Source organism: Triticum urartu, chromosome 2 (assembly GCF_003073215.2).
Source record: "Triticum urartu cultivar G1812 chromosome 2, Tu2.1, whole genome shotgun sequence".
Taxonomy (NCBI): Eukaryota; Viridiplantae; Streptophyta; class Magnoliopsida; order Poales; family Poaceae; genus Triticum; species Triticum urartu.
Genome location: NC_053023.1, coordinates 319081577 through 319153665, shown reverse-complemented (window position 1 = coordinate 319153665; position 72089 = coordinate 319081577). Strand labels below are relative to the sequence as shown.

Below are 72089 nucleotides of genomic sequence, written 5' to 3'. Positions count from 1 at the left end.
TCGGAGCCCCGAACGGACTCCAGATCAGCCCTCCCGAGAGAGTTTAGGTCTTGGCGGCGGCTCTGTATCGTAAAACGCGATGAATCCTTCTCTCTGATTTTTTTTCTCCCCGAACACGAATATATGGAGTTGGAGTTGAGGTTGGTGGAGCGTTAGGGGGCCACGAGGCAGGGGGCGCGCCCAGGGGGGTAGGCGCGCCCCCCACCCTCGTGGACAGGGTGTGGGCCCCCTGACGTGGATCTTTTCGCCAGTGTTTTTTATATATTCCAAAAATAATCTCCGTAGATTTTCAGGTCATTTCAAGAACTTTTATTTCTGCACAAAAATAACACCATGGCAATTCTGCTGAAAACAACGTCAGTCCGGGTTAGTTCCATTCAAATCATGCAAGTTAGAGTCCAAAACAAGGGCAAAAGTGTTTGGAAAAGTAGATATGACGGAGACGCATCAGGTTGATCTTCCTTCGAGAGACAAACTCAGCTAGTGGCCTCTCATCCATGCCCATTGTCGGCTCCTTGGTCTTGGCTGCGGTTGACTTGGTTCTGCGTTGAGGGGCACTGGAGCCCTCTGGAGCCTCATCTTGATTGCGCAGGCACTTCGAGCCCGTGTCGCGGATGGGGTTCGAACGACGGACATTGGAACCGGAGCCACCACCTATGACACACAACACACGAACACGCAAGAGAAGCGAGAAGGGTCAATGCAAAGACCACAGCAAAACAAATTAAACAAGTAGAAATAACATTGGGTAGTTGCTACAGGGAAGGTTCGACTTCAACGGTAGTACCGCACCATTGTGCGGAACTAAAATTTTACTGCTGCTCTAGCCGCGGTAGTACCGTGCCAGGATGGCACGGTAGTACCGTGCCTGGAGCGGAAGTAAAATTTTACTTCCGCGCCTCGCGTGGTAGTAGCGCTCCTGAGGAGCGGTAGTACTGTATGAGGTGAACATGGCCGGAGCGGTAGTACCGCACGGGAGTTGCAGTAGTACCGCTCGGGGTCAGATCCGAGACAAAAAACCGATCTGAGAACATCCGTGACAATGGAGCGGTACTACAGTTGATCAAAACTACCAAGTAGCAACATACCAAATAGCATCTCTACGCATTACTACTCTCTTACATCCTACTCTTGCAAAGATTTGGCCTAAAATCTCAAGAACAACATGCATCTCCCCAAAAACCTAGAGACAAAACAACGAGACAAAGAGAGAGGGATTTGGGGAGAAACCTTGTTCCGTGGCAAGAGGGTGTGGTGGGGAATGATCCCACCAGACGGAATGCGAGCAGAGCGGTAGGAGATGGAGATCCGGCGAGGTTCTCCGACGCCGTTCTTGGGAAGGAGAGAGAGAGAGACGACGTGGGGAAGATGAGTTGAATGGGTATGGGGGACTTGGAACTCCCCCTGCCCGCTCTTAACCCCCACGCGCTCGCGACTGCGCGGTAGTACCACGGGTCATCGTGGTAGTACCGCACACAAGGAGGTAGTGCCGCTCTTCCAGCGGCAGTAAAAAATTACTACCGTGCTGGTTGCGGTAGTATCGTGCACAGTCCCATGCGGTAGTACCGTGGCAGGCCATGGTAGTACCGTGGACCCAAGAAAATGCACGTTTCACAAACAAGAGAGGAAAACTTCCTTTGCAATGCAACCTTCAAGTGAACGGACACACCAACGAGCTAAATCACGAGGCAACTCAAACACAAGCTCGACACGAAGAAGGAAAGGCAAAAGACAACAAGCACCAACCGTGAGACACAGCCTCTCCAAAGAAAGAGCGGTGGCCGGATCCACCTATGTTTGAGTTAATTAGTATGGCACCGCGAAGAATTATCCTTGGGCCCATGACCAAAACTCGTCTTTGAAGCACAAGTACCATCTAGAATGGCTAATGTGAAAGAGTTGATCAATTTATGCATAATGGAGGGGGAGGGAGAGTTCATTGAGAGAACAACACTCCCCCTATGTCCATGCCTACACCTAAACAAGATAACAAGTTGAGTATGGTGGGGTGTGCAAGAGTTCAAGCAACATTGCTCAAATCAATGATATTTAGCTCATACCTTAACTCGCGAAATCTTGCTTCATCCAAAGGCTTCGTGAAGATGCATGCAAGGTTATCATGAGTGTTGACGTAGTTGAGCTCGATCTCCCCTCGCCTAATATGATCCCGGATGAAGTGATACCGAATCTCAATATGCTTCGTCTTGAAGTATTGCACCGGGTTAAGAGAAATCTTTATGGCACTTTCATTGTCACACATGTCCGTGTACAAAAGTAGGGGCCCTTTTTATACCCCTTTACTTGTGCACGGGCAGTCAGAGCCGCGCCCGCGACCACACTAAGTAGGGCAGAAGAGGGAATCCCGAGGCGCCAAGACAACCAGAACAACGCCAAGACCAGAGACACAAAGAGCAAGAGGGTGAGGTGGACTCCCCCAGCAAGAGCCTTGCCGGGGCGGCCTCCGCAGCCCCGGCAAGAGCCTTGCCGGGGCAACTTGCCCAATGCCAATGGAGCACGCCACCCTTGAGCCCAAGGGTTCCAACACCACCAACCACATTGGAACCAAGGCTCGGGAGGCATCTCCATGGTGGCATGCAGATCTTTGAGAAGATCACAGGCACACAAGATCGGATGAGGACCAGAAGACAATGATCCTCGGCAAGATCCTTACCGAGGATATCCACGAGACCCCGGGCAAGATCCTTGTCGGGGAAGACTGTGATGCCACAGCAAGACCCTTGCCGGGGCCCACCTGTGGGGCCACAGTCAGGCCCACGTCTGCCAAGACCCCACCGCCATTCCCATACAGCTGCCAGCCCAACCAGCTGGGCAAGCACCCGCGTGGCGAAGCGCGGCCTCCAGGCCAACTCAGCAAGCACCTGCGTGGTGGCATGCAGATCCTCGTGAAGACCCTACCACCATGCCATCTCAGCAGCCTGCCAGCTTGTGTGGCGCTGCATGCCTCATTGGCCTAGACGCGCGTCGTAGCAAGGCGGAACGGCGACGGATGGGACAGGCCTCGTTACCGTCCCCAATAAAGTAATGGGACACCTAAGGAGCGCATTTAATGCACCTTGTCCCGTAATGACAGGGATAAGCTTGTACACTGTTTACCTTTCCACCTCTTGTGTGCCACTATGGCGACCCCTTTTTTACTATAAAAGGAGGCCCGAGGCGTACTAGAGAAGGATTCAGATCTTTTGGACTACGCATGCACCGCAGCTAGTTCGGAAGCTCAAGAACACTCAAATATACACCAAAGCAGGACTAGGGTATTACGAATCCTTGCGGCCCGAACCTGGGTAAACGACCTTTGTGCTGGCTACTAGACCCACTCTTTGCACAACTCCGCGCCCGCCAACCGTAGAAGGGATCCCAGTGATCCCATAGGTGGCGTTCCCACCGACATCTCTGGCGCGCCAGGTAGGGGGCGCAGTTGTGAAAATCTGGTCTAGCAGTTAGTTTAGCAGTTCTTCATCACCATGGCTCCCAAGAAGAAGATGATCATGGTGATCGGTTCATCGGGACCCGAACGGCCCATACCCATGCGGGCAAGTGGTGGGGCGAGCGCGGACGGAGGCCGAGGCGCGGCCCGCGAACACCCGCATTGCTTTGGCAGTCAAAGGCTAGCGAGCGGCGTTGTTCGTGCGTGAGACAACGGGCCGCACGCCGCCAAATCCAAAGACAGAGCCGGCCCCCCGCAGGCGGCATGGGGCCCTCCAAGGGCAGCGTTGTGCCACCCATGGGCGGCGCGGCGACTTCCAAGACGCCTACACCGGCGCCCACGACGCGCTCTTCCTAGGTTGTGCGTGACGAGCAGCGTCACCACGCCGATGACCCCGGGCGCCGCCATGGGAAGAGTCCTGCACCTCATTCGCGGGACATAGAAGGCCAGTATGCACCCCGAGGCGTTGGCAAAAATGGTGCACAGCCACGAGGTCGTGATAGAGCTCCTTCTAACGTGGTTAGAAGTCGGAGCGCGTCATGATCCATGCAGCTTTCGCCACCACCCACGCCAGCAGAAGCTTTGGCATGCGCGCAGTTGCTCCTCGACTCTCCTCCTGCTGCGAAAAAGCTCGACGAGTGGAGAGCCACCATCCGGAGCCTCGTCGGCGCTGCCAACAAAGATGAGCCGCGACCAGCTGGGCACTCAGGCCGGTGCTCCGTCGAGCCACCACATGCCAGTGGTGGAAGGGCCGGAGGTGCTGCGGCCACGATGCACTCCCCTCCGCACGCCAGCCACCGCGGGTGTCGATCCGTCGTGATGATGTTTGTGATAATATTTCCATAGCATCGTCCGACCCATGGACCCACCGTGATCAGCGCCAAGTTCTTTGGGAGCAAGCCCATGAAGACGCTCGAACCACCATCGAGCGCCGGCGCGAAACACACCACCAGTCAGGTAGGTGGGCGGGGCCCACTATGGACCACCCAGCACTGGGAGGCTTGGGCGGCCTACCCTACAAGGTGGGTTGCCCAGCCTTTACCCATGAGCTACGGCAGTTCTAGTGGCCCTCCCACCGCACGTGCAAGCCCCACGTTGGCGAGAAGTACATCGGCAAGACCCACCCGTCGGAGTTCCTCAGCATCTACACGATCGCGATGCAAGCTGCTGGTGCTCGCGACGACAAGGTGCTTGCCAATTACTTCCCGTTGGCGCTTAAACCCAATGCCATGTCATGGTTGATGCACTTGCCGACGAATTCCATTTCTTCTTGGTCGGATTTGTGTCATGAGTTCGTTGGCGCCTTCACTAGAGGCCACCAAGCTCATGGCCAGGCAAGCGATTTTCATATCATCCCCTAGAAGGAAGGTGAAAACCTGCGCAAGTACATATAGAGGTTCAGTCGGGTGCAGTACAACATCCCAGATGTTCATCTCGCCGCCGTGATCAGCGCATTCCATCAGAATGTGCGCAACCGCAAGATGCGTGAAGAGCTGGCGATGAACAAGGTCAAAGATGTGGCCAAACTTTATGTTCTGGCCGATAGGTGCGCTCGAGCTGAAGAGGGGAGGAAGTACCATGGTGAGGACGCCGGTGCAGAAACCGACTCCACAGACGAAGACACAGCCACCCCGACGAAGAAGGGCCGACGCCGCAATAGGAAGCGCAAGGGCAAGACTGTGCTTGCCGTCGAGGGATCCGAGGACACCGGTGCTGCCAAGAAGGCCAAGGCAGACGACCTCGACAAGGAAATTGCTGGGTGCACCGCTTGCCGGGCCTTGGCGGCTGCTGACAAGCCAGGAGGCTCCAACAAGTAGTACTGCAAGATCCACCGCACCAAGGGCCACGACCTCCAGAATTACCGACAAGTTGAGTTGCTTGCTGAGAAGCAAAAAGCTGAGTATGAGAGGCGGGGCAAGGAGAAGGGTCAGGATGGTACCGAAGGATCCGGCAAGAAGCATGGTGGCCAAGGAGGTCGCTGCAGCAAGGATAACCAGCAAGAGAGGCCCGCCCGGGGCCGTGACAAGAAGCAGGAAGACGATGGTCATGACGAGGACGATGAGTCCAGCAAGCATGAGTTTCAGAAAGCTATGGAGGCCATGTGCATCGACGGTGGCGCCTCGCTGCACACCTCTCACTGCCAGCTCAAGCAGTGGGCGCATGAGATCACAGCAGCGGAACCATCATTCGATGCTCGAAGGCCCCTGAAGTGGTCCAACACGCCAATCATTTTTTACACTGAGGACCACCCTGATCGCACAACTGCGGTCCGGTGTTTACCGTTGTTGGTTTCGCCAACAATAGGCAACCTCAAGATGACAAAAATGCTAGTCGACGGCGGGGCCGGTCTGAACTTGATCTCGCATGTTGTGATCAAGAGGCTGCAGATTCCTGATGGAGACCTCGAAGAGACGGGCACGTTTCAAGTTATTGATGTGTCCCCTATTAAATCTTTGATTTGCAATATGAATCTTTATAATGATGGGACTGGAGATCAGTCAACTTTAGTTAGAAGGCGTCCCCATGATTCGGAGTTTTTAGATCTTGATGCAAAAACTGATAAAAGTGGGATTGGAGAGGTCAAAACTTTAAATAGCAATGAACCCACTATCTTGGATTTCAAGGAATTTAATTATGATAATTGTTCTTTAATAGATTGTATTTCCTTGTTGCAATCCGTGCTAAATTCTCCGCATGCTTATAGTCAAAATAAAGCTTTTACTAAAGATGTCGTTGATGCTTTAATGCAATCTTATGAAGAAAAACTTGAATTGGAAGTTTCTATCCCTAGAAAACTTCATGAGCAGTGGGAACCTACTATTAAAATTAAGATTAAAGATCATGAATGCTTTGCTTTATGTGATTTGGGTGCTAGTGTTTCCACAATTCCTAAAACTTTGTGTGATTTGCTAGGTTTCCGTGAATTTGATGATTGTTCTTTAAACTTGCATCTTGCGGATTCCACCATTAAGAAACCTATTGGAAGAATTAATTATGTTCTTATTGTTGCAAATAGGAATTATGTGCCCATAGATTTCATTGTCCTTGATATAGATTGCAATCCTACATGTCCTATTATTCTTGGTAGACCTTTCCTTAGAACGATTGGTGCAATTATTGATATGAAGGAAGGGAATATTAGATTCCAATTTCCGCTAAGGAAGGGCATGGAACACTTTCCTAGAAAGAAAATTAAATTACCTTATGAATCTATTATGAGAGCCACTTATGGATTGCATACCAAAGATAATAATACCTAGATCTATCATTGCTTTTATGCCTAGCTAGGGGCATTAAACGATAGCGCTCGATGGGAGGAAACACAATTTTATTTTTGTTTCTTGCTTTTTGTTTCTGTTTAGTAATAAATAATCCATCTAGCCTCTGTTTAGATGTGTTTTTATGCTTTTAATTAGTGTTTGTGCCAAGTAGAACCTTTGGGAAGACTCGGGGAAAGTCTTTGCGATCTTGCTGTAAAAAACAGAAACTTTAGCGCTCATGAGTTTGCTGCCATTTTTATTGGAGAGTTATATTTAGTTAATTCTTTTTGCAGATGATTAATAGATAAATTCCTAACGTCCAGCAATTTATTTTAGAATTTTTGGGGTTCCAGAAGTATTCGAAACCTACAGGTTACTACAGATTGTTCTGTTTTTGACAGATTTTGTTTTTCGTGTGTTGTTTGCTTATTTTGATGAATCTATGGCTAGTAATAGAGTTTATAAACCATATAAAAGTTGGAATACAGTAGGTTTAACACCAATATAAATAAAGAATGAGTTCATTATAGTACCTTGAAGTGGTGGTTTGTTTTCTTTTACTAACAGAGCTCACGAGATTTTCCTTTTAAGTTTTGTGTTGTGAAGTTTTCAAGTTTTGGGTAAGGATTTGATTGATTATGGAACAAGGAGTGGCAAGAGCCTAAGCTTGGGGATGCCCAAGGCACCCCAAGGTAAAATCCAAGGACAACCAAAAGCCTAAGCTTGGGGATGCCCCAGAAGGCATCCCCTCTTTCGCCTTCGTCCATCGGTAACTTTACTTGGAGCTATATTTTTATTCGCCACATGATATGTGTTTTGCTTGGTGCGTTGTCGGTGTCAAAACCGGCGGATCTCAGGTAGGGGGTCCTGAACTGTGTGTCTAAGGCGGATGGTAACAGGAGGCAGGGGACACGATGTTTTACCCAGGTTTGGGCCCTCTTGATAAAGGTAAAACCCTACGTCCTGCTTGATTGTTCTTGATGATATGAGTATTACAAGAGTAGATCTACCACGAGATCGGAGAGGCTAAACCCTAGAAGCTAGCCTATGGTATGATTGTATCTTCCTCTACGGACTAAAACCCTCCGGTTTATATAGACACCGGAGGGGGCTAGGGTTACACAAGGTCGGTTAGAAAGGAGGAGATATCCATATCCGTATTGCCTAGCTTGCCTTCCACGCCAAGTAGAGTCCCATCCGGACATGGGATGAAGTCTTCAATCTTGTATCTTCATAGTCCAACAGTCCGGCCGTCCGGAGACCCCCTAATCCAGGACTCCCTCAGTAGCCCCTGAACCAGGCTTCAATGACGATGAGTCCGGCGCGCAGTGTTGTCTTCGGCATTGCAAGGCGGGTTCCTCCTCCGAGTAGACCACGGAAGAGTTTGAATACAAGGATAGTGTCCGACCCTGCAAAATAAGTTTCACACACCACCGTAGAGAGAATAATATTTCCACAAATCTAATCTGCTGACACGTTCTGACACCATGACATCACGCCACGGCCCGGTCATTATTTGAACCGTTTTTCTTGACACGTCTTGTCAAAGCAGAGATCGTGTTCTCCTTATCACGGGATTCTCATCAATACAAATGTGGGTAACCCAACCGTGCCTGTTGGTATGACTCCTAGATCTTAGGTAAGTCTCAAACGACCATGAGGGGGACGCCTGATATTCACCCTCTTTATAAAGGGACAGGGCTTTTTCTTTTTCCCCTCCCGCGCTCAATCGAATCCTCCCCCCGCGTCGAGTTCTAACACCCAAAGCTCAGGTCAGGCGCTTCAGACCTTCAATCATGTCCGGATCCAGCCTTCAAGGCTGGTGGATTCCTTCCTCCATCACAGAGGAGGACATCAAGAAGTTGAGGGAGGCCAGATATCTGATAGCCGAAATTTCGCATAGGCTGCCTGCCCGAGGGCAGGTAGTCCCTACTCCCGAACCCAACAAGAGTGTCGTGTTCATCTCCCACTTCCTCCGAGGACTAGGCCTCACTCTGTATCCCTTTGTTAGGGGTCTTATGTTCTATTACGGGCTGGATTTTCACGATCTGGCCCCGGATTTCCTTCTTCACATCTCGTCTTTTATCGTTGTATGTGAGGCCTTCCTCCGCATTACCACTCACTTCGGCCTGTGGCTCAAGACCTTCGATGTGAAGCCGAAGATGGTCGAGGGGCAATACGCAGCGTGCGGAGGTGCTTTAATAAGCAAAATTGCTGACGCTCCATGGCCAAATGGTTCCTTTCCAGAGGTGTCCGGATTGTGGCAGCGGGAGTGGTTCTACATCACAGCTCCCCGAAGTGCCAAATGGGTAGCTGCCCCCGCCTTTCGCTCGGGCCCCCCACCACAACTGATGTCATGGATCAGCAGGGGACTGAGTTGGGGTCCAGCCAAGGACGTGCCAATACTGCAGAGCCGTATCTGAGATCTCTTCGAGGGAGATTTCAGTCTGGTTATGGTTATGCAAGTTATGCTGGTTCGTCGAGTCCAGCCTTGCAAATGCCGACCCCTCCGTATGTGGGAATTCAACCCGGAAGGACCATGCGCTATTCAGCATTTCCTCGGCATGACGCACGAGGAGATGTACAAATCGTTCTTCGGACCCCAAATAGAGTGTCCGGACACCACCGAGGACGTGGGCCTAAGCTGCAACCGCCCCGCTGCCCAAGTAAGTAATCCCATGACCGAACACACTGTCAATTTCCATGAGGAACAACTTATAGAATAAGTCTTACAATTTCCTCATGGAAGAATGACTAACCTTGCCAAAAGGAAACTATAACAATAGGTCCCCCGGCTAGGTGGGCTAGGCACGACATCCTGGATATAAAAGATGGTAATATTCCAAGGTAAAGAAGAACAAATGTTGGATAGCAAGGAACTCAAGGTATAACACAGAACACGAACAAGTTTGTGTTGGAGGGAAGGCAATAAAGTTGTCGATGATAACACAATTCATCGAGGGGCAAGGATGGTATTTCTCACCATGACTTCGATTGATATCCTAGAAGAGCTCAGAATGCTGATGATGATCACGACACAATTGTTGAGAGATTTCATGAAGATGTAATCCATCGGCGATGACATCAAGTCAAGAGAATGATGAAGCGAAAGGTTATTGGAACAACGGGTACGGCACAAACTCGAAACCAAGCTTGTGGTTTAAGGAGAAATGATATGATGAGGAAACTCAACGTAAGCTTAGCTCATCATCGAAAATTGTGCTCTGGGAAGAAGGACCATGTAGCACAGTTAAAATCGGCATGACAAGGATATAGCCAAGCAGGCTAGGAATGACATGATCGAGTTCAAACTCGTAAGTCATGAAGGTTACCAAGATTTGTTTAATCGCGGTGCGGACTTCAGTCAGTTATCGGTGTCTTTGAGTGTTTAATAACTCAGAGCCCGTGAAAAATTGGAATCAGTGAGAAGGTAGCACCTGATGAAGAACTCATAAGATGCAACACAGTTCTTAGATATACTCAAGATACCAGAGGGTAATACTCGACTGTAGATCAAGGTAGAGGTTGGACTGGTGTATTGACTTGCAAAAGACAAGTGCTTTAACTTGTCCGAGAAATGGGATCAAAGAGAAAATGTGGTCGAAACCACGATTGCATAGGATCAGTTCACAGATACCAGATAATATTATATCAACAGAATAGATATTATTACAAGAAGCTTCTCTGGTAGGATCTACATCGTGTCCATGGGCATGAACACAAAGTTCAAGGTCGACTCCCACTTCTTCAATGTATAACCTTCCATTCACCTCTCACTTTCGAAGAAGTTGTAGTGTTGAGATTTTATCTAGCAAAACACCAGAAGAGTATGACTCGTGAAAACTTTCGAGTTCACACATATTCAGGAAGGCATAGGTTCAACCCGTCAGGGTATCGTGGAAACATATACCACAAGCTTCAATAGTAAATACCACAAGCTCGAAAGCAGAGCATGGTTGGTCAATCAGAGGATAGGATTTACCAATGGAGAAAGAACTTCCAAAGGGATTGAATATGAAGGACGCTATCGGATAAAATCCAACAAAGGATCCGGTGGTCCTCAAAGGATCTGATGTGAGCATCGGTACTCAACCAAAGGAAGAACAATGCAAGGAGATCAGACTATAGAAACAATTAACTAATTCAAAGCTTAAATGCAAAAGAATTATGATTTCCGACCAAGGGATTAGAAGAAAACACTCTGATTAAGGATGGATAAGTTGCGTAAGCTTAGGGGTACAATCGATGGCAATCCGATTGGTCGAGAACCAGCTCATGTTTAAAATGATGTCTGAGCCGGAAGGATAAATCCTGAGGATTGCAAGCATCCGCAACATATCGAATCAATATACGCTAAATGATAATGACAAAGGATGCCAATAAGATTACCAGACCTATTGGATTAATCATAATGCTAGCAAGCAAGAATTTCAAGAGCATTAGGTTGTTGAGGATTTTCAGAAGAACGAACGGTATTACGAAGACTTTTGTGAAATACCTGAATCAACTGGGGATGAGCGGATACTCGGTAAGTGCGAGAATTATCCGTAGGGGTATTCAGGTGACAAAGTACAGCAAGGCACTAAGCTTAAAGGATTCTCGGAACAACAGGGAGTATTTAGGGACATCTTGTAATAACAAGATCAATGGGGAATGATTGTATGAATGGCAAGTGTATGCAGTTTTCATAGGGGTTGACGATGGAAGGAAATCGCAAATGCGATGTCACAAAGACTCGAGAGGACATCGTAGAGTAACTTTGGATTCTTCTAGTGCATCAGGCGATCATCTGAAGTGAGGGGCTCTCCAGGAGAAATAGTTACGAGAACCTAGAGTCGGATTTAGTAAATCCGTTTAACCCGAGTAGAAGAGAGTTCAGAGTCCCAGAGTAGAGATCGAGGAGTAAAAGACCCTAATACCACCCAGATGGCGACGTGGGCTCGTAAGGCACACAACCATGTTACTAAAAGTTTTTGTAATGTCTAGACTCAACTTCAGCCAAGGAGTGTGGAAGGGGGATTCCTACAGGCAGTCGGCTCTGATACCAACTTGTGACGCCCCGATTTAATCATACACTAATCATGCACGCAAACGTGTACGATCAAGATCAGGGACTCACGGGAAGATATCACAACACAACTCTACAAATAAAATAAGTCATACAAGCATCATATTACAAGCCAGGGGCCTCGAGGGCTCGAATACAAGAGCTCGATCATAGACGAGTCAGCGGAAGCAACAATATCTGAGTACAGACATAAGTTAAACAAGTTTGCTTTAAGAAGGCTAGCACAAACTGGGATACAGATCGAAAGAGGCGCAGGCCTCCTGCCTGGGATCCTCCTAAACTACTCCTGGTCGTCGTCAGCGGGCTGCACGTAGTAGTAGGCACCTCCCGAGTAGTAGGAGTCGTCGTCGACGGTGGCGTCTGGCTCCTGGGCTCCATCATCTGGTCGCAGCAATCGGGTATAGAAAGGGGGAAAAGAGGGAGCAAAGCAACCGTGAGTACTCATCCAAAGTACTCGCAAGCAAGGAGCTACACTACATATGTATGCAATGGTATCAAATGGAATAAGGGTATCATATGTGGACTGAACTGCAGAATGCCGGAATAAGAGGGGGATAGCTAGTCCAATCGAAGACTACGCTTCTGGTAACCTCCATCTTGCAGCAGGAGAAGAGAGTAGATGGTAAGTTCACCAAGTAGCATCGTGTAGCATAATCCTAATCGATGATCCTCCCCTCGTCGCCTTGTTAGAGAGCGACCACCGGGTTGTATCTGGCACTTGGAAGGGTGTGTTTTATTAAGTATCCGGTTCTAGTTGTCATAAGGTCAAGGTACAACTCCAAGTTGTCCTATTACCGAAGATCACGACTATTCGAATAGATTAACTTCCCTGCAGGGGTGCACCACATAACCCAACACGCTCGATCCCCTTTGTCCGGACACACTTTTCTGGGTCATGCCCGGCCTCGAAAGATCAACACGTCGCAGCCCTACCTAGGCACAACAGAGAGGTCAGCATGCCGGTCTAAATCCTATGGCGCAGGGGTCTGGGCCCATCACCCATTGCACACCTGCATGTTGCGAGGGCGGCCGGAAGCAGACCTGGCCTAGCAGGCGTTCCAGTCCAATCCGGCGCGCGCCGCTCAGCCGCTGACGTCACTAAGGCTTCGGCTGATACCACGACGTCGAGTGCCCATAACTGTCTCCGCGTAGATGGTTAGTGCGTATAGGCCAGTAGCCAGACTCAGATCAAATACCAAGATCTCGTTAAACATGTTATTTTGAAGTAATCGCAGACGCCGACCAGGGCCAGGCCCACCTCTCTCCTAGGTGGTCTCAACCTGCCCTGTCGCTCCGCCACAAGGTAACAGTCGGGGGCCGTCAGGAACTCAGGCCCACCTCTACCGGGATGGATCCACCTGTCCCTTCAGCCCCCATCTCCGAACAGTACCACAGGTAATGTAATAGTGTAAAGTATATAGTATATGCCCGTGATCACCTCCCGAAGTGATCACGGCCCAGTAGTATAGCATGGCAGACGGACAAGAGTGTAGGACCACTGATGGAACACTAGCATCCTATACTAAGCAGTAGGATAGCAGGTAAAGGTATCAACAGTAGTAGCAAGGACAGACTATGCAGCAGTATAGGATTAACTGAAAGCATTAACATGCTACACTAATCTAATGCAAGCAGTATAGAGAAGAATAGGCGATATCTGGTGATCAAGGGGGGGGGGGCTTGCCTGGTTGCTCTGGCAAGAGAGAGGGGTCGTCAACATCATAGTCAAACTGGGGGCGCCGGCAGTCTCGATGTCTAGCGAGAAAAGAGGGGGAAGAAACAATAAATATTAAGCAAATAGATGCATGACAAGACAAATCGTGATGCTAGGTGTGCCCTAACGCGGTATGAGGTGGTACCGGTGAAAGGGGAAACATCCGGGAAAATATCCCCGGTGTTTTGCGTTTTCGGACAGATGAACCGGAGGGGGAAAGTTGCGTGTTCACTATGCTAGGGATGCGTGGCGGACGAACGGACTGCGTATCTAGATTCGTCTCGTCGTTCTGAGCAACTTTCATGTAGAAAACTTTTTCATCCGAGCTACAGTTTATTTTATATGATTTTTCAAAGTTTTATAACATTTTTGGAATTTATTTTAATTCAAAAATAATGTTAAAATGCTACGGGTACCCAGCTCTGTGTACACAGAATGTACACAGAGGCTGACATGTGGGCCAGGGGGACCCAGTTGACCAGTCAAAGTTTGACTGGTCAACAGGGGGTGGGCCCCCTGTCATTGACTGATTAAACTAGTTAGTTTGTTAATTAGTTAACTAAGCAATATTAATTAAGTTAATTAATTTTTAATTATATTCAGTTACTTTGAGATCCCCTTTTTTTATTCTAACAGGGGACGGGCCCCACTAGTCATACTCATAGGGGGTTAGTGCTAAATTACTTGGGGTTATCCCCTCCAAGTCAACAGAGGGGCCAGCTGGGCTCGCACGGGCACAAGGCGCCGGCGGCCTCGCTCGATAGTGGTAGGAGGTGGCCCCGAACAGTGGCGGCCCTGGCGAGCGCGGCCAGGTGCCGCGGGACGGAAGCGGTGGTGGTCGGGCGCAGGCGACACGCGCGCGCGGACAGGATGGGGCACCGATAACGGCAAGCAGCGGTGGAGGCGCTAGGTGAGCATGGCGGGGCCACGAGCAGTAGGTGGTGGCGGCGGCGAACAGCAGCAGGGGGAGCTGCAGCCGGAGGCGGGCGCGGGGAACGTCGACCGCGGGCGTGCGCGGCTAGCAGCAACGAGGGAGGAGGCGTGCGGCACAGATGCAAGCGGGAGGCACCAGGTAGCGCGGCAGCGGCGGACGCGACTGCGATGCAAGACAGCAGCAGCCGCGGGAGCGAGGGGGGCTGGACGAGCAGGAGGTGGCCACAGGGGCTCGCATGCAAGCAGCAGGGGCGCGCGCGGCCATGGGTGTGGACGTGGACGGCGTGGTCGGGGCCGAGAGACTCGACGCCGGCAGCCGGAGCCGGGCGCGATGGTGAACGGCGATGCTGGGCACAGCAATGCAAGCGGTTTGCGTCGTTGGGTCGCTGTGGTTGCGTCGAGCATGATCGTGAGTTCGGACGCGAGCGGCAGCTGTTGTGGCTGCAGCTGCACCGTTACCGGCGGCAACGAGCTACTGGAGGTGGCAGGGGCTTGTTAGAGCTCAGGCTCATGCTTAAGAAGATGCAGGGGAGGAAGTGGAGCTCACGTAGAAGTTCATGGAGGGCTCGAGGATGCCGGAGCTGCTCGGAGACGGGCGAATCGAAGACGAGCTGTGGCGGTTGCCGACGGAGGGGATCGACGGATGCGGCGTCGTCTTGGCGTTCCGGCTCGAGGCAGTCCATGTCGAGGTCGAGGATGATGGCCTACATCTTCTGGACAAGGTGGAGTGGTGAGGGGAGCACGGTGGCTACGCCAGCAGCAAATCCATGGCGACGGCTACGCTCGAATTCACGTGGGAGAGAAGAGAAGCGGTGCGGGGAGGGAATGAATGGCGCTAGGGTTCGCCAGGGGGCTCGGGGTGCCTTGTAGATGACGGGGATGCGGCGGATTGCCGGTACGTGGCCGATCCGCGGCGTGGACGGGTGCAGGTCGGCCACCCAGCCTCTGATGAACAGAGGTTGAAGAAAAAGGGGGAAGTTGGGCTGGGCCAATCGGGTGGCCGAGGCCCAGGTGGGGATTGGGGCCCTTTGTTTTCTTTTGTTTGTTTTGGTTTTTCTCTTTTTCTTATTTTTCTTATTACTTTTCTGTTTCTTTTAGCTGCTGCTTATTCTAGCGTTAACAATATACCAAAGTGGCACCTAAATTGATGTTACCAATTATTTCACTGCCACATTAACTTGTTACCCAAACTAAAATAGTTTTTGTAATTATTTGATATTTAAAAGTATTTAAATAATAGTTTTCGCTACTGTTTTATTCATCTTATAGTATTGAAATATTTTATAAAGGTGTGGCTTATCCTCCATAATTACCTGTGCAATATTTGGTTCACTCCGAACATTTTAGTTTTAATATTTGAAAACTTTTATTGTTTGCTTGATTTTGAATTTGAATTTGAATCGGTTTCGAACTAACTCGAGTTTATCAATAGTAACCGAGGTGACGTGGCACCATTAGCAGAGTTTTACTGTAGCTTGATTATCTAGGCGTCACAGTCTTGACTCTCCGGTAGAAACTTTGGGGCACTCTTTGAAGTTCTTTGTGTTGGTAGAATAGATGAATCTGAGATTGTGTGATGCATATCGTATAATCATACCCACGGATACTTTAGGTGACATTGGAGTATCTAGGTGACATTAGGGTACAAACTCTAGGATAGATTGAACGGAAAGAATAACTTTGTGTTATTTTACTACGGACTCTTGAATAGATCGATTAGAAAGGATAACTTTGAGGTGGTTTCGTACCCTACAATAATCTCTCCGTTTGTTCTCCGCTATTAGTGACTTTGGAGTGACTCTTTGTTGCATGTCGAGGGATTGTTATATGATACAATTATGTTATTATTGTTGAGAGAACTTGCACTAGTGGAAGTATGAACCCTAGGCCTTGTTTCAACGCATTGCAATACCATTTGTGCTCACTTTTATCATTAGTTACCTTGGTGTTTTTATATTTTCAGATTACAAAAACCTATATCTACTATCCATATTATACTTGTATCACCATCTCTTCGCCGAACTAGTGCACCTATACAATTTACCATTGTATTGGGTGTGTTGGGGACACAAGAGACTCTTTGTTATTTGGTTGCAGGGTTGTTTGAGAGAGACCATTTTCATCCTACGCCTCCCACGGATTGATAAACCTTAGGTCATCCACTTGAGCGAAATTTGCTACTGTCCTACAAACCTCTGCACTTGGAGGCCCAACAACGTCTACAAGAAGAAGGTTGTGTAGTAGACATCACCCGACACTCCTCTGACTTCCCCTACGGTAATTTCATGAATAAGGCCTTCCACATCACTAGGACGTGGTTCCTCGATGCTACCTTCATAAAGTAACTTACAAACCTCACAAAAGTTATAAAGCGTCATTTCTTTGTACTCATCATATAAGTGAAAATCTACCGTGGGTGGTGATCCCCTAGCATGAAAATGAAAATTTTGCACGAAAGTATTAGTGAGTAGGAGACACTGATTACACTGGTCGCATAGGAAGTCGGTGATGCCTGCATTCTCAGCCAAATATTAGAAATCATCATAAATCCCGGCCATTTGTAAGAATGCATCACGTGGCCATTCGCACAGCCAAATTTCCGCGGCGCGAGGAAGATTATATTTGTGCTTTTCCTTCTCCTCATTTTCTTTTTCCTTCGAACCCCGGCTCGAGGAGCCTCTCAACAATCTCCTCAACATTTTCTTCCTTTGTATTTTTTTGAAATTTTTAGTGACTCAAAATAAAGGTGAACCAAACTGAACAAAATTGATAGCAACTACTCCCTCAAGTGTCCAGAGGCTATATCACGCATCAAAACTACTTTGGACCATATAAATTTGGCATGCAAGCTCAAGAACAGGGTCACCACAACATCATTTTTTTCAATAAATAAAGCATTAGAACAAAAACTAATTGGACTGAGGAGTCACATAACGAAGAACAATCCCCAAAGCAGTTTTGTGAATGGAGCTTTGAGTAAGGAGATCGAAAATTGCAGCAAGATGAGCAAGAACACGAGTTTGAGCAATGGAATGATTTTTTTCTGGAGGAAGAAGGAGTGGATGGGTGCTGGAATAAATGGAGGGGGCCACGTGGGGCCCACAAGGTCAGGGGGCGCGCCCTGCACCCTTGTGGCCAGCTGGTGAGGCCCCCTGGTGTGTTATTTGCACCAGAAATTCTAAAGCATTCTATAAAAAATCATATCCAATTTTCAGGGCATTTGGAGAACTTTTATTTTTGGGACATTTTTTATTGCATGGTTAATTCAAAAAATAGACAGAAAATACTATTTTTGCTTTATTTAATCTAAATAACAGAAAGTAAAAGATGGGTACAGAGAGTTTGTGCTTCTAAATTCATCCATCTCATGCTCATCAAAAGGAATCAATTAACAAGGTTGATCAAGTCTTATTAACAAGCTTCTTCCGAATGACATGAAACTGGAGAACTTTTGAATAACACTAGGTTACCTCAACGGGGATATGCATTTTCCCAACAATAAGAATATCATCTTTTTGACAGTAGGAAGAGGGAATTCAAAACCTCCGATAGTAATAGTTGAATTTTTTTCCCAATAGAATTGATACTATGAACTTGAGGTTGTTTATTCGGAAAGTGTACCGTATGCTCATTACCATTAACATGAAAAGTGACATTGTCTTTGTTGCAATCAATAACAACCCATGCAGTATTTAAAAATGGTCTACCAAGAATAATCGACATACTATCGTCCTCGGGAATATCAATAATAACAATGTCCATTAAGATAGTAACATTTGCAACCACAACAGGCACATCCTCATAAATACTGATGGGTATAGCAGTTGATTTATCAGCCATTTGCAAAGAAATTTCAGTGGGTGTCAACTTATTCAATTCAAGTCTACGATATAAATAGAAAGGCATAACACTAACACCAGCTCCAAGATCACATAAAGCAGTTTTAACATAGTTTCTTTTAATGGAGCATGGTATGGTTGGTACCCCCGGATCTCCTAGTTTCTTTGGTATTCCACCCTTAAAAGTATAATTAGCAAGCATGGTGGAAATTTCAGCTTCCGACATCTTTCTTTTATTTGTAACAATATCTTTCATATACTTAGCATAAGGAGGCATTTTAAGCATATCAGTCAAACGCATACGCAAAAAGATAGGTCTAATCATTTCAGCAAAGCACTCAAAATCCTCATCATCTTTTTTCTTGGATGCCTTAGGAGGAAAGGGCATGGGCTTCTGAACCCATGGTTCTCTTTCTTTACCATGTTTTCTAGCAACAAAATCTCTCTTATCATAATGTTGATTCTTTGATTGTGGGTTATCAAGATGAACAGCAGGTTCAATCTCCACATCATTATCATTACTAGGTTGAGCATCAACATGAACATCTTTATTAACATTATCACTAGGTTCATGTTCATCACCAGATTGTGTCTCGGCATCAGAAATAGAAATATCATTGGGATTCTCATGTGTATTTGTATCAGGTTCACTAACATGCAAAGTCCTATCAGTTTTCTTTTTCTTTTTATTAATAGGACTAGGTGCATCAGTATTAGTTCTCTGAGAATCTTGTTTAACTCTCTTAGGATGGCCCTCAGGATACAAAGGTTCCTGGGTCATTTTACCACCTCTAGTCATAACCCTAACAACATTATCATTATTTTTGCTATTCAACTCATTAAGCAAATCATCTTGAGCTTTAAGTACTTGTTCTACTTGAGTTGTAACCATAGAAGCATGTTTACTAATAAGCTTAAGATCACTAACAGTTCTACTCATATAATCACCCAAGTGGTCAAGCATGTAAGCATTACGTTTCAATTGTCTACTAATATAAGCATTGAAATTTTCTTGTTTAACAATAAAATTATCAAATTCATCCAAGCATTGACTAGCAGACTTATTATGAGGAATATCACCTTCATCAAATCTATGGAGAGTTTACCTCTACTACTTGTGTCGGGTTATTAAGACCATATATTTCTTCAATAGGTGGTAGATTCTTAACATCTTCAGCTTTAATACCTTTTTCTTTCATAGATTTCTTTGCGTCTTGCATATCTTCAGGACTGAGAAATAGAATACCCCTTTTCTTCGGAGTTGGCTTCAGAGTTGGTTCAGGAAGTGTCCAATCATTTTCATTACTCAACATATTATTCAATAGCAATTCAGCTTGCTCAGCAGTTCTTTCCTTAAAAACGCAACCAGCACAACTATCCAGGTGGTCTCTGGAAGCATCAGTTAGTCCATTATAAAAGATATCAAGTATTTCATTTATCTTGAGAGGATGACTAGGCAAAGCATTAAGTAATCGGAGAAGCCTTCCCCAAGCTTGTGGGAGACTCTCTTCTTCAATTTGCACAAAATTAAATATTTCCTTTAAAGCAGCTTGTTTCTTATGAGCGGGGAAATATTTTGCAGAGAAGTGATAAATCATATCTTGGGAACTATGCACACAACCAGGAGCAAGAGAATTAAACCATATCTTAGTATCACCCTTTAATGAGAAAGGAAATAGTTTAAGAATATAGTAATAACGAATTTTTCCTCATGAGTAAATAGGTGGCTATATCATTCAATTTAGTAAGATGTGCCACAATAGTTTCAGATTCATAACCATAGAAATGATCAGATTCAACCAAAGTAATTAACTCAGGATCGACAGAGAATTTATAATCCTTATCAGTAACAAAGATAGGTGAAGTAGCAAAAGCAGGATCATATTTCATTCTAGCATTCAAGGATTTTTCTTTCGGCTTAGCTAAAAATTTCTTTAGACCTTCTCTGTCATTGCAAGCAAAGAAGTCTCTAACAGTTTCTTCATCCACAACATAACCCTTAGGAACAACAAGCAATTCATATCTAGGGGGAGAACCATAATCATCATTTTCAATAATATCATCACTTTTAGTAATTTCATTCTCTCTAACCCTAACAAGTTGTTCATCAAGAAAATCATCAAGTGGCACATTATTATCAAGCACAAAAGTAGTATCATCATAAGCATCATGCATAGCAGAAGTGGCATCATCAATAACATGCGACATATCAGAATCAATAGCAGGTGTAGGTGTCGCAAGTTACTCAAAATAAAAGAGAATCAAGAGCAGAGCTAAATGGTAGTTCCTTACCTTCCCTCGTAGTTGAGGGAAAAATCTTGATTCTTTGATCTTTCAAGTTCCTCATAGTGATCAACAGATATAAATCCCAAGTGACTCAGAGAATAGAGCTATGCTCCCCGGCAACAGCGCCAGAAAAAGGTCTTGATAACTCACAAGTATAGGGGATCGCAACAGTTTTCAGGGTAGAGTATTCAACCCAAATTTATTGATTTGACACAAGGGGAGCCAAAGAATATTCTCAAGCATTAGTAGTTGAGTTGTCAATTCAACCACATTTGAAAGACTTATTATCTGCAGCAAATTATTTAGTAGCAAAGTAGTATGGAAATAACGATAACGGTGGCAAAAGTAACAGTAGTAGTTTCGTAGCAGTTGTGACAGTAGCAGCCGAAAAGTAACGCAACAAATATCAATATATGCAAAGCTCGTAGGCAATGGATTAATGATGGATAATTATGTAGAATGGCATTCATCATGCAACGGTTATAACATAGGGTGACACAGAACTAGCTTCAATTCATCAATATAATGTAGGCATGTATTCCAAATATAGTCATACATGCTTATGGAAAAATAACTTGCATGACATCTTTTGTCCTATCCTCCTGTGGCAGCGGGGTCCTATTGAAAACTAAGTGATATTAAGACCTTCTTTTAATAGAGTACCAAACCAAAGCATTAGCACTTAGTGAATACATGAACTCCTCAAACTACAGTCATCACCTGGTCCCGACTATTGTCACTCCGGAGTTGCCGGATCATAACACGTAGTAGGTGACTATTGACTTGCAAGATAGGATTAAGAACACAAATATATTCATGAAAACATAATAGGTTCATATCTGAAATCATGACACTTGGGCCCTAGTGACAAGCATTAGGCATATCAAAGTCATAGCAACATCAATCCTAGAACATAGTGGATACTAGGGATCAAACCCTAACAAAACTAGCTCGATTATATGGTAAATCTCATCCAACTCATCACCGTCCAGCAAGTGGCGGAGAAGGCGGCAGAGTTCTCGGAGTCAGCCTGCCGCCTGGGCGGAATGAAAATCAAGGCAGCTGGGCGGTTGGCATGCATCCGCCTGCTTTTACATCTCCTGAAGGTAAAGATGCAAATTTGCATCTCCAGTTGTTGTATTTTACATCTCTTGAAGAAGGTGGCGTATTTTTTTTCCATCTGCCTCATGTGCTCAAGATGGTTTTTTTTGAGAAATTATTCATTCAAATCATGAATCAGTACAGAGTAGATGATCCTTACAAGCACACTGAAACGCAAAAACAAAAGACCATGAACACTTAGAATACCCTAAGACAATCATAACACAAGAAGATCTCCGGAGCCCTGTGTCATCATCCCTGAATCTTGAGAGAAGACCCCTGCAACAGAAAGATATGCAACCAGTCGCAAACAGGTCATCATCTTCGACCACGGTACAATTGTCACCACGCTGCTTCCTCCTTTCTTGACACCAGCGCTGAGAGGGCATGGGCATCAATCCAACACACATGCAACAGATGTCGCCATCTTTGGCTTTGAGTACCGCGAGAAGTGTCCCTTCCGGAAGAAAGAGAACCCGAGTCATCCGACCGGTCCAGCACCGCGGCCGGGCCATTTGCCCGGACAAAGCAGGATCTCCCACCAGTATCAGCACAGAGGAAGGAGAAGAACAGCAACAACAAATCATACCAACAAGGAAGAAGAAGGGTCTTCGTCTCCCTGAATCCATCGCCCATCTGAGGACCCAAACGGCCAGTGCCGATGGACCTCCAGCCATCAAAGCCCGCGACCTCGACGAGACCCGGGGATCCCCAACTCCGCTGGCTCCTAGACGAAGGCAAAAGCCTCGCCTGACCGCGAACGAAGCCTGAAGAAACTTATCCCGACGCGACACCACCGCAACAGACTCGGCAGCGTCTCCCTCAACCCTAACCCTACCACACACCCACCTAGTGAACAGACCCGAGGTTCCCCCTCCCTCCCGCCGCCGGAGCGGCCGATGGAGAGAGGGGGAACCGGAGGTGTCACCGGCGGCGCGCAAGGGCCTCGTCACCTCCTGATCGCCTCGTGCGATCCGATCCTACTTTCCGGTAACTGAAACCGCAACCTCGCTGAAGATGAGTTTTTGGTCTAGAAGAGACGCAAATACAACACCTGAAATGTGCTCTAATACACTAGACTTGAAATGAGCTAAAACGCATACAGTTTCTGTCAAACAAAGCGCAAATTAATCTAATCCAAGCTAATCTATTCATTGCTTCCGACCTACCAATAATTTTGCTCCTCCCCCGCCCTCCTCCCCTTCTCATCGCCTTCCCGTCCCGGCCTCGCGTCGCTCTCGTCTGGTGGTCGTCTCCCCTCCCCTCCTCCGTCCCCGCGCGAATAAAGCCGGCGTCAGATTCTCCCCAGCCCCAAGCAAGCTCCGATTCCCCCGCGCCAAACCAAGTAGGCTCTCGCCCAGGTTAGGATTTGGCTCCACACGCCGATGCGCCAGCGCGACGCATGGCCGTGAACTGCCTATACGTCGCCGCCGCATCCACGGCGGCCAGTGCCGCCGCGCTGCAGTGGTGGGCGGCGTCCTTCCTCGACGCCCCACGGGACGGGGATGTCGGCGGCGGGGACTGGCTCGAGACCTCGTTGCGATCGCACGTGACCGTCGCGCTCTTAGCGAATCTGGCGGCGCACGTCCTCCTCGTCCTCCTCCTAGCTCTCAAGGTGATTGGTTAATCGGCTCAGCATAGGAGTGTTTATCAATTCGGGGATGGTTTTCCGGGCTCGATTAATGCCGCCACGGATACTGGGTTCCATCGCTGCGTTGTAGGCAATCGACCGAGCTCATTATGGTAGGTTGCGTTTCTGGTGGCTAATTGCGTTAGCAACCTGCGTCATATTCCTGATGTTATGGTCCTCGAGCTGCAATTTTGTTGGCCGTGCATTTTGTTTAGAAAGGCTTGTCACTCGTCCTCATTTCATTTACCAATGGATTGATGTTGATAGTTGGGACTGGGAAATGTGTGGTAAGTTTTTTCTCCAGTCCAAGTGCTGGTCTTGCAAGAGCTGGGTTGATGCTGTGATATGCTTAGTTGAGCCTGTCCTCAAGGTTCATTTGTTTGTGAGTTGTTTAGTCGTCATGTAAGCTGACGATACTAAATGCATTTCACTTTGTGCTATGCTCATAATACTAGTGAAATCGTTCTATTAAAATATACGGTCTTAGATGCCAAGCCCATATGTATTTTGCATTTGCTGAGTTTTAGTTATTTACATCGCTAGGTTTCTTGGCTAAACAAACAGTAGTGGTGGGCTTATGACGGTGGAATCCCAATGAAACTACTGAATAACCCAATCTTAATGATATTACTAATTATTTTTCCTATGAAGTTATCCACTTGGAATTTATGTCTGCCTGACTGAGTTGTAACTGAGTTTCTTCATATTCACACTGTGCAATATGAGACATCTTAAAACAGGGTTATAATCTTGAATCTCAATCATGAAGCTCAACCAAGGCATGTTCTATGCTGGGAAACTCTAGTGTACAATGTAAACAGCTTGGCTATTTCCCTTAAAGTTCAGTTTTAAAGGAGAAATCAAGTTTAGATCTATTACAGAACAAAATAAAATGATGGTACGTACTATGGCGATGGCCACCCAGTGCTCCAAGAAGTAGGAAAGATAAATGAACAGACCATCATCATTCTTTGAAAGTAGCAACTGTTGCTATCTGGCCATATCTACCTTCTCTTGGCGCCTTTAATTAATTAAGCTGAAAGCATATTAGATCTTTGTACTAAATCAGCGACAATTAATATGGATCGGAGGGAGTAGTAATCTCCAGTAATATAAAATATCCTCGGGTGCTGTAGCTCGGTTGTAAATTCAACACACTCATCTTTCTTATTTCTCTAATACAACAGTCTGAGACTTACATATCTTTTCTCCTATGCAGACATTATTTTTTGTTCGGTTAACTTCTACAGAGACTAGAAAAGTGTTGGAACACATCATTAACTATGTAATCTACAAGGTAATACTCTCTCTCTCTCTCTCTCTCTCTCTCTCTCGTTATTACATGTCCTTCCATTGAACTATTCATGTGTTTTTACTGCTCCCAAATATTGCTGACAAATTTGGCCTGCTTAAACCTCTAGTCCTCTGAACAAGTCTATGGTTGATAAGATGAATCTTCAATCTAAGGCCCCAGTGAGCTTCAAGCATCTGGATAATGAGCTTACTTTTTTGAAATGAAATTAAATGCAATATCGCACATGTCTATGACTTGCAGCTGACATATAATGCTCTTGTGCCCTCATGCATTTCCAATAATAATACACATACATCATAGGAAAGCCTTGCCCTTTCAGTTTGTTGAAGTGATTTTACTTATAAACTCGGCAGCAAGAGAATTGGCATAGATTAACAGCAATGCGAAAGGAGACCACATAAATCCTATAGAAAAACAACTAGGACCAGAAAGGCCACAAAGATTGTATAAAAAAGGACCAGAAAGGCTTTGTCGGGGAACTGCTAGACAAGGAGGACTCGAGCGAGAGGTTCCCACGGGGGCCTTAATCTGGACGTCGGCCGAGTGAGATGACATGCAGGCGGTTGGCGAGAGGTGGCAGCCCAAATGTGGCCGCATTTGAGATGTGGCCACAGGATGGATCTTGGCTACGAGATTGAAAGCGAGACCAAATGAATCAATCGGGAAGTGAGACCAGATCAATCTATCAAGGAGGAATGACGGGAAAAATCAATTAGAGTTTTCGATAGAAGTGGAGACTGATATTCGATAAGATGGAGACCGAGAGGGAGAGGACTCGATCAGGAGAGACATGGACCAGTTCCGGTGTCCAGCCCATAAACCTGGGTTCATGATACCATGCTAGAGGAGTAACTTATCTGTATTGCGTAGCCCGACGGGCGAATATATATTACAATGAACTTGGAGTACAGGTAAGGAAATCTAGACTAATACTAACATGTAAGGAGACCTAGACCAATACTTATACTCCTTAATAGTTGTGACCTCTAACAACCTGCACTTGGGGCTGGATGGATACTAGTGGGTGTGTGGTTTGTCTTCTAGGTCTCCTGTCCCTTCTCTCATGCCCTGTCCTTTCAGATTGGCTCACTGCAGGTGGATACTCCCTTCTTAATGCCACCAAGTAGCTGTGACAGCCATGACTACTAGCAAAATACTACTCCCTCCGTCCCATAATGTAAGACGTTTTTTGACACTACACTAGTGTCAAAAAGCGTCTTACATTATGAGACGGAGGGAGTAATTCAGTGCCGCCTAGAAGCTAATACAGCCATGGCTACTTCTAGCGATACTAAGAGCATCTCCAACAGGCGCGGCAAAACGCGCGCCCGCGCGGTAAAAGCAGTTTTTCGCGCGCGCCGGTTGGTTCCGCGCGCTCCAGCGGTGGCGGTTAGTTACCACGCGCGGGAAGCGTTTGCGCGCGCGCGGGAGAAAGCGGCACGCGGTGCGGTAGATTTGGCGCGCCGCTTCACGCGCGCCTATAAAGTCCCGCGCTTCGCCACGCGCACAGAACAGCCACGCGCCCTCCTCCTCGCAACCTCGCCGCTTCGCCGCTTTCTGCGCCACCACCGCGCCACCATGCCGCTGCGCCGCCGGGGTGCTTCGGGCTTTCGCGGCGTCCGCGAGCGCCCCAACGGCTGGTACTCCGCCGAGATACGGTCCGGCGACGTCCGGCTCGGCCTCAGGACGTTCCGGAGCGCGCGCGAGGCGGCCCGCGCGTACGACGCGGCGGCGTGGCGCTTGGAGAGGCCCCGGTCGTAGATGAATTTCCGAGACGTCTTCACGCGCGAGGAGGCGCAGCGCCTCGCCCCTCCGCCGCGTCTCATCACGGACATGGATCGTGCCGACCACTCTCGGCGGCAGCGCCGTCTCCTCGTCGCCGAAGAGGACGAGCGAGCCATGGCAGAGTGGCGCCGTCGCCACCCAGAGGACGTCGACGCCGAGCGTGCCTACTGGGCGGAGAGGACGGCAAGGCGCCGCTTGGAGCGGGCGGACCGGTGTCAGCGGAAGGCAGTGGCGAACGAGCAGTGCGACATCGTCTCCGCAGGTGGGAGGTCATTCTTCACCTCGGACGATGAACGTTGGGACGACATATGGCTCTCAACCTCGGACGACACCGACGAGAGTGATGATGGTGGTGATAGCGACTTGGAGTAGTTTCCTATCTATGTATGCCGTAGTAGTTTCTATCTATCTATCTATGCCGTAGTAGTATCTATCTATCTATGTATGTCGAACTATCTATCTATCTATGCCGTAGTAGTTGCACCGATGTAAATATCTTCGTATCTTTTTTATATCTATGTAATTTTAATTTAAAAAATATTGTAGAATGAGCGCGCGCTGCATTTTACCGCGCCTGCTGGAGCTGCGCGCGCGCGGCTTTTCAGCGCGGCTGCTGGAGCAAACGCTGCGCGCCGCGCCAAACCAGGCGATGGGCGCGCGCCAAATCCGTTTTTACCGCGCGGCGCGTTGGGCGCCTGTTGGAGATGCTCTAATGCAGTTCTGATTCAAGATGTCAAAAAAGTACTCCCTCCGTCCCATAATATAAGAAACACTCTTATATTATGGGACAGAGGGAGTAAAAGTCAGAAAATTTACTTTCTACACATTTTTCAGTTTTACAATTGGAACGTCAATGAAGAGAAGGCCAGAGCCCTAGCTGCTGCTAAGTTGTGCGCACACACAAAGCCAAATTATGTATGTGCATGAACCAACACATGAGGTAGAAATAGAATTATCGGTCGGCTGTTTTTCTGGTAAGACAAAAGGAAATGTTTGCAAGGCCTGTACTTGAGTAATCACATGGTTGATTTAGATTGGAGGGAAGTGTATGGGATGGTGTCCAGTTTGCGTGCAACAAAAAAGTCTTTTCTGATTTGTCCCAGGAAGTCAAGAGCCACTTGAATTGTCAACTGAGTACAAGATGGATGCCACGTTGGAAGAGTCTAAAGTGAGCTTAACTCACTTGGATGGGGTAGTGAATGTACAACCCAGCCACCCAGGTTCAAGTCCTCACGGACAGGAGTTTGGGTTCTTATTGAAAAACCCGTTGTAGGGGACTCCCTTATGACTTCCCTTTCCAAAAAAAAAGTTGGAAGAGTCTGATGAGTTCTGTTCAGTTACAATCAGAGGATAATCAATTGGCGAGTCCAAGGAGTTCTGTTCAGTTACAACCAGAGGATAATCAATACTATTGCTTCGGTAGTCCATGACCACAAGGATTTATGGAGGTTTTGCTCATGAGGATCACTAGGGCTTTGCAGCGCGCAAAGGCTTGCACGGGGATCACCAACTAGATGTAACAAAATATAACACAGCACAACAAGTAATTTCGTGCATCCGTTTACTATTTTTGGAAATAAAAGAAGTTCCAAGATGTGAAAGACTTGTCTATCAAAGAGAGGTTGTTTTCCAGATTGAGGGTATGTTTGGTTTGATCCCCAACCCCAACTACCCCCCTCAAAATTTTGGCAGTTGTTGTTGTTTGGATTGTGACCGTTATATCCTCCACAATTTTGGCAAATGAGACCGTTGTTTTGTTTGGTTTGTGACCAACCAACATGATTATTATACTAGTTCCAAAAATATTTAATTTATCTATTATCTAAAATTGAGAAGAAATACATATCAATACTTAGATGCAGTTTTTCTAAAAACTTAGATGCAGTCACTGTGAAGAAAATCGCCAAAAGAATGACACGGCATGCTGTGTGTACTTCATGTTGGTATATCTTTGGATGGAATTCCTGTTTGTATGCAGTTGCTAATCATGCACAGGCCTGCATATCTTTGAATTAAAAGCGCCGCTGATTGGTTACAGCTAAAAATTTGACTTATCCTAACTGCATGCACGGAGCAGGCCCACCATAACAACCAGAGTCACAGCCTTCCTCGTCTTGCCCACACGTTGGTGAGAACTACACGTACGGGCGCTGGCATGCTGGGCGAGCCAATTTTTTGGCGCAGATCCAAACAGTTACCAAATTACACATGCAAGCCAATTTTTTGGTAGGGTCGACTTTGGTAGTAATCTAAACAGGCCCTGAGTCTTTCTTTCCCTTTTATTCTAGGCATGAGAAATTTGTCGGTTGATTGTACTATATAACAGAAGGGGAGCCTTGGCGCAGTAGTAAAGCTGCTGCCTTGTGATCATGAGGTCACGGGTTCAAGTCCTGGAAACAGCCTCTTGCAGAAATGTAGGAAAAGGCTGCGTACAATAGACCCAAAGTGGTCGGACCCTTCCCCGGACCCTGCGCAAGCGGGAGCTACATGCACCGGGCTGCCCTTTTATTGCACTATATAACAGCTACATATACCATTGTAATGATAAGTTGCAAGTTGATGAATTAGATTCAAGGTGTGCTTTAGGGTGGATAGCCATTATCATTTTCTCAGAGAATCTTGACAAAAATCTGCTTTTGGAGAAAGCTTTATTATACCTTTGTGCCATCTGTGTGGAATTGTCCTGATACGTAAGTTGCCATCTACAGGATTGGTCTTGTATGCTGAATTGCTAGGTTCAAACCCTCTAGGCCTCTACTTTGTGTACATTGTGCGTGTGAGCGAGAGGCCTTCCCGTGTGTTGCTGCTTTTTGGACTAGTTTGCAGGACCGTGGAAAATTTGGAGCTGGGGTGCAGCGATTTTTCAGAGAAGGGCATATGGAGGTGGTGGGGCAAAGTGACTGGAGGAGGAGAATGTGGAGGGTAGAAAATGTTTGCACAGTGCCACAAGGACTTGGTGGTGAGGTGGTGTGCTGATGGGTTATGTATGGATTTGGGGTGCGATGTGGAGATGATGAAAGGAGGTAGAAGGGACAAGTGCGATGCGGGGTCTTTAGAACCCATTACACTGCCTTGTGGAACCCTCATGCGGTGAAATGGACGTGGCAACGGAGGGTAATGGAACCTAGTGCAAAGTGTAATATCGTTTGTCCCAAAATGCTGTCAAGTGTCTATTCTTCCGAAGCCTGGTGGTATAAAGAAAGGGACACAAGTGGTACTCTACTTTGTATTATGTGCAATTTACTCCGTCCTTTAGTTATTTATGTGCATGTGGCAGTCTACAATGTGAATAAAATTACAAGGACTTCTCTTGTGTTGCAGGGAACTTTTCTCCCATTGGTTGTGCCTCCTAATTCTCAACAAATAATCCTTTGGTCAACTTGGCTAGTCCTTCTTTGTTCACTGAAGGTACTGTGTGCAATTACATCTACTTGTTGAGATTCTACCCATCGTATTAACTGAAATAAATGTCATATCCAGATGTTTCAATCATTGGCCAGAGAACGTCTTGAGTGCCTCAATGCGTCACCCTCAGCAACTCCATTGAAATATCTCCGTGTATATTCTGCGCTGTTGCTGGTTCTTTCGACTGATCTACTATGGTAATATTCCCTGGTTAGTCAGCATGGATCAAGCTTCATAGCAATTTATCTAAGTATCTTTTGGGGATGAATTTACCCAATTTGTTAAGGTATTATGGTGTTGCCCTGTCGGTCTAGGGCTGTCCTTGAGTCCTTGTACTATATATTTGTACCCTTTGGCTGTTCAATACAGCAAACCCAGTTCGTAACAATGTATTAGAGCTAAACCTAGAGTGCCATTTGTCGCCACTGCAGCTCATCGTCTTCGTCTCTTCGATGAGCTGTCCCTGGAGAGCGAGCTCCACTCCAGGGGGCGGACTTGACACCCCAAACCCACTGCCATACCCATTGTAGTTGTGTAGTAGCAACTGGCTGATGTCTCCATGCCACATCCGCCTCACCGGTTTCCTTATCCCTGAGATCCCTCATTCTCAGCTTGGCGCCTGTTCAAGTCGAGCCGACCTGCGCCCACGCCGGATTTGGGAACCACCTTATCTTGTCGCCGCTGGTCCCCAGTCTGTCGCTGGTGCTGATTTTTAGCCCGCCAATCTTGTCCGGCATTGCTGGCTACCAATGTGGTATTCTCGTTGTTGGCCTTGCTTTTCCAGCAAGGCCTATCCGTTGCTGATCCAATCTTCCACTTCATTAGCTCGCTGGCCAGCCTCCTCTTTTCATCTCCACTGGCTTCACCCTCAGCACTGGTCCCTCTGCTGCAGCTTGTGTTGGCCGCAGTGTGCTGCTTCTGCTACTTGTTGCAGGCTTGCAGCCATCGCTTGGATCAGCCGCTAACCAGGCTTGTACTGTAGAGTGAAAGAAAGCTGGAAAGGTGTGTTTGATGAAATCTGCATCTTCCCAAGAACCTACACCTGGAGGAAGATTTTCCCATTGAACAAGCCATTGAACCACCGGCAGATTATCTCGTGGTATTTGCCGGGTTTCCAGTACTGCTGCTGGAGCATATTTAATTGATCCGACTTAATTGATTAAGGGAAGATCTTGACTAGGCACCACTTTTTGTCCCAAGTGCTGTTTCAGCTGACTAACATAGAAAATCGGATGAATCTGCACACCTTCAGGTAACAGGAGTTTATAGGCCAGTTTGCCCACTTGCTTGAGTATCTTAATAAGGCCATAGAACTTGCTCTGTAGTATAATGGTGCCACGCAACCCAAATGCTGCCATGCGGTAGGGTTCCATTTTAAGGTAGACCGTATCACCTTCTTTCAATTGGCGCTCAACCCTTTTTAAATCAGCATATTTCTTCATGCGATTCTGAGCTTTATGCAAGTTATCCTTAAGCTGGGCCAACGTCTCTTGTTTAGTCTGAAGGAACACAGTTGTTTCCTCATCCATAGGCCCAGGGATAGAGATTTCAGATATCAGAGGTGGGGGAACCCATACAAGGCCTGAATGGGCAGAACTTTGTGCTGGTATGAAAACATGAGTTATACCAATAGTCAGCTAATGGCAACCAAGCAGCCCACTTCTTCGGTTTATTCATAGCCATGCAACGCAAGTAGTTTTCCACACATTGGTTAACACGTTCTGTCTGACCATCAGACTCTGCATGATAAGCTGTACTGCACCTTAGTTGGATATCCATTGAGTTAAACAGGTCCTTTCAAAAAATTGCTGGTGAAGATCCTATCTTTGTCAACTTGGGAGGGCCATGTAATTTGATGATTGTATCCAGAAATGCTCGTGCAACAGTATGAGCAGTATGGGGGTGGGATAAAGGCATAAAGCAATGAAATGGGCATATTTGCTTAATCTATCCACCACCACCATTATAACCACTTTTCCTGGGATGTTGGCAGCCCCTCTACAAAATCCGTTGTACTGTAGGTCCATGCCATATCAGGAACAGGTAAGGGATCTAAAAGCCTTGGGTAGTGACGGTGCTCAGATTTTGATCTCTTAGAGACCGGGCATAAAGCAATAAGATATGTTGCTCTGGTTCCTGAATGTACCCCAACAGCAGAAGAATGGAGAGCTTGTACGCGCCTTATTTGTAGTGCTAAATCATTGCCAATGACAATTCTCCCTTTATATCTCAAAACACCAGCATGTAGAGAATAAGCATTAGTATCAGTAGCCGGGGAAATGAGGAGTTGCTCTAAAAGGTGTAACAACAGAATAGAGAAAATGGAATTGCACATTCTGGACAGTGCATCAGCTACGATGTTTTTTCTTTTCCTTTTTTGTACTCCCTCTGTCCCAATATAAGTGTCTCAACATTTACAACTTTGCACTAAAGTTAGTACAAAGTTGAGACACTTATTTTGGGACGAAGGGAGTACTTCATAGTGAAGTCAAATTCCAGAAGTTTGAGCATGAGCTTGTGCTGGATACCTTACGTAATCCTTTGCTCTGTGATATACTGTAGGTTTTGTTGATCTGTCCTGATTATCAGTTTATTGCTCCACAAGTAGTGTCTCCATCTCTTTAGAGCTTCTATAGTTCCAAGAGCTTCTTTTTCACAAGCTGACATGGCAGCGTTTCTGGTAGGAACTTGTACCCTACCAGGCCTGGGGCGTAAGCAGTAGGGGAAGGAGGGAGCTGGGCGAGGCGATGAGCGGCCGCGCCGGCGGTTGAGCGCCGTCGCGGAAGAGGAGGGAGATGGCGGCGGCTAGGGTTAAAGGCGGCTAGGGTTCCGGCTCCTCTGGGAGCCGGGCAATAGAGATAATAATCTTCTTATTGCTTAATTCCAAAAAGAGTCTTACAGCCTATATTTATAACCTAGATAACTTGCAGAAGAATTAACCTAAGATAACTTGTGGGCTAAGATTGCCCGGTGGGCCTAGCTAAACCGGCCATAACACTTCTCCCCGCCTGCACAAACAGCTCGTCCTCGAGCTGTAAGGTGGGGAAGCGCTTGCGGAACTCCTTTAGGTGATCAACCAGCGTCAAACACCTTCCCGAAGCTGGGGCGGCCAGGTCGGCGGCGACGGCGTCCTCCGGAATGCAGTCTGCAACCTCCAGGTAGAAGAGTCGCGGGCAAGCATGGCCGGGCGTGTAGGGCTCGTCGCAGTTGAAGCACAACCCTTGGTGGCGACGCTCGAGTAGCTCGGCTGAGGTGAGCCGGCGGAACGGGCGCGCCGCGGTCACGGCGAGGGGTGCCGCAGTAGCCTGTGCAGGCCGACCCTGTGCGGAATCCGGCCCGGGTAGCGACCCAGCGGTCCGGGATGGTGATTCCTGCTGGATGGCCATCGCGCGGCGCTCGAAAGCGCGGGCGTAGTACATGGCCGACTGGAGATCCTGGGGTCCCCGAAGCTCCACGTCCACGCGGATGTGATCCGGAAGTCCACCGACAAAGAGGTCGGCCCGCTGCTGCGCCGTCACACCCGACGCATGGCATGCCAGGGCCTGGAAACGGTCGGCGTAGTCCTGCACCGTGGAGGTGAAGGGAAGGCGGCCGAGCTCCGCTAGGCGGCTCCCGCGAACCGGAGGCCCAAAGCGAAGGAGGCAGAGCTCGCGGAAGCGCTCCCAAGGGGGCATGGCGCCCTCGTCCTGCTCGAGGGCGTAATACCAGGTCTGTGCCGCGCCGCGGAGGTGATACGAGGCGAGCCAGGTACGCTCCGATGCGAGAGTGCGCTGCCCGCGAAAGAACTGGTCGCATTGGTTGAGCCAGTTGAGGGGGTCCTCCGTGCCGTCATAGGTGGCGAAGTCGATCTTGGCAAACCGTGGCGGTGTCTGGGTCGGAGCGCCGTGTCGAGCTGGCTCAGAGGTGCGAAGCAGCGAGGCGGGTGGCGCCTGGTCGGAGTACTCCGGGTAGGGACCCGCGGAGCTGGATGGCCCGCCGAACTGCGGAAACGGGGTCGGTTGCTCCAGAGCCATGGTGTAGACCGGCGATGGCGAAGACCCAGCCGCCCACGCTGGAAGTGGCGACGTGGAGGGCGGGAACCGGAACTGATGAATCGGGAGGTGGTCGGTGAGGGTGCCCCTGAGCTAGGCAGGGTCGGTGTCGGTGGTTGGAGCGTCGGTGGCGGGGGGTGCACGGGGGCGTCGGTGGCCGCGGGAGGGGGTGGCTGCAAGTACCACAGAGGGGCCGCGGCCGGCGTAGTCCCGCCGGGGTGTCCCGCTGGAAACGGCAGCAGGGGCTGCCCAGTGCAGGTCGGCGCGGAGAACGGCTGCAGCGGTCCGGTGGCCGCCGCCTGCGGCATCTGCTGTAGCGGCCAGGGGCCCGAGGGCGGCGTCGGCGCCAAGGGCCAGAGGGGCGCGCTGTACGGAGAGACGCCCTGGAGCGGCCACGGCGTGTGGCCGTAGGCGGCAGGGGGCGCCGTCGGCAGGGGCATGTAGGGCCCGGTCGTGTACTGCTGCTGTTGCAAGTAGAGGCTCTGGACGGCGGTGACGAGGTCCCGCAGGGTGGCCGTGACCTGCTCCGGTGTGAAGACGGCGGACGGCGGCGGCGCAGGAGGAATTGTGGAGGACGGCGCGGCCGGGGTCGCGGTGGAGACGGGGCCTGCCAGCGTGGTTGATCCGGCGGCGGACGTCGTCGGCGCGGTGAGGGACGGCGCCGGCAGCATCGGCGCGGTGAGGGACGGCGCCGTCGTCATCGGCGCGGTGGATCCGCTGGAAAGCGCCGGCGGTGGTGGTGGCAGGGACATGATCGGAACTTGGTCTCTGATTACCAAATTGGTAGGAACTTGTACCCTACCAGGCCTGGGGCGTAAGCAGTAGGGGAAGGAGGGAGCTGGGCGAGGCGATGAGCGGCCGCGCCGGCGGTTGAGCGCCGTCGCGGAAGAGGAGGGAGATGGCGGCGGCAGCTAGGGTTAAAGGCGGCTAGGGTTCCGGCTCCTCTGGGAGCCGGGCAATAGAGATAATAATCTTCTTATTGCTTAATTCCAAAAAGAGTCTTACAGCCTATATTTATAACCTAGATAACTTGCAGAAGAATTAACCTAAGATAACTTGTGGGCTAAGATTGCCCGGTGGGCCTAGCTAAACCGGCCATAACAGTTTCCTGGGCAGAGGGTAGAGCTATAATATGCAATTGGTTTTCCATTTTGCATGATTACTGCTCCCAGTCCTGTGCCCAAGGCATCAGTTTCAAGTACAAAAGGTTGTGCAAATTTGGTAATGCCAACACAGGTGCTGATGTCATGACCAGTTTCAAATTTTCAAAAGCCTCTTGCTATACAACAATCCGGTTGAAGTTTCCCTTTTTTAAAAGTTCATGGAGAGGTCTACAGATAATCCCGTAGTTCTGGATAAACCTTCTATTACCAGTGAGCCCCAAAAATCTTCTTAATTGTGTCACATTGGTAGGTGTTTGTCAGTCAATAATTGCACTGATCTTTTTAGGACATGTAGATACTGCTTCACCAGAAATGATATGCCCAAGATACTCCACTTGTGGAACAGCAAACACACAGTTACTGAGCTTTGCAGCTAAAGAGTGCTTCATGAATAGTGTTAGTACTATTTCCAAATGTTGCAAATGAAACTTCATATCATTGCTGTAAATTAAGACATCATCAAAGAAGACCAAAATAAATTTCCTTAGATAAGGGCCAAAATCCTCATTCATGAGAGCCTGGAAGGTTGTTGGTTTATTAGATAAGGCCAATGGCATGACTACAACAACAACAACAGCAACAAAGCCTTCAGTCCCAAACAAGTTGGGGTAGGCTAGAGGTGAACCCATAAGATCTCACAACCAACTCATGGTTCTGGCACATGGATAGCAAGCTTCCATGCACCCTTGTCCATGGCTAGTTCTCTGTCGATACTCCAGTCCTTCAGATCCCTCTTTACGGACTTCTCCCATGTCAAGTTCGGTCTACCTCGACCTCTCTTGACATTATCGACAAAACACTCAAAATATCCAAAATAGTTTCTGAAGGCAGTTATCTCAATGTCAGGTTCATACATTCTCACTTGATGGTACCCTGATCTGAGATCGAGTTTGGATTTTTTTTGCCCCATCATACTTTGAGAATTGACTTTTCTGTAATCTATGCATAGCCTCCAAGTTGTGTCTTTACCATTATAGCTGGCGAGGCATAAGGGCTCTGACTAGCTCTTATTAATTTGTTTGCTAGTAATTTGTGAACCGGTTGTTCCATCTCATCTTTTTGAGTGTTGGGAACTCTGTATGGCTTTGAAGGAGTAGCATCTGAGTTATCATGCCAGAGATTACCTGATCCAACCATTTGTTCAACTGTTGAGCTCCAATTAATTCCAGTTTCTCTGCTGGGGTGCAAATGTCCACTGCAATCATACCACTGTCAGGTTTGTTCAGAAGTAGTTTGTTGTTTGCAAAATCCGCAGAGATGGGACTGTACTGTGCCAGCCAATCACATCCTACAATAACATCATGATTTGGTAAGTTGAGTACCCTGAAGCTAAAAAGCCAGGGACGTCGAGGGCGGACCGCCCCGCCAAGGCACCACCGCTCCATCGCACAACGACGCAAGTCACTTATCAGTGCGGTGTCGAGCCCCCAAGTGATTAAGTGGCTGTCATTTGGCACGTGGCAGCCATTTGGGGAGAAGATTCACCCTGCATGACACCCGTCCAGAGGCGTGTCAGGCAGACAAGGCCAGAGACAGCTAAAATGACGCGGCAAGGCTTGCCAGGCTACATCCACGACGTGACACTAAGCGGTGCATTTAATGCGCCTTGTCCTGTCTGCAGAGTTAGATATGATAGCACTATTTGCTATCTAATCAGTGTATAACGACTGATTTGTCACTGTGGTAACCCCTTAGCCTATAAAAGGAGGGCCATGGCGACCTAAAATAGGATTCGGACCCTTGTACACTCTTACGCGCGTAGCTGCTCTCCCCGAGGCGACCTTGCGGGGCTGGAGCGCTGCGTGTTCGTCACGGTCCTCCATCCAATCCACCAAAGCAGGAGTAGGGTTTTACGCTTAGCAGCGGCCCGAACCTGGGTAAAAACCACCACGTCACCATTGCCGTGCTGCCTTACGGTCTCCGCTCTTTGTGCAACGTGCCCCTCCCCCTTGCCGAACCACAAGGGGCCAATTGGCCCCATAGGTGATCGTGTTCTGCCAAGACACCTCCAAGGATTAACCTAGCTCTGAATACGATTTGGCAGATCCCTATTTTACTCAGATCGGTGAAATCATGAGAAATGGAACACGAAAGTGAAATTGTGTCTAGGGTTCGCCTCGGAAGAGAGACCCCGACTTGTATTGCTATACTGTAATTTTGTCCTTACAGGATAATGATCAATGAATGGCTAACACAGCGCACGCCCCACGCTTATATACTGCTGAGCTAGTTACTCGACAAGTGAAACGGTAACAATAACTAGTGACAACAGGTGAAACTGAATAGTTTCAGGTAAATGGGCCCTGCAATCATCTTGGCTGTCCAATAACTGACAAAACGGAAGGCAACGTTGACAGTAGTTTCAGGTTCAGGCGAGCTCTGGATCTGACATGCTGATCCTCTCTGCAGTGCAAGTCTTCATTCAGCGCCGCTGACCTCCTCTATTATTGCCTGACTACCTCTGCCATTCCATGAATGGATATGCAGCTGCAGATTCCTTGCCGCAGACTTATGCTCCGTTCAGCTTCATTCATGATGGCTTTGTGGGCGGGTGCCACATTACTTAGTCCATGGGTTACTAGTTTGGTGCTGGTTCGGTGCTGTTGTTGGACTGGTGGTGTTGGGCCGAGTGCTATTGTGCTGGCCGATGGTGTGCTGTTCTTGCTGTTTTGGCTGAGTGCTTGCTGGCTGCTGCTACTTCTAGCTAGTATCCCTTCTTGAGTCAGTCTCTTCAGTGTATTGGTTATGTTACATCCATCCATGTCCATCACTCTGTCGTGTTGGTCCATGCCATACGAGTACACAAAAGCCTTGGTCATTCAGCCTCCGTTTTTTCTGGTCCTGGTCCATTCTTTATATTGGATGAGCATGGCCTCTTTCCATTTGCTGCATGGTCCTTTATTGTAGAGGCCCTTGTGATGCCGCATTGCAGTTTTGCTTTCCTCATGTGCTATGCTCTTTGCTGCTGTGCCTCTCTCTCTGGTTTGATTTGACAGGTTTGATGGCGCTATGAAGACTTGGACTGCAGCTGTTTATCTGTCTTTAGTATCTTTTCCAAATGCAATGCTACTGCATATGTTTGACATTTAAGAAGAGGGGGAGGGGGTTGGTACGTGGGTTATGGTCTTTTTCTATTGGTCTAGAGTAAGGATGTCTCCTTCAGTCCTTTTACTTATATATGTATTAGGTGCTTCGGGTTGTGCAATACAACAAGCTCTGTTCATAACAGAAGTATGGTGCTGTTTCTGTTCAGAGAACTCACTAGTTATTTTTATCTAACTTCTCCAGGATGAAGCTTTGTGTAGGGTTCTGCAGTTCATGCAATTCTACGTTATTTTGGCTTATGTTATTTGAGCCACTTAGTATTGCCTTTGAGTCACTGCAGGTAATTTGAACCAATATTGTGAGGGGTATTTGTGACTCATTGACTTCCAGTTTACTTATATATTTTGCTGCACTGCCATTATGAATATTAAGTTGTTAACTAGAAAAAAAAATGAATGTTTACCCGTGCATAGTCATTACTTCTGAATCTCTTGATGACTTCTCTGAAATAGCTCTCCTTCTTGGCAGTCTATCATGGTGCATGGATTTCAGTTGTTTGACATTTGGCAGCGACATCTGATGGACAGTGGTGTGGACTATCTTGATTTCCAAAAAACTTATAAACAAGCAGCAGGTGATAAGCTCCTCAGCTAAACTCATTGTTGATATATAACTCTTATGTTGTGCATGTACAGTTTTTGTGTTTACCATCTCAATGATAGTAATATTGAGGCACACAAGCAGGACATCTGGTTACAAAAGTGATATCCATGCTTACAGTCAAACTATTTAACTTTGACCAGTAACATCTTTGTGAATATTTATCTTGGCCATTAAAATAGTGTGTGTACATTTGTCTAAGAAATTAGTTCATAAACATTATAATTTCATTAGATTGTACTCCCTCCGTCTAGAAATACTTGTCGGAGAAATGGATAAAAATGGATGTATCTAGAACTAGAATACGTCTAGATACATCCATTTCTCCGACAAGTATTCTGGACGGAGGGAGTGCAAGTATGGCCAGAATGACTCTTCTTGACCAGGGAGTTACACAAACATCATTTTCAGTCACACATGTCACTACTTATTGCTTTGGTGTATCTGTAGGCTGCGCTTTATCTTCTGTTGGGACTATGTTTCAGGAGCAAGACTTACTAAGCTCCTGTGCAAACTTTTCTTGAACTCTTTTGACTTTGCTACCAGGATGTAATCATGCTTCACATCTGCAGGTTCATTTTCTGAATGGAGAGGCCAACTTATAAGGAATTTTGGTTTTGTCATTGACCTGATAAGCTTGTTGATGTCACTTGGTCATTATTCGATGATCTTTTGGCTCCGTGGTATGGCGTTTCACCTGGTCGACGCAGTCCTCCTGTTGAACTTGCGTGTAAGGCAGACATCACCTATTGGCAACTGTTGATAAACTGTGTTACTTTCATGGAAGTTATTTAATATGTACTGATGTGTCTTTTATCATATGCAGGCTCTTGTAGTTTCATTTTTGAAGAGGATTAAGACCTACATTAAGTTAAGAAAGGCACTCCGTTCGCTCGATGGAGCACTCCCAGATGCTAAATACGATGAGATCTGCACATATGATGATGAGTGTGCCATCTGCCGGGTAACAGTTTTCTAGATCTTCAGAAACTCTGTCATCCTTGACTACTTGTGTATCTGAATTTTTTGCTGCAACTCACAGGGACCAATGGCTCGAGCTAAAAAGTTGCCTTGCAACCATCTATTTCATCTACCTTGCTTGCGATCTTGGTATGCCCTTAATTGCTTTTAGTGTGTTGCCAATTGATGCTTGATTGCTAGTAAAAAATCTTTTGAGTTAAAGGCTGTAGTTATCAGTGTACTCTTCCATATGTCCATGTCATTTAGTTACTTGAATTCCGAACTAAACTATGAGACTAGTGTCCTGAATTCCTGATTTTGCTGTCAACTGGAACTTTCTATAATGGAATCCGTAAAGGAGTTTATTTGATACTTCGTCAGCAACAACAACAAAGCCTTTAGTCCCAAACAAGTTGGGGTAGGCTAGAGCTGAAACCCATAAGATCTCGCAACCAACTCATGGTTCTGGCATATGGATAGCTAGCTTCCACGTGTTAGGAAATATGCAACTTGTATTCCCTGAGGGCCAATGGCCAATATGTATACATGTACAGGTGGTAAACATGCAGGAAACCCCTCATACAACAGGGAAAATATATAGGCTACTCCCTCCGTTCCTAAATGTAAGTCTTTTTAAAGATTCCAATGAAGGACTACATACGGAGCAAGATGAGTGAATCTATACTCTAAAATATGTCTATATACATCCGTATGTAGTTTGTATTGAAATCTCTAAAAAGACTTATATTTAGAAACGGAGGGAGTAGAATATAACTCTAACACCCCCCCCTCAAACTCATGGTGGATAAACAACACTCAGTTTGGAGAGATAGAAGCCATGCTGCGCTCTAGTCTGGGTCTTCATAAAGAAATCTGCCAACTGTAACTCGCAGGGCACATACTCAAGAGCAATAACTTGATCCTACGCACCAGCGCACACATAGAACCAATATGCTTGGTGAGCTCATGCTAATAGCATTGTTAGACAAGAGCAGAGTAGGTGTAGTGACAGAAACACCAAAGTCCTGAAGTAACCACTGTAACCAAGTCACCTCTGCCGTCGAAAGAGCCATAACTCGTAACTCAACCTTTGCACAACGCGAAACTGCACTCTACTTCGTCTTCCAGGCAATGAGAGAACCACCAAGAAGAACACAGTAAGCAGAAAGTAAACGGCGATCCGAGGGATCACTAGCCCACATAGCATTCAAATAGGCCCGAAGCTGTAAGGAACCAGAGCGAGGAAAGAACAGGCGGTGAAAGATCATGCCTTGAAGATATGGAAGAACACGAAGGAGGTGACTATAGTGAACCGAAGTGGGAGCGGAGACAAACTGACTCAAAATATGGACCGGATAGGAGATATCCGGACGAGTGACAGCTAGATAGACAAGACTCCCAGCAAAATAGACAAGACTCCCAACAAGTTGACAATAACGCGACAGATCAGGCAAGGGGTCATCATTAGTATCACAGAGGTGAACATTGAGCTCCATGGGAGTCTCAACAGTGCGCTCATCAGTAAGAGCAGCATGAGCAAGAAGATCCTGGATATACTTTTCTTGGGAAATAGAAAAGCCATCAGAGGTAGAAGAGACCTTGATCCCAAGAAAGTAGCAGAGGGCCAAGATCAGACATAAGAAACTGTTCACTAAGATCCCACTTACAAATCATGGGACGAATACCGGGAGGAAGAGAAACAAGATCCCATGTGCCGGTGCGCTCAAGAGCAACAAGCTCCACTGCCATCGCAAATTGCCATTCGGCATGAATAACAACTTGACGATAAGAAGTCGGCTCAAGAACAGCAGCACCAACGCGTGGAAAACCAAGGCGATCAATAGGCGGAAGCGGTGTGAGGATGCAAGCCATAAGTAGGATGAGATGAGGAAGATGACACTTCAGTAGATGTATCCACATTACACGGACGACAAGTATAATACTAAAGAAAATATGGAAGAATACGAGGAGGATTCATCGAGATAGGCGAAGGTGACAGAGAAGATATCGGGGATGAAGGTGCAGAATCCGGTGACAAGCCAGGCGAGGAGACCATGGGAGATGGTGGCGTTGGACCTGCAACAATCGGAGAAGCAGGGGCAATAGGACGGACGAGCAAGGGCTCGACAGGAGTGATAGGTGTGTCAGGAAAAGTGAGGGAGGATATATCCTCTACTGAAAATGTCAAGGAAGATGGATGCGGGGGGACGACCAAAGAGACACTCGAAAGGAACGCCACCTTGCAGAGCAGTGGACGACTGAAGGTTGACGAGATAGGTGGAAGTGGAGACAGCCTCGACCCAAAAGTGAGGCGGAAGAGAGGCGACGATCATCATTGCACGAGCCGTCTCAAGAAGGTGATGATGCCTGTGCTCAGCCATGCCATTCCAACCATGAGCACCAGGACAAGCAAACTGAGCAAGAGTACCCTACTTAGCAAGAACTCCACGCAACATCTTGGAGTATACTTTCCAACAGAATCAACACGAAACACACAAACATGCGTAGAGAACTGAGTGTGAACCATGGCAGCAAAACACATATAGATAGATAAGACCTCACTATGAGAAGACATGAAATATATCCAGGTGTGGCGAGAGAAATCATCTATAAAGATAAATATAGTAGCGACGACCCCCTTTCGAGGTAAAAGGAACTGGACCCCAGACATGAGAGTGAACAAGGTCGAAAGGATGCTGAGATACAGTGTCGCTATGAGGATAAGGTAACTCGACCTGTTTACCAAACCGACAACCCTAGCAGTCTAAAGACACACCGCTGGAGGATCCAAGAAGACCAAGTTGAACCAAGGATGAGAGACGAGAGCTACACAAGTGACCAAGGCGATGATGCCACTGCTGAAAAGAGCTGGTAGACAAGGCAACGGAGGGGGAGAGACTGTCGGCAGTGGCAGCGGATGGAAGGTGAAGCCAGTCAAGCTTCCAGAGGCCCTGGGAGTCACGGTGCCGGGGGCCAGCAACAAGGAGAGCAAGCGGAGGGAAAGGTGAAGCCAGTCAAGCTCCCAGAGGCCCTGGGAGTCACGGTGCCGGGGGCCAACAACAAGGAGAGCATCAGTATGGCGGTCTAGAATAGAGACCGAGTCAAAGTCGAGAATGACCCGACAACCAGAGTCAACAATCTGACTACCGAACATGAGCTGCATGGTAAGTCGAGGAATACGAGCAACATCAGGAACATGAAAGGATGAAGTGCTAAGAATGCCTCGACCATTAACCGAGAGGTACCATCCGCAGTAAGAACATGAACATGAGAATTGAGAGGTCGAATAGAGGACAAAGTGGATGGATCATGAGTCATATGAAAGATGCTCCAGTATAAAAAAATCCATAGATGTTGGTCTCACAATGCTAGAAGAGTCAATAGCATAACCAGCAGAACCTGTCGATTGAGAACCAGAAGATGAGCTAGCAGGCATCGAAGTCACACAATTTCCTGCTTAGTCAGGGGCTCAACGAAAGAGGTCGACGTAGATGCACCCGACAATAGAGCCAGAGGCAATCAGTAGGGCGTGAAGTCGCGCAATCTCCTCAGTGAAGTACAAAACTAAAGTAGTCAACACAGTAGCACCGGGAGAGGAGCAGCCACCACCACCCGTGGCCGCTAGATGTGGCGGTGAAGCATGACTAGTACCGTCCGTAAAGTCTAAGGGCGCATGCAGACAAGCCCCAAGCGTCATGGGAAGGCACGTGTGCGAGGTGTAGTTTGTGGAGTCATATGCACCAGCACAGCCAGTGAAAGTCGCAAGAGGAGTCGGTGTAGAGTGACAATCACCGGTGAAAGTCGCGAGAGGAATGGGTGTAGAGCGACGTTCACCATGTGCGGAAGTCGCGAGAGTAGTTGTAGGAGAGCGACCAACACAAACTAAAGAAAACGCCAAAGGGAACACAGGCGGACGAGCACCAAGCATCGAAAGACAATGCATGTGCAAGAGGTGATCAATACAGGGAGCACCGTCGAAGATCATAGAAGGACAAGCCGGAGACACCATTTTTTTTCTAGAAGACAATCAGCAGAATCAGTCCCAATAGAAGAGGCCGGCGCCTTGATTCAAACTTTGGCCAAAAGGTACTTTGAACTTGGAACGAGCATGAAGAGATTAATGAGACTTCTTTCTCTCTTGAGTTTTTCTGGCGGACCTACCGCGCAAGATCTTTGGTCTTCCCCTGGAACCGATGATGAAGATGCAGTTAGCAATGCCTGTGATCGGCAGGGATGACTAGCAAGCAAATCAGCAATCAATGATTGCTGGGCACAACAGGCCAGCGAACGTGGCAGGTCACGGCTGTGACGTCATGACCGTGACCTTATCCAGCGGAAGCACCTGCAGGATGGGCGACGCAGACGCGGATGCAGCCCTGCGGAGCGTTGACCCAATCTGGAGGGCAGGACGATGACCCGATCTGTAGGGTGCGGTGAAGTGGAGCGAGCTGACGGGTGGAGCAGCCGGCGGTGGGATCAGTAGCAGTTTGGTTTGATCGGGATCAGGCAGTGGGGACCAATCGTGAGGAGCGTGGTGGCGTCATCCTTAAGCCGAGGGGCGGCCTGAGCGAAGAGTTGCAACAATGGCCTGACTTAGATGAGGTGGGCGGCTCTGCTGTGATCTGGAAGTTGGCCTGTAGATGGGCCGTTGGGTGGAGCAAGTAGCGCAGGCCTGTAGAAGCGTCGTCCGAACGCGGCAAGACCTGGTAGACGGGGCCGATGGAGGTAGATCAGCCATCGGGAAGAACGAGCAGCAGCGTCAGCAGCCAAGAGAGGATGGTGGCGGAGCGATGGGCAGGATTCAAGCATGAGTTGCGCGTGCTAAAAAAGACCTAGCTCTACTATCATGTTAGGAAATATGCAACTTGTATTCCCCGAGGGTCAATGGCCAATAGCCAATATATATACATGTACAGGTGGTAAATATGCAGGAAACCCCTCATACAACACGGAAAATATATAGGCTAGAATATAACTAACACCACGCACCCCTGTCCATGGCTAGTTCTTTGGTGATACTCCAGTCCTTCAGATATCTCTTTACAGACTCCTCCCATGTCAAGTTTGGTCTACCCTGATCTCTCTTGACATTATCAGCACGCTTTAGCCGTCCGCTATGCACTAGAGCTTTTGGAGGCCTACGCTGAATATTCCCAAACCATCTCCGACGATGTTGGACAAGCTTCTCTTCAATCGGTGCTACCCCAACTCTATCCTGTATATCATCATTCCTGACCCGATCCTTGTGTGGCCAGACATCCATCTCAACATGCGCATCTCGGCTACACCTAACAATTGAACATGTCGCCTTTTAGTCGGCCAACACTCAGTGCCATACAACATTGCGGGTCGAATCTCCTATAGAACCTGCCTTTTAGCTTTTGTGCCACTCTCTTGTCACAGAGAACTCCAGAAGCTTGGCGCCACTTCATCCATCTAGTTTTGATTCGATGATTCACATCTTCATCGATATCCCCATAGCCCCAAATATCGAAAGTTGTTCTTCTGAGGTACCACCTGCCCATCAAGGCTAACCTCCTCCTTGTGCCTAGTAGTACTAGTACTACTGAAACCACACCTCATGTACTCAGTTTTAGTTTTACTAAGCATAAAACCTTTCGATTCCAAGGTTTGTCTCCATAGCTCTAACTTTCTGTTAACCCCGTCTGACTATCATCGACTAGCACCACATCATCCGCAAAGAGCATGCACCATGAGATATCTCCTTGTATATCCCTTGTGATCTCATCCATCACCAAAGCAAAAGGATAAGGGCTCAAAGCTGACCATTGGTGCAGTCCTATTTTAATCAAGAAGTCATCAGTGTCGCCACCATTTGTTCGAACACTTGTCACAACATTATCGTACATGTCCTTGATGAGGGTAATGTACTTTGTTAGGACTATGTGTTTCTCCAACGCCCACCACATGACATTCCGCGACATCTTATTGTAGGCCTTCTCCAAGTCAATGAACACCATATGCATGTCCTTATTTGATACTTCATCCGTTCATAAATATAAGATGTTTCCGATATTTCAATATGGACTACATACGGACTGAAATGAGTGAACGAACACACTAAAATGGGTCTATAAATCACCAAAAAGTTAGAACATGTTATATTTGTTAATGGACTGAGTATTACTTACCGGTGCATAGCGAACAAATCATGGACATTTCATCTTCAAGGATCAATTACTGAAGTCATGTTTGAGTGCCCCTCTGTTGATCTGCTTAGTAAATTATTAAAAGCTTAAGTGTCTTTACCATCAAATGTATGTAGGACATTTGCTCCTTGTTTTATTTTACTCATATTGTTGCTATGGGTAGGTTGGATCAAGGATTAATGGAGGGTTACTCTTGTCCAACTTGTCGAAGGCCACTCTTTCTTTCAGCTCAAGGACATTCTAGGTCAACAACAGCAGAGGTAGCAAATGTTCAGCTAATTTCGGAACAGCTAAATATGGGATTAAATCAGCAAAGGGTTCCTGAACAGCAGGATCCTTCAGATGGTGTTTGGAGGTATGCATAAAAACTTACGATGTTCTATATCTGTGGCACTTCACCAGACTCCAGATTGCTTCTCTAATTTTCGTAAGTATTAGATAGATTTCTGATATAATAACGTCATTTCGAAATTAGCCCTCAAAACTCAGTAAAGTAGTGCAATTTGTGGTTCTTTAATTCCCTGCATCGACCCTCTTCAAAGTTAGCACGCACTCAAGAGTAATGGTGTTCTAGTTTCAAAATCTCAGTTTCTTAGTAACTGGCCAGTTGACACTGGTTATTGGAAGTTCTGCTGGAATCTGGTTGCTTAAAGACTTCTGATTTAGCATATGTGCAGTTGAATATAGATGTACTCCCTCCGTCCCAAAATAAGTGACTCAACTTTATACTAGCTTTAGTACAAAGTTAGTATAAACTTGAGTCACTTATTTTGGGACGGAGGGAGTACTTCGAAAATTAGAACACCAGCAGTAAGTTAACATAAGTTTTGTACTCCCTCCGATCCAAAATAAGTGTCACGCAAAACTAAAACCACGACATTTATTTTGGATCAGAGGAAGTAAATAAAATGCTCAGGTGTAGAACTCTTAGCTGTTTTATTAACATGTTAACTCAACACCCAGAAGACATGGTTCATCAATGATGGCAGAAGTGCAGTTTTCCATTCAATTTATGTGACTACAGAGTTGTTGATATTTGATTCCTTAATGTGTTTGTGTTTGTTGTCGCAGAGGTGCGGGTCTTGATTCTCGCTGGGCACCACCGTGGTCGAGCCCTGGGGTGGATGACCCCAGTTCCTCTAGTGCAGTGAGATCCGTGGGGCTTAGTGGAGTTCAGATGATGATGAGGCAGTTCGCTTCTGTGACTGATAATTATGGGCATGCAGATGCCACCTGGAATCTGTGGCCTGAGTCAATGGCAGGCCCTTCAATTGTTCCATCATCTTCCTCGAGGCCTGATGTGGCTTCTGCTAGCTTGCGGTTCCGAGGCACGGCAGGAACAATTAATGGAAGCATGTCGCGGGTTAATACCATGGTAGATAGAGTACGGGAAGTTTTACCCCATATGCCTGACGAGCTAATTATTGAAGTACGTTTCTGTTTTTGCTAGCCTCTTGTTGTAATTTCTCTAGACGCTAGTATGCACTAATGTTTTTTCCTTTTCAACCTTGTTGCAGGACCTGATGAGAACGAATAATGTGAATGCCACTGTGAATAATCTTCTGCTGATGCAATGATAGAGCAATACAACATTTAATGATGATATTTACTGGCTATAAGTTTATATATGAAAAGTTTGTATAGTTAAAGATGAGCCTGCATGTTAAAGCACTGGGTTGTTTTGGTCTATTTCGTTCCATATGGATAAAATGCGCCAGCTTTGTATAGTAGTCATAGCTGTACAACATTATGCTCAATATGCTGTAGGTTAGTGTATGTAGAAAGATGCAAGTGCTACCACCGAAATAAAATTACCATAGGTAACTTGTGTTGGGAAGCTCCCAAAAGATACCTTGAATGGCCTGTGTCAAGAAAATGGTGAAGCTGCTTTTTTTTTTATTATCATGAATCACGAAGTTGCTTTTACCCCTGAACCATGCCTAGGTCATCGGAGCGAATTGGATGATGACTCCCTTTTTTTCTCCATTCTCCAATTTCCTTCACAACTCGTTTGGCATCCATCATTTGGGTAAGAACTTGTGGAATTCATTTACGAATTTCATCACCAATATGTTTGGCTGCCTTGGAATTGCTTGTCAGAATTCTTTCTCGAAGTAGCATAAGGTTGTGGAGGAGCAACTACACCTTGCTGCTACGAAGTGTATGGCAAAGTGTTGAAGGAACTACTTGTGCTAGGTATTGCTCGAGGCAGAAATAGGCCGATGTGGTAGGAGTTCAATCCAAAATTATAGAGCTTAAGATCTTACGCAAAAACACTAAGGTCTATTAGGCCTTGTACAATAAGAGATGTTTAGAGAGATGTTTAGAAAAATAAATCGGGTTTTTCTGAAGCACCGGTGCCTATTTCTATAGGAGAAACGCTTAGTTAAGCGTTTATCCTATACAAATAAGCACCGGTGCTTTAGAAAAGTCTGGTTTATTTCTCTAAGCACCTTCCATTGTACAAGGCCTTATAGGTAGTTGGTACATAGTTTGGTTATAAACTAGGGGTGAGGACCACTATTTATAGGGCTTTGAAAAGTCTTTACAATTCACTTCTGCTTATAGCTAAAATACTCTAGAAAACATTACTTAAGATTAAGGAAAAAAACTAGACTAGAGTAGAAGTATCTAGAAGTAGCTAAATAGATTTGACATATGATTTTATTTTTCTTTTCCTCATCATTCTCCCCTAATTGTTTGGAACTCGACCTCGAGTTATTTTCATAGAGCGCTTCTTTTGGACAGTAGAGAGTCAAGTCCGCAACATTGATAATGTGTGGATATACCCATGTTGCTTAGAAGGTCTATCACATAAACATTATCATTTACTTTCCTCATAGTAGAGAAGGGCACATGCCTTCGCTGCCTAAGCTTCCCTTTAACACGTAAAGACAACCTCTTTTTTTCTGGGTAGACCATCACCTTATCACCAACTTGGAATGATTTCAGACTCCTTTTGCAGTTAACAAGTTGTTTATATTTCCGGTTTAGTGCTTCTAGAGCACCACAAATTTCTTGCTGATTTTGAGTTTCCCATTGATGGTAGCTTTACCAGGTCAACACATGTGTTGTAACTTTAGTGCAGACAATGGAAAAGGACTCCTTCATGTGGATAAATGCTTGAAGTTAATGTAGGAGAACTTTGTAAGAGATAAAGCCAAATTTCATTGTACCTTTCTTTCTCCACAAATGCAATATATCGGTTTCCCTTTGTTCACCACTTCTGTTTGTCCATTTGTTTGTGGATGGGCGGTGCCTGATTTTTTTTAATTCAATGGTGATTTGCTTCCACAAAGTGAGCCAAAATGTAGTAATAAACTTCCTATCATGGTCTGAGATGGTGGACCTTAAAACTCCATGAAGTCTGACCACTTCTCGAAACAATAAGTTTGCCACATGATGATCATCCATTATCTTTATACATGGAATGGAATGAGACATTTTAGAGAATCTGTTGACCACTTCTGCCTAGTAGGAAAAGGACTCCCCAAGTTATTAAAGCTCGAAAACTTCCTACAATTCTTGCTGATATGTACTCCACTTCTGCCTTGTTTTGCTTAACTTCTCACTAAAGAAAGCAATGGGCTTCCTTTCTTGAGATAGAACAACTCCAATTCCTACTCCATCTGCATCAGGCTCCAACTCAAAAGTCTTGTTGAAATCAGGTAACACCAAGACAAGAGCTTGTGAGAGGTTTTGCTTGATCTTGTTGAAACTAACTTCAACCGCTGTTGTCCATTAGAACTTTCCTTTCTGCAAACACGATAATTGGTGCCATAATAGTGTTGAAATTCTTCACAAATTGCCTATAAAAGGTTGCAAGTCCATGAAAATTTCATACCTCATAAATGGTCTCCGGAGTTGGCCAATCTTGAATTGTTTTAACCTTGGAATCATCAACACAAATGCCCTCACGTACCATGACAAATCCAAAGAAAGAAGTTGCGTTTGTAGGAAAACACATTTATTTAAGTTGATGTAGAGCTCATTTTCCTGTAGTAAGCCTAGAACCTTCCAAATGTGATCAAAGTGTTCATCCTCATTCTTGCATAGATCAAGATGTCATCATAATAAACCACAACAAAGTGGGATAAGAAGGGCCTAAGGACTTCATTCATCAATCAAGTATATGAAGGTACTTGGTGCATTTGAGAGTCCAAATGGCATAACTAGCCATTCAAACAACCCTTCCTTTGTCTTGGAAATCTATTTTCCATTCATCAGTGGTTTAATGCGAATTGATGACATCCGCTTCTTAAATCTAGCTTTATGAACACTCTTTCTCCACTAAGCTGATTCGACATGTCATCCAAGTGGGAGATAGGGAATCTATACCTTCTAGTGATCTCGTTGAAGGCCCTACTGTACACACACATGCACCAAGATCCATCTTTGTTTGGCTTGAGCAAGGTTGGTACAACCCATGGGCTAATGCTTTCTTGAATGTGTCCTTTTTCCAGCAATTCGCCCACTTTCTTCTTCAATATATCATGCTATTTTGGGCTATTTTGGTAGCGTGGAAGATTAGGAAGACTTGCTCCCGAAATTAAGTCAGTTCTATGTTTAATTCCTCTCATCGGTGGAAGGCCTTGTGGCTATCCAAGAATGCTCTAAAATTCTGCTAATAAGCCATGTACCTTTGATGAAATTTCGACAACCTGGTGTTCTTCTCCCTTTATGATAAGTACATCACACAAATCTGCCTCCTTCAAGTCTTCCATAAACTCATTAGAGGTGCGGGAGATAGTTAATATACTTCCCCCTCCTCCTTAGAGGTATTACCATTAGTTTTGTTTGGTAGAATAATGATCTTCCTCTTGTTCCAAATGAAAGATTTAAGAATTTTCCTGCCCTTTATGTGTAATCTCCACATCAAATTGCCAAGGTCTCCCAAGAAGAATATGGTTGGCACTCATGTCAACGACATCACACGACATATTTGAGCGATAACGTTGGCTCAAAGAAAGTGGCATGTTGCATTGTTTGGTGACCCTCTTATTAAATCCTTTCTTGATCCACCTAATAGTGTAGGGATTTGGATGATCATGATTTTCAAGATTTAAACGGTTCACCACATCCCGAGAAATAATATTCTCGCAACCACAACTATCAATCAGTAATTTGCATACCTTGCAATTCACAGTGCATTTGCTCCTGAATATTTGCTTTCATTGTGCATCATCAAGCTGTGCTATAGAACATTGGAGATGTTGAATCACACATACCACCTCTTCACCTTCTTCTTGACAAACCTCTTATCCCTCTACATCTTCAAATTCATATTCTTCCTTGTCGACTTCATCATCATGGACAGTCGTGTTAACAAATTTCCTAAGTGGGCAACCACTAGATATGTGTCCCCCTTAACCACATTTATAGAATTCCGGGCCTTCATTTGCCTTACTCGTGCCTCTAGTTTTCTTCGGGATGTGTCGTTTTTTCCTTTAGTGGAGCAGCCTTTTCTTCCACTCTATTAGTATGTCTGCTAGACGACCCTTCGGTATGAGAATATGTAGCCTTAGATACTCCTTCGTGTAATCAAAAAGAGTCCTATTTCCTTGAGCACAATTTTAAAATTGGACAAATAGCATGTGGTCATAGTCAACGGGCAAAACTCTCCCTTTCAAAATAGTCTTCATTTGCTGCCAGGTTATCACATGAGATTCTCCTCTCAGCACGCGTTCTTCTTGAAGGCGATGCCACCATGCAATGACTCCTCCTTTCAGCTTGTAGGTGACCAAAGGAACTCTATGATCTTCCGGAATCTCCATGACCTCAAAGAAAGTCTCCACTTCATAAAACCAATTAAGGCAACCCTTCAATATGAACATTTCTGTTAAAAGTTGGGACCTCAACTCTCACCTTGTATGTACCCCGCGCATATGTAGGGTGTTGGGTTCTACGGTAGGGTGAGTTGACCGCAAATTAAAATTCCTACCCGCAGAACATCTAGGAACATGCTATGAGGGATGGATCGCGCATCGTTACCACTAGATGCCCAATGCCGTGCAGCGGAAGAAGAGTTGGGGCAGCGCGTCTCCGGAGTCGTCTCCTTCCTGTCGATCTCCCACGTAGACGACCAGATCCCACGAATAGGTTTTCCGGAGTGGTGCAAGGGCGCTGCCTCTCACAGCATCCACGCGTGCAGGAGGAACATCGTGCGGCGGACTGCTAGGTCCGATCACACAACCAACAACGAGTGGAGGTGGCTAGTTGTAACACATGCAAAGCCCTAGTGATGGCGCCGAAGCAATCAGCCGAATGAGTGTGTCGCACCTCCACTATATATAGGCATCCATCGCGGGCTCAACACTTGGGCCTCGCATGGACCCTAAAGCCCAAAGTCAGTTTGGCTGGATCCGAGTCCGAGTATGATCACATTTGACTCGTGGAGTCGGATCCAGCCTCACATGTTCCTTCCCTTAAGTGTGCGACCCCTTAGCCTCAAACCGGCTTGGTCGTAGGTCGGATCACCTCTGACCTGCTCGGTTGGTAGCGGCCTCTAGCAAGGCGTGCTGACCCCCAAGTAGACAATGAAGCCGGTTGGCGAACCTGTACAACATGTCACACTTATGTTCCCTTTGCCACACAATATATGTTGTCGGGCTCAAGATGAGTCTGTCATCCTTGTGCTAGCCCGACCACTTTCTTGTTCCAGTGATGCCAACCAATAATAGGATTATCTCATAATCCTTGTCACATGGCCATGCTTATCTTGGTCGAATCACATGAGGGCCCTAGAGTATATCTCTCCAGATCGGAGGGGCAAATCCCATCTTGCTCGACCATTTCTTGCAACATGGATCTGGACAAGCCCGAAACCTACCTTTATAACTACCCAGTTAGAGAGTAACGTTTGGCCGTCCTAGAGCAGGTCTATCACTATCCTGAGTACATGCGCCAGCTCATGTCTTAGGACATAGAACATATGTTGTACTAGAGACTCAGAGATGACCTATCGTTGCGTCTCATAGTCGGGCCTGTCTGACTCAGACCATATCTGGACTCGGATCCGACTATGTCGAATCCGACCAGATCTTTCCAGTCCATATTATTTGACTTGCATCCAATGCAACATGGCCAGTGAGACCGAGCCATCCATCGTGTCATATGCTAGTCTAGTTAGCTGCGCATCCACACATACCTTTCACTAGTGACGTTTTAGGGAATTCATCATACAATGCATAGTCCCACAAACAAGTCACGTACTTGCTGATACACATCATTGGTAATGTCCAAGGACTATCTTTATTCATAAACACATAGGAAATATCATCATACATGATTGCCTCTAGGGCATATCTCCAATATAGGATTGCAGTACTCTCCGATATGAATATAGATCAGGCCCCTCAAGGGCATCAGCATATTCTTCACCTTCAGAAGCTCCAACATAAATTGTCCTTCTTGAAGTACGTTGAACTACACGCTGTTATGGTAGTCTAGCTCCAAGATCACCTCTCCTTCTTCTCTGTTGAACATCTTATTCATCATTTGGTGAATTTTATTCATTGGCAGTAGGGGGAACACATTTTCTTATCATCTCAGCCAGCTGATCTAATCTATGGCTAAGATCTTCACGCAACACTTTGATTTTTTGTTCTACAACATCCGTCCACTTCTCCAATTGATCCATTTCTTATTGTAGCTCCACTCTCAAAGAGAAAATCAAGAGCAAGTGTGGATCAACAAGGCTCTGGTACCACCTAAAGCAACACAAGGCTGTGGAGGAGCAACTCCACCTTGCTCCATGAAGTGTACAACACAAAGTGTTGAATGAAATACTTCAACATGCTACACTAGATATCATTTTAGAAAAGGAAATAGGCCGATGTGGTACTATGAGTTCAATCCAAGACTCCTAGAGCACAAGATCTAGTCCAAGATCTTAGATAAGAACACAAAGTTCTACTATAGGTAGTGGGGTACATAGTATGATTAGAAACTAGAGGTGAGGGCTTCTATTTGTAGGGCTTTGGGAAGCCTTCACATCTCACTTCTACTTATAGCTATAACACTCCACTACTGCAGGATGCTGCTAACGCAACACTACGATCAGAGACCCTTTGACGAAACTATGTGCGATGCAATAATCGCAAACGGGGGTGTAAAAAACCGTCAAAATGGTGCAAAACGTTTGCGATGACGGATGCATCAAACACGGTTCGGATTTTAGTTGCGTGTGTGATGCAGGGCATACGATTCAGTTCAATTAACTGTTTGCGATGAGGAGGAACAGAAGAAACAGGCAGCCAGATGAAGGTGTGTGCGATACATAGCATACGGTTCACTCGGATGAACTGTTTGTGATTAGGCAACACAAAAGAAACGGGCAGCCAGATGAAGGTGTGTGCGATGCACAACATACGGTTCACTCAGACGAACTATTTGTGATTAGGAAACACAAAATAAACGGGCAGCCAGATGATGGTGTGTGCAATGTACAACATACGGTTCACTCGGATGAACTGTTTGTGATTAGGCTCACAAAAGAAACGGCCAGCCAGATGAAGGTGTGCGCGATGTACAACATACGGTTCACTCGGATGAACTGTTTGTGATTAGGCAACACAAAAGAAATGGTCAGCCAGATCAAGGTGTGTGCGATATACGACATGCGGTTCACTCGGCCTTGTCGTTAGTGTGTGACCTCTGTGGCAACCGTTCGCTCTCCACTAGCCTCTTCTTGTATCGTGGCAACCGTCCACCGCTTCTCTGCCTTTCCCTCTCGATTTGGAACTGCTGTCGCACGCTCTTCCTCCCTCCATTTGCCTTCACCCTTCCTTCTGCCATTGTTCGATCATCTTCTCCATGGAGGGAACAGGCCGGAAACGACACCGTTATTCTTGCCCCGATCTGAAAGATGATGTGGCACTACCGTAGGATGCTGCTAACGCGACACTACGATCAGAGACCCTTTGACGAAACTGTATGTGATGCATTAATCGCAAATGGTGATGTAAAAAAACTGTCAAAAAAGATGCAAAATGTTTGCGATGAATGATACATAAAACACGGTTCAGATTTTAGTTGCGTGTGTGATGAGGGGCATACGGTTGATCTGTACGAACTGTTTGTGATGAGATAGAACAACAGAAATGGGCAGCCAGATCAAGGTGTGTGCGATATACGACATACAGTTCACTCCAAGGAACCGTTTGCGATGAGTGAGGTGAACACAAATGATTCGGCGTAATAAGATGTGTGTGATACCCGGCAAACAGGTCGGTAATCAGAATTGTGTGCGATCATTATAGACAGCCCATACGGTCTTTTTTTGTGAATTGTGTGCTCGTCAAGGCACACAGTTCAACAAACCAACCTGTTGGCGATAATGTAGAAGATCTCTGTTGAATACATATTACTAACCGTCTGCGATGAGATTGACAGGATAAACAGAGATATATACAGTCTGCTTAATTTAGTCTTTCTTCTTGTTGTTCTTGTTGGATGGCCCCGCGACATTGTCTTGGCGAGGACGCTTCTTGCCGCTGACCGTTGGCTTTTCATCGCCGCCGTCGTCGTCATCGTCATTGCTGTCGTCGTCGTCCTCCTCCTTGTTCGACCATTCCTCCTCCTCATCATCGTCCTCTTCTTCGTCCTCCGACGGTTCCTCGTCCGTCTGGTTGTCGTCTGACGACTCCGGAGGTGGCGTCCCTTCCATGAACCGAATATAATCAAGGTCTGGGATCGACACCGGACTCATGGAAGACGAGCGGGATGATTATGATGTTGACCTATCATTGGGCGCCAGACTGCTGGCCGAACTGTCGTCCTCGCTGTCGCTCGACATGGCTGCAGAGTGCGTGCTAGTGTGTAGCGCGGCCTGCCGGGGACGATGAAGATGGTGGACACTTAAGCGGGGTATGCAGAGAAGAGGAACTGCCAATTGAAGCGGGGATTGAAGCGAGGGTTGACGCATTATCTAACCGCTGGTATAATCAACCACAATTATTTGTACCCAGTCGCTCCAAATTCCCGGGGTAGCGTAGGACTCCTATTGGCTATTTGGCTGGTTTCCTTTTTTAGGACAAAAACAAGGAACGAGTTTTGGGATTATGCACCGGTACCGGTACGAACGGAGTAGGAAAGTTGGCGAGCAATACATTGAGCTGTTCTTATTGATAAAGCCAGTAATAATCAAACTAGAAAGGAAAAGAAAAAAGACAAAGAAAAATGTCTGCATGAATCTTCACGTAACATCAATGGCATAGGACCTAGATGTGCATTACTTAAAGCACATCTAGATGTGCTTTAGTAATACTGTCAAACAAAACCCCTAATCACCATTGCAAACAACGCATGAACATGTCTAATGAGACAACCACAACTACACATGCTAGTTCCTTCTTGTCTCTTGCTTTCATCTGTTGCCTGTGATTGATTCTTTCTTGCTTCATCGTACTGATTGTACATTCCAGACCAGCCAGTTTCTTCTTCAACTTTACGTTATCTTATGCGAGCTTGGTGATAACACTTTGAGCCCCGCCATGCCATTCTTCATCCAACCAGTTAACAAAGGCACAAGCCTCATATCCCTGCCAATGTTAAATAGTATTCTGGATGAGCGGTGGCATTAACCGAAGTAAAATGATGAACTTAATTAGCACTAACCTCTAAGGGGCAACTGAGAAACCGCCTGCCAATGTCGGATCCCTCCGTACATACACGTCAAGCGGGAGTGTGCCCGTGCACACAACTCAGGTTTTGGTACTTCTCGGTGGCGCAAAACTCGGAGTCGAACCCATGTTGCGGGAGTCTGGAGTCAAGCTCTAGATCCGGCGGCATATCGCTTTCTTGGGGGGGGGGGGTCATTCAGGACTGATTCAACAAGGATCTATACTTTGTACATGCTAAAAAGATCGGGATAGATTGGAACCTGAAAGGACGATTCGGATCTGTAGTACACCTGCCTTCTGATGACCTTAGGCAAGTGCTCGGCGACGACCGCCGTCATGGTGGCGATACGAGTAGGAGCAGCCGCACCGAAGCCATCAACACCACTCGTCCGCATTCCCCCAATGTCAGCGCCACACGAGGGAATTTGGAGGCTATGTAGGGATTTGGGGGAAATGGGGAAACTGTGGAGATAAGCTAACGGTCGGGAACTACTAATGGAACTATATATATGTTGTATATGACACACTGTTTGTACATGTCATTTGTGTTAGGTATTACAACGTCACACACGATTTCTGCACCAAACCGTGTGAGAAGACAACGTAGGTTAGACACAGTTTCCGTTACATAACCGTATGTGATGTACTACCCTGTCCATATAATTGAGTTATGGTGAGATACCGTGTAAACAGCCGCTCTGCGGATATCCGTAAAAAAAACAGCCGCTCTGCATATAGAGATGGCAGCGGCGGCCTAGGCAGCGGCTACCGGAGAAGAGGTCAATCCTCGGTCGGTGGGCGGTGGCGGCGTCATAGGAGGTCAATCCTCGGTCTGCGGCGGGAGATAGGAGGAGCTCAACCATCGAGGTCGGCGGCAGCATGATTCGAGCACATCCATCACGGGCGATGGCGGGATAGTGGAGGTCGAACTTCAGGCGGCAGCCGCACTAAGCTTTGCTCCTTGACCCTGCTGTCTCGGCGTGCCGCCGCATCGCGCTTGTCTGTCTGCTGGGTGGAGGTCGCCGCGCGGCTAATTAATTAAGGTATTCTTTTCGTGAGTGGCTAAATTAAGGTATTCAATTCCTAAGTGTAGTGTTGTACTAGTACTCTGCGTGTAAATTGAATGGCCAATAATTTTGTCATTGCACGTATGGATAACAACATGGAGCGCCCTCAGTAATTATTAAAATAAAACCTTGTGATTTATGCACGCATCTTTGGGTAGCAGTTAATCCGTGTATTAATGTTGTTGTTTTGTTTTTAATTACCATTCATGTGCTACAGATGGAACGATCTCGATGGATGAAGAGTCGGAAAACCGTAGATTTTACCAGTGGCGTGACAGAGTTCATGAATTTGGCTGAAAGTACAAAGAGGAGACTTGGTGATGCGGATTACATCCTGTGTCGATGTACTGATTGTGCCAATACAGAGTCACATGAAGTTACAGATGTCTAGATGCACTTAGTCTTTAGGGGATTCATGGATGGATATACACGTTGGACCAGACATGGTGAAGAGGAGGTCATGGATGAAGATACCCAGGGCAGCGAGATGCCAAACCCCGATCAGTGTCACATGGATGTTGAATCTAACATCGGGGCAGAGGCGTCAAGCTACCAATGGAACACCGAAAAGCTGAAACGCCCACTGGAAAACCAAGACGTCGACGCAGATGACGACGATCTTGATATGCCAGATTTTGCTGCTATGATTGCAGATTTCGAGGGCCCAGAAAAGGATATGATTGGGTACAAGGATCTACCAACCATTGATGCGGACTCCAAGAAAGAATTGTATCCATGTTGCAAAAAGAAAATATTCCAGGTTGAGTGCCACCCTAGCGCTTCTCAGATTTAAAGCAGCAAACAGTCTATCAAACAAGGGCTTCACAGAGATGTTAGGTCTCTTGAAATAAATTCTTCCAGAATATAATGTACTCCCCAGAAGCACGAATGAAGCGAAGAAAATTGTTTGCCCATTGGAACTTGAAGTACAGAAGATACATGCTTGTGTGAATGATTGTATATTGTACCATGGTGAGTACAAAGATTTTCGTGCATGTCCCACATGCAAGCATGCAAGATACAAGCGCAGGAGAGCAAAGGACAAGTACAAATTGGACGATGAGATCAAGACAAGAATCCCGTTCAAGGTTGTTTGGTACTTGCCTTTAATTCCAAGGTTGAGGCGTTTGTTTGCAAACCCTAGAGAGGCAAAGAGGTTGCGGTGGCATCATGATGAGCGAATTGCGGATAGGTTTATGAGGCACTCGAAAGATGGGGCTCAGTGGGAATTAATCGACAAAAAGTTTGAAAAATTTGCCAAGGATCCTAGAAGTATAAGGCTCGGGGAGTGTACTGACGGGATGAATCCTTTTGGCGATATGAGCACCAATCACATCACATGGCCGGTGCTTCTGTGCATATATAACCTAGCTCCTTGGTTGTGTATGAAGAAAAAATACATTATGATGTCAATGATTATCCAAGGCCCGAATCAACCTGGAAATGACATCGACATTTACTTTCAGCTACTGGTAGAAGAAATGCTGACAGTGTGGATGGATGCGCCAGCTGTAAAATGTTATGATGCTTACAGAAAGGAGATTTTCGATCTACATGCGATGATGGTGCACACCATTCAAGATATGTTGGCATTGGGCAACACATCGGGGCAGAAAACAAGGGGAGATGTAGGGTGTGTCACATGCATGGATAGGACAACTAGCAGAAGACTTCCCAACTCGCGCAAAATAGTGTATTTGCGTCATCGTAGGTTCTTACGAAAAAATCACCCATACCAAAAGATGAAAGATGAATTTGATGGTACGATGGAGGCAGGTGCGGGCCCAAGACCCTATGAAGGGGAGGTGGTCCACAACATGGCTAAAAAAATTAATGTTGTGCTTGGCAAGAACCACCCTTTAATGGTGAAACTAACACCCAAGGATCAAGTGTTTAAGAAGAAATCTGTTTTCTGGAAATTACCTTACTGGGAGATTCTACGTGTACATCACTGCATCGACGTCATGCACGTAGTGCATAATGTGTGTGAAAGCATCCTTGGTACTCTGCTCAAGATTAAAGGTAAAAGAAAGGATGGTGACGGTTCACGGCTCGATATGCTTGCTGATCAATCACAACGCAAGAGTGAAGCAGAAGATGATGACAAATTCATCAAAGCTTGCCAGAGTTACAATTTCAGTACAAAAGAAGCAACATAGTTCTTCACCTATTTGTTGTCAGTTAAGACACCCTCTTCCTACTGCGCAAACATCAGAAGTCTCATGGATGTGAGCTCAGGTAAAATGAAGTTGGGACACATGAAGTCACATGATTTCAACGTAATGTTGACACAAATCCTCCCGGTGGCCATCAGGAATCTGATGGACAAAGATATAAGAAACACACTCATTGACCTCTGTGATTTCTTCAACCAACTATGGCAGAAAGTTGTAGATCCTGAAGAGTTGGATCATATGCAAGATGATATTGTAAGAATATTGTCCAACCTAGAGATGTTTTTCCCATCGTCATTATTTGATGTCATGGTCCATCTCACTGTGCACCTTGTCGACGAGATAAAATATTATGGTCCTGTGTTTCTTCGCAACACGTATCCCTTCGAGCGGTTTATGGGAATACTAAAGCGCTTTTGTCGGAACCGAAATCATCCAGAGGCAAGCATCCTACAAGGTTATACCGCAGAGGAGGTGGTTGAGTTTTGCACCGAATACATGAAACAAAGATTTATAGGTTTTCCCCTCTCTCGCCACGAGGGAAGGCTGAAAGGTAAGCCGGTCCTTGCTGGCACGCAAATGGCTGCACCCGGAGAATTGGCAGAGAAAGCCCATTTGATGGTACTGCTTAACAACCCAGTTCTCATCGCTTATGCCGAAGAACACTTGGTGGAGATACGCCAAAGATTCTTACCAATGGTGCCTTCATCAGAAGTGGAGATGAAGGAGCACACTAAGAACTATGCTGGATGGCTGAAGAATCGTTTGGCACAAGGATCCATTAATGATATTGCTATGTGGTTGGCACAAAAGCCATCACCTACGGTGCTGACATACCAAGCATATGACATAAATGGATACACGTTCTACACTGAGGAATGTGATAAGAAGACCTCGTATCAGAACAACTCTGTTCGAATAGAATGCATGACTGTAAATGAAGCTGATAAAAGGGTATACTATGGAACCATCAAAGAGATTTGGGAGCTTGACTATGTGAAAGTTAAGGTGGCATTATTCAGGTGCGCATGGATCCCTCTTGGTCAGGTAAGGATTGATGAGTACAGGAAGAGTTGTGTTAATAGGACAATGATGGCATATCACGCGGACCCATTCATTCTTGCGAGCGATGCTACCCAGATTTTCTTTGTGGAAGACCCGTTGCATAAGAACGACCATTTAGCGATGCATGGGAAGAGAAGGGTACTGGGTGTCGATGATGTTGCCGATCAGGACGAGTACGATGAATTTGATGAGTTGCCAGCCAAGGGATCACGCACCCATGTAACAGAGCAGTGTAAAATCATCAAAAACCCCAAGTTCATTCGGGGTCAACTTAATGATTCTAGTTCCCCCATGTACATGGGAATTAAGCTGTAAGACTAGTCTTTATGCCTACCCTGCAACTTAATTCGTTCAATTTAGAACTGTCGCGTGTACTGAATTTGTGAGTTATGCCCGGTTTTCTGTTGATGTAAGAACCGCTAATATGTTGACCTTGATATGCTGTCAGCTCAGGCAATGAATATGGACTGTTTTCTGTTATTATTATTATTATTATTATTATTATTATTATATCATAGAGGTAGAACACTCAATTAATCTCACTACAATATGTGTGAACAGATATATGCAATCTGGTTTGCGAATAGCACACAGTTTGTTGATGAAAGCCGTGTGCCGACCAAACCCCGCCACCCCGCCCACGATCTGAGTCATGCTTTCTAATTGGTCAGAACCCAAACCCCACGGATCGTACGTCTGCACCGTTGGATGCTCCCAGATCGAATGGTGATCCTCATCCCTTTCGACAGCACATGCAGTTCCGGTTGTAATTTTATCTTTATGCACAAAATGCACGTTAATCTCAAAAATGTCTTAAATATAGCTAACGGTACCTCAAATGCGCCAAAAAATCAAATACGTGGTATATTGGTGATTGCGTACCGTGGGGAAATTTTTATGAGCCCAAACGATGAAGTCACCGGCCATAGGAGTTTGAATTGAAACGTCTCCTTTTGGAAAACCATGATCCTTCATGTGAGATGCTCTGGTTTGGAAGGAGCGGTCATCAAAACTTGTGCCAAACTTTACCAATTTTTTTCCATGGGGTCGTGAGAGCACGCCACATGCACACATCGATTTTGATTATGTCAGAACTCCATCTGAATTTCCTGTAATTAAAATACCAACTAGGCCTACGCCAGTGGCCGCACCTCGCGGCCGAAATGTTTGAAACTTCTCACCGCTTCTCGAACAAACAGATGAAAACTCACAAAGCGACGCACAAATGATCCGTACACCTTTGCTAGGCTGATAGTAAGGGGGTATCATAGCTAGTATCATGCATGCCAACTAGGCAATTTTGATGAGAGCTGTCATATAATTAATTAAATGAAGAAAGAGAGGGTTAAGTATCATACCATGAAATCGTATAATAATAAATGCTATGCTACTATGTGTCATGCATGACAATATAAATAAAGTACTACATATGATACTAGCTACTCTATGATACTATGCATTAGAGAAAGTACACAATTGAGTGACATAATTAAGACTAGCCACAATGGGTAGTAACATAGAATGTTACTAGTCTATGTTACTACCTCTATAGTGGGGAGTAACATATGTGTAGTAACATGCAACACTTCATTTATTAGGCTATAGACTCGTCTTGCCTTGAGATGTGTGATGTTACTCATACTACTAGTAAGACTAGCCACAATGGGTAGAACATAGACTAGTAACATGCCCATGTTACTAGTCTATGTTACTACCTCTATAGTGGGGAGTAACATATGTGTGTGGTAACATGCAACACTTCATTTATTAGGCTATAGACACATCTTCCCTTGATATATATATATATATGTGATGTTACTCATACTAGTAGTAACTAGCTATGTTACCACTTTCATCTCTTTCTTCATTTATTGCATGCCACATCATCTATTTAACCTAGATATGTGTGATGTTACTACCTATATGTTACCACTTTCAGGTAGTTACGACTAGTATGAGTAACATCACACATATATATCAAGGGAAGATGTGTCTATAGCCTAATAAATGAAGTGTTGCATGTTACCACACACATATGTTACTCCCCACTATAGAGGTAGTAACATAGACTAGTAACATGGGCATGTTACTAGTCTATGTTCTACCCATTGTGGCCAGTCTAACTAGCTATGTTACCACTTTCCTCTCTTTCTTCATTTATTGCTTGCCACATCATCTATTTTATCTAGATACGTGTGATGTTACTACCTATGTTACTCCCACTATGAGTAGTCTAAGCAGGCTATAATGAATAGAATAATATATATCTGCTTATTAGTTGGAGGAAAGAGAAGAGAAGCGGGCTCTTGGTTAGTAGAGCCAGTTGCAACACGAGACCGAAGACACTTTGTGAGGATGTAAGGTGGGCCAACTATTGATAAACTAGTACGTATATAAAACTTATTATTGTACATGCCCGCTAAGAGGTTGGCCGTATATGACATGGCAACTACTTATAGCCGACCCTTGGTTGTATTATTAACCATGCTCTTAGTGAGGTAGCTAGTATATCATAGAAGACTAGCTAGTATCAGATCACTAGCCACAGTGGGAGTAACTTCAGCAGTAACATCGACTCCAACTCAGCAAACTTGCTTATGTGGCAATAAGTTAATGAGGAGAGAGATAGTTTGAATAACTTAGCTAGTTACTATAACATCACATGTCCCAATGCAATATGAGTCTATAACCTAATAAATGAAGCTTTGCACGACACTACACTTATGTTACTACCCACTATGAAGGTAGTAACATATATAGTCTAGGGATATATGTATGTTACTAGTGTACTCTCCATTGTGGCTAGTCTCATACTCCCTCCTTTCCGGTTTAGGCTGGTTGTAATGGTATTATCATAAGCGGTATCATGCATGCCAACTAGACTTTCTGGATGATGTGGCACACAACTAAATGAGGAAAGAGAGGATGTGGTATCATATCATGATACCGTGTCATATTAAATGTTGTACTACTACTTTGTGTGATGCATGACAATTAGTAAGGCAACCTAAGATGCTAACTTATGATACTATGCATTACGGAAGTAGTATCCTACACTATCATATGCATGATACTAGTATATGATACTCCCCATTACAACCAGCCTTATAGGGCTCAATTCAAAAATCTCACCAACCAAGGTAGATGGTGAGTGGTGGAATACTTTTTGTAGTTTGCAAAAACACACAATTAATGCTTTTGTTTTCCTCAAAAAATTATGTTTTCCAATGTATTAATTGCGATACATGCATGCATATATAAAGTACATGCATTGGTCAACTTTCTCTTAATACTTGCATGCAATGATTTAATGCACCTTGGCATTTGGACATGTGGTGGGGAACAACCAAATTGAGCTTTATAAAATGGAAAAACTAAAATTTTGAGATAAGCCTATAAACCGGAAAGGAGGGACTATATATGCATGATACTATTATATGATCGGCAACACCTCCGTAATGCGCGCATGCATAGTATCATAAGTTAGTATCTTAGGTTCCTTATTAATTGCCATGCATGACACAAAGTAGTACAACATTTAATATGATACGGTATCATGATATGATACCACATCCTATCTTTCATCATTTAACTTTGTACCACATCATCTAAAAAGTCTAGTTGGCATGCATCGTACCGCTTGATACTCCCATATTACGACCAACCTTATTGGGGCGGCCATAGTGGGGGTATCATAGCCGGTATCATGCACTCGAGAATATAAAATATGATGATGTGGCAAAGAAGTAGTAACATATGTAGATACCTAACACACACACACATATATAATAAATGCTATACTACTTTGTGTCATGCATGGCCATAAATACGGTCATCTATGATATATACTCCCTCCATAAACTAATATAAGAGCGTTTAGGTCACTATTTTAGTAATCTAAACGCTCTTATATATTAGTTTACAAAGGGAGCTAGTACTACTCTATGATACTATACTCCCTCCTTTCCAGTTTATAAGGCTTATCTCAATTTTTTCATTTTTTCGATTTATAAGGCTCATCTCCATCTTCTTTTAAGATTCCAGGGCGCATTAAATCTTTGCATGCAAGAATTAAAAAGTAATTCACCAATGCATGTAATGCTACTACTCAGCTAGTGGCCAAGCATGCATGCACTGCATTTAATCCCAATTAATGCATCAATTTAGTTTGGGTAGTTTTGTAAAGTACGAGATACATTCCTCCACTCACCATATGCCTTGGTTGATGAGATTTCAGATTTGAGCCCTATAAACTGGAAAGGAGGGAGTATATGCACTATGAAGGTACGTACGTAGTATCATATGCATGATACTATATATATAGTATATGATACTCGCCACTATATAAGGCTGGCCATAGTGGTGGTATCATACCCGACGATGTCATGCACTCGGAAATAGCAAGTATGCCAATGTGGCAAAGAATTAAATATATATAAAGAGGGTTAGAGTAACATATAGGTAGATACCGTATCATGTTAAATGCGATGCTAATGTAAATGTTTTAAAAGAGCACATGGTTCACTCACGAAAGCCGTGTGCCCACTAAACCGTGGCCGATGCATCTCCCCACCCCTTTGCCACACGCGCGATCCGAGTCGTGCTTTTTGATTGGCCAGAACCCCAACCCCATGGATCGTACGTCTGCACCGTTGGATTCTCCTTGATCGAACGACGATCCTCATCCCTTTCGACAACACATGTGCATGTTTTGAAATAGCCCCTCCCCAAAAAATGTTTTCAAATAGCATACGGTTCACACACGAAAGCCGTGTGCCTACCAAACCGTGGCCGATGCCCCCCTCGCTGCGCGCGCGATCTGGGTCGTGCGTTCTGATTGGCCAGAACCCAAACCCCACGGATCGTATGTCTGCACCATTGGATGCTCCCAGATCGAACGGCAATCCTCAGCCCTTTCGACAAGAAATGCAGTCCGTCTAGGAATTGATTTATATGCCAACATGCACGGTAAATGCCAAAAATGTCTTACATATAGCACACGAGACCTGAAATGCGCCAGCAAATCAAACCTGTGGTAAAATTGTGATTGGTTTACGTGGGAAAAATTTAGAGGCGAAACGATGAACTGACCTCTTCATTTCAAATGAAATTATTCTGTTTGTGCACACAAGCGCTTAGAGGCAACCGTTTGCATAGGCCTTTCCGCACGCGCGGCGACCGGGGATATTTTTCACCCTTTTCACCTAGGCCGCCAACACCCAGAGTCCCAAGCACCCCCACCATCCGCCCGCGTTTCACTCAACTAGTCCACCGAATCTCCTTCGCCAGCTCCCCCTCCCACCAGATCCATAACAGAACCCTCTCCGGCGCCGCCATGCTCACCCCGGCTGTGTGCCCGCTCTTCGGCGTCAAGCCTACCTCCACTGGCGTTCCCAACACACGGCAGCCCGCCTCGCCATCTTTGTTTGCTCGCCAGCCACCCTCGAGCATATCGATGCAGTAACCCTCGCCTCTCCTGTGGTCTGGCCGGGTTTGCATTAAGAAGCCTGTTAGTTACTGCTCTCCATCGCGGTGAGGCATATTTCCTCGCAATCCCTCTTCCAATTTTGTTCCGTATGTTCCCAAATTGGCTATAAAATAACGAAGAGCGTATATATGTTCATTATCTACCTTCCTTACTACATATAAGCTGTATTTGTTGCAATAAGTTACTGCCTATTTACAGATCACGGGCGCCTGAGTCACACAAACTCAACAAATTAGCCGTACATTTTCTAATTTATTGCATGGCATGTTTAGAAAGCTTGATACCAAGTTGTTAGTTTTATGCTTATCCTCCTTTCTTGAGTTTCACATGTGTTCTCTGTAGATGCCGAGTAGCAGTGACAACACTCATTCAGGCCATGTATCTTCATCTGATTCGGACAACCCTAGGTCTTCAGCAGATTGTGAGGGATCAAGCAGTCTTGAACGGGATAGAGCTGCAGCAATTACCCTTCCGGTCAGGACACGGAGGAACGCTCCAAGGAAGCCCACACACCAGCCTAAAGGTGTATATGAAGTAAACGAGATTGATTTAAAGTCCCGGGCTCCAACTAAACCAGATAAAGCACGCATGAGGTTCAGGAGTGTGTGTGGATTTCTTGACAGGGCAAGGCTCAACATTAATTTGCCGGGGTTTTGGAAGGCTGACACAGAAACACGGCGAAGGATAGTCCGGGAGATCATGGATCACTTCAACGTTCCAGAGCAGCGGAGAATGCAGGTGGAACACGCTGCACTAAAGAAGGCCAGGGATGCTTGGAGAAACTAGAAGCACGTGCTGTACAAGAAGTAATTGAGTGAAGGCAAGGACCCAATCCCCGCATACCCCCAAATTACAAAGGCAGACTGGGCAGAATTCAAAAGGGTCAGCGCAACTCCAGAGTTTGCTGAGAAGAGTTTCAAGCAATCGGAACTTCAGAAGAACATACACCCCCACCGTATGGGTGTGGCAGGATACTACGACATGAAACTAATACGGGAACAACAGGACAAAGAAGTAGTAGCGGCGGGTGGGAATCCGGCCTTTAGTGAAATCAGGGGCGAACGTGCTAGAGACTACTTGCGGCACATGCAAAGAGGTGTGATGACAGAACTTATTACTTTGAAAACGCACGCGACGCCAAACTGTATGAAGTGATGGTAGAGGCTTCTAAGATCCCTGGAAGGTTCTACAGGAACTCAGGGCCATGTGACATTCTGTCCATTGCTCTGGACACAAAAGAGCCCCCTAGCCGTGCAAGGGGTATAGGTGTTAATGTCCCGCACAAGAGGGCTTTCACACTCAGCAAAGAAGAGAGGCTCAGCATGAAAAAAGCGAGGAGTGAAATGAAGCAGAATGCATTGTTTGAAAAGTTGTAGGAGATTTATCCGGCTGTTCGAAAGGATGTTGAGGAGTCAATGATGATGCAGAAGACTCTAACACTGACAGATAGCCAGGAGATGGGAGGGAAGGCATGCATGGATGATGCTGCTTATTGTGCGACAACACTGCACAAGAGTAGCTGTGCATCAGCTGACCCTAGCGACACTGAGACTGCAGCTTCTCGTGATGATGCTATATCTGATCTATCTGGAATGAAAGACAGATTGAAGGGCGTGCTTACACATTATGAAGGTACATTAAAATGTGCAACAACCTGGGTTTGCCCATCCTTCTTGGAAGATGGCCTCTTCTTGGACAATGTGCCATTGAAGCCAGGCTGTGTGAAGTGCTATGTGACTGAAGTAAAGCCTGGATTCAATGAATTTGCCCTGAAGAATGTCCTAGGAGACTTCAATGAGAAAGTGACCTTGGGAGAAACACTGTTACATCACATCCAGTGGCCAAGAAAGGAAATAGAGTTCATCGATGAGATTCCTGAAGCCCCGCCAAGAGCAACCACTGTCGCCCCTCAACCGGTGATGCTCTCCTTGCCACAACAGCTCTCGTGGGATGATGCATCAACCTGTGATCAGCCAGACCGACTTTGTGGCGTACATGCCATGTCATTCTCCACCCCAAAGCAGCCAGTGGCAAGGCCTACAACTGCTGATGACGCACCACCGGTTCAGATGCCGGCCGCTGAAGCAGCAGGGGGAGACCCAACTGCAGCACATGCTTAGCAGACTAACTTGGTGGAACAGACTGCTAAGCAGTCTAATGCTTCGGAACCGCCTGCTAAGCAGTCTAATGCTTCGGAACCGCCTGCTAAGCAGTCTGTAGGTCCAGAACCGACTGCTCATCAGTCCGTCGGTCCGCAGGCGCGTGATCAGCATACCAATGCGTCAGCACTTCCTGCTCAGCAAACCAACGTGTTGGCACAGCCTCCTCAGCACACCGACAAGTTGGCACCACCTGTGTAGAAACCCGACATAGCTTCAATGCATGGTCAGCAGTCTGATGCCTCTGCTCCTATAGCCTAGCAGTCCGTCATGACAGCACCGCCAGCTCAGTGGTCCGGCCTAGATAAACCGTCTGCTAAGAAGTCCGTCCAAGCTTCACCGTCTGCTCGACAGTCTACCTTGCAGGCAACCAGACGTTCTGCCAGAAATGCTTCAAGTACCAAGAAGGAAGTGGCCAAAAAGGCTACACCCACGACCATGAGGAAGCACAACGGGAGAGTGAAGAGGAAAGAGAACGATTGCCTCTTACTTAAAGCACTCATCGCCCGGAACCAAATTAACAGTAACTTGTTTGAATCAGGGAGTAATATTATTTCTGACGCCATGGATGATGAAGAAGTAGAATTGTTGCTTTCTAAAAGTAAAGCAGACGTACTTGAAGCACGCAATTACGTCCATGGCCAGCCATTTCTTGTTGGCGAATACTTTGATGAGTGCAGCTCCAGTTGCCGCGAGTTACATGAATATTGCATGGATCAAATGTCAGTAGGTCATCATGCTTTGCTAGTCCACTACAATAGAGATCATTTCCGACACGAAGCTGGTTCCATCAATGTGAGTTTCGAAGACTTACATCTCTTCTTCAACTTCAACGTGCTCGATGCACTCTTGTTAGATGCCTGATTTTGTAAGTACTTAACAAACTCTGATCAACTTCTCCATACAAAGCTGTAAATGATAAACAACTAACTGCATTTTATTCCTCTCAGGGGATTGAACATGCAGAGAAGAAAAACGGAGAGTGTGTATTTTATAGATCCTGCATTAGCAAATGGCACAACATTAGATGGTAAGGACCGACGGGACTGGGCCGTTAATACGGTCCTCCATATCTTCGAAAACACGTCCCATGCAGAATCATTTCTCTAGCCATATCATGAATGGTAAGTCAAGTAAACAACCACGCATACACTAATTGTCTTTCAGATTTCGACATCATTCATAAGTCCATGGATTTCTTAATATGTAGCAATCACTGGATATTGGTATTCATTGTTCCAAACAAGAACACAGTTTACTACATCGATTCTCTTAGAGAGTCAACAAACGCTCAGGATCTGATGCATGTTCAGCAATTCTTGGATAGGTATTGAATTCTATGATGTTGAAATTAATTTGCATTCATATCTGGTTCAATAATTGATGTTGTCAAAATTCATCATCATTTGCAGTGTGCTCGCAGTGTGGAAAACTAAACCAGGGAACCTGTTCAAGATGGAACAACCCATGCAGCACGAGATTGTTCTCCGATAACACAGTGAAATCCGTTATTTTTGGAAAATTTATCCAACAGTCTGCAAATACCTTTCCTTACGCTAGTCAAATGTTCAAGCTTCTAAATAAACCTCTTTCTATTTTTTCCAAAGAAAAAATAATACCTCTAACACCGGTTAGGTTGTTCCTAACAGGACAAATACACGACTAATTTTGTACAAAAAGTTTCAGTGTCCTCAGCAAGAAGCAGGGACCAACCTTTGTGGATACTATGTTTGCAGACACATGATCTCCATATGCAAATTTGCTGATAGTTGTGACGATCCTCGCGAATTAGTACCAGTAAGTCTATCTTAATTAATATCTTCTACTCCACTCATATGGCACATTCTGATCTTAAAAATACTGTAGCTCATCTTAAAACTGAGGACCCCTGAACCGCTCCCGGCTAGTGAATTGCTGATGGTTTAGAGATTTATCAGCGACTTCTTCCTGGATCACTACATCAATCCCACTGGTGATAATGAAGATTTCAGCATGTGTTCTCCTGAAGCATTGAGTAAGAGTCGCTAAACGTATAACGCATGAATCCATTGTTTTCCATCTGATGAGGTCTTCGTATTTTGTACACTATGATTAATTATGTAATGCATATATGTGTGGAAAAATCATTGGAATTTAGCTACCATATGTTCAATTGCAATTGTTGCGAAATCTGATGAATGTTCTTCCTGTGGACACTATTTGTTCAATTGAATATTGTGGCGAATTTGCTTTTTGCGTACCGGTTCAAAATGGGATATTTTTGTTTATTTGTTCAATTGAATATTGTGGCGAATTTGCTTTTTGCATGCCGATTCAAAATGGGATATTTTGTTTTAACCTGGCAATTGCTCCGCACACGGTTCAACTAAATGAGTGTGTGCGATCCACATCGGAAAGCATACGTCAATCGTAGCGGAACCGTCGGTGATACACAGCAGATCGCAAATGATTTGCAGTGCTACTACGTGTGCGTAGGTTCTCCGGAACCATTTGTGATATCGCGTTACCGCACACGAGAAATGGGAGTAGACTGTGCCCAATGCAAAATACAATGCCAGTCGTAATTTTTTCAGGAAACGTGCAGGAATCCAAACGAAAAGCACACGTCACTCTTGCGGCAACCGTCGGTGATACCTAACAAATCATAAATGGTCTGCATCACTTATATGTGTGCGAAGGGGCTCCTGAACTGTTTGTGATAGAACATTATCGCAGATGGTATTTGTTGGAAAACGTGTGCGATGGAGTCTAGCATGGTAGATGGGTTACGCAGAAAACTCGTGTGCCATGGCGCACAAATTGTACACCATTCATATGTTGGCCAGTGTGCCTTACATATTGTTTCCCAAACGGTTCGTTGCGACAGACCGTATGGTTCCACTGCGTCATTAGAAATGCTTAATCACCGATACCACACATGCAAAAGAATTTAGTGTGTGCTGCATCGCACATGATTACATTTTGGAAGGCCTTTGGATCACTGTTCCATATCCCCGACGGTTTCTGGGTCGTGTGGGAAGGACACCCTATTGCACACACTCACTTAGCGACGGTTCCAAATGCCGTCACGGAAAGGGGTTAAAAACCGTTTGTTTAGGACCGAAGCGCACCAGTGTGGTGGAGGAACTCATTGATCGGTGCGATGTCATCACCTCGGCTAGTATGGCAGGTTCGTTCAAGACCATTCTCGACTCAACTAATAACATCATTACAAGGAACCCAAGGGTCTAGGAGCGGTTTGATCTCCCCTATCTTCTTCGCCATGACCCTGCTGACTGGCATGGGGACAAGGGAAGCCTCGCCTCGTGCAAGTTGATGCCGCTTGATAACGATACATGTGATGTTAAGATGCCATCGCTTGAGGGCAAGGCTTGGGCAGGTGCAAATGGAGATTGGGTTGTTTATATTGGGTACAACTGCAAGTGGGAACTTGTGAATGTGTACACTCGTCATCGGGTTCCACTTCCAAAAATCTCATACTGCCCAGAGGTTGAGTACACCGGTATTCTACGTGAGTTCAAATACGGTCATGGTGACTATCGTTTACGGAAGATAGCAATTTGTCGAGTTCCCATCCGCTTTTGGGATTACACGAACTATGAAGTTGTTGCTATCTTCGACAAGCTTGTTGCCGCCCTTACTTCCACGCCTCGATGGATATTGCTCAAAAATCAATTTCTGTAGACGGATGAGTACTGTGATGC

The 72089-nt window shown here is 46.0% G+C and overlaps 1 protein-coding gene across 1 annotated transcript; it reads left to right on the top strand.

The window, feature by feature from the left end:
- Window positions 1-22828: 22828 nt before the first annotated feature.
- On the top strand, window positions 22829-47744 carry LOC125537156 (E3 ubiquitin protein ligase RIN2-like). Its single transcript, XM_048700461.1, has 12 exons — window positions 22829-23261; window positions 24496-24573; window positions 29698-29784; window positions 29857-29978; window positions 38264-38360; window positions 38549-38654; window positions 39253-39410; window positions 39507-39644; window positions 39723-39790; window positions 45974-46165; window positions 46882-47239; window positions 47328-47744. The coding sequence occupies exons 1-12, from the start codon at window positions 23049-23051 to the stop codon at window positions 47385-47387; spliced, it is 1677 nt and encodes a 558-aa protein (XP_048556418.1). The 5' UTR covers window positions 22829-23048; the 3' UTR covers window positions 47388-47744.
- Window positions 47745-72089: the final 24345 nt, after the last annotated feature.

Coding starts and splice junctions, on each gene's coding strand:
- LOC125537156 (XM_048700461.1), top strand. CDS start 23,049: ATGGCCGTGAACTGCCTATACGTCGCCGCCGCATCCACGGCGGCCAGT. Junction 24,574..29,697: donor TTAACTATGTAATCTACAAG/GTAATACTCTCT, acceptor CTTGTGTTGCAG/GGAACTTTTCTCCCATTGGT. Junction 29,785..29,856: donor TCCTTCTTTGTTCACTGAAG/GTACTGTGTGCA, acceptor TGTCATATCCAG/ATGTTTCAATCATTGGCCAG.